The sequence below is a fragment of the Capsicum annuum genome, chromosome 1 (genome assembly GCF_002878395.1).
Source record: "Capsicum annuum cultivar UCD-10X-F1 chromosome 1, UCD10Xv1.1, whole genome shotgun sequence".
Lineage (NCBI taxonomy): Eukaryota > Viridiplantae > Streptophyta > Magnoliopsida > Solanales > Solanaceae > Capsicum > Capsicum annuum.
In genome coordinates this window covers 52358334-52430422 of record NC_061111.1, presented here as the reverse complement: position 1 = coordinate 52430422, position 72089 = coordinate 52358334, and the positions used below count along the sequence as shown (strand labels likewise).

The 72089-nt window shown below is 34.0% G+C and overlaps 1 protein-coding gene and 1 long non-coding RNA gene across 7 annotated transcripts; one reads left to right on the top strand and one right to left on the bottom strand.

Moving 5' to 3' along the window:
• Positions 1 to 51507: 51507 nt before the first annotated feature.
• On the bottom strand, positions 51508 to 61400 carry LOC107874120 (protein DETOXIFICATION 42). Of its 6 annotated transcripts, none has more exons than XM_016720993.2 (14): positions 61121 to 61400; positions 60151 to 60230; positions 58302 to 58423; positions 57734 to 57973; positions 57342 to 57532; positions 56827 to 56962; positions 56594 to 56690; positions 56382 to 56482; positions 53972 to 54135; positions 53085 to 53156; positions 52878 to 52994; positions 52690 to 52785; positions 52197 to 52318; positions 51508 to 51777 (listed from the first exon to the last, which is right to left on the bottom strand). In XM_016720993.2, the coding sequence occupies exons 2-14, from the start codon at positions 60219 to 60221 to the stop codon at positions 51735 to 51737; spliced, it is 1572 nt and encodes a 523-aa protein (XP_016576479.1). In that variant the 5' UTR covers positions 60222 to 60230; positions 61121 to 61400; the 3' UTR covers positions 51508 to 51734. The 6 variants fall into 6 exon arrangements, with proteins under 6 accessions (XP_016576479.1, XP_016576487.1, XP_047271351.1 ...); XM_016721001.2 differs by having other exon boundaries at positions 61246 to 61390; XM_047415395.1 differs by lacking the exon at positions 61121 to 61400 and adding an exon at positions 60636 to 60847.
• LOC124900111 lies at positions 60585 to 64356 on the top strand. The gene is made up of 2 exons (XR_007057852.1): positions 60585 to 60866; positions 63979 to 64356. It is a non-coding gene; the product is annotated as an uncharacterized LOC124900111 (long non-coding RNA).
• Positions 64357 to 72089: the final 7733 nt, after the last annotated feature.

The following is a 72089-nucleotide window of genomic DNA, read 5'->3' as shown; positions in this document are numbered from 1 at the left end:
ATGAATTTGTGTAAATCGCATAGGTATTTGGTGTTCATAACCCACCAGCATTGAATGAGTAAAAAATTCAATATTAGAGCTTAAAACTTTGGGATTGAATCATGGTTCAAAGACTCAAAAGCATAGACATTTCATCAAATACTTGGGAATAATGATCTTGAACATGGGAAGACAATAGGATAACATGGCTAAATTCATAAATTAGGGATTCATCCTGAAATCAATTGAACATGGTATGGAAATTTCAATACTCAAACATGATATGAATCATTCTACTTGAAAACACATGAAACCATAACTCATAATTGAGATCAACAAGAGATTCATGGAGATAATTCAACTTGAAATATATAAAACTCATAATTTAAAATCAAAAAGGGTTCTTGGGCTCCATGGGTGAAAGGGGACCCATGGATGAACTCCTACATACCTTAAACCCTTAATCTTAAAAGAGAAACACCAATCTTGATGGTTTCTTGAAGGTTCTTGGATTTGGGAACTGTAATTCTTCGTTTTCTTAGTGAGAAAGTAATTGAATTGATGATCTTGGAAGATGAATAGGGTTTTTTTTAGAGGACAATTAAAGAACAAGGACAAATAATGCCCTAACTGGTGATATAAGTCGTGATATGATGAGTTGGATTGAGGGTAAATAACATTATTGTCCCTCAAGAAATTAAATCATAACTGGTCTATGAATTATTTGACTATCGCAATATGGTATATGTTCCATCAGGATTAGTACCGTGATGCAGCACTATCACAATGAGTTGCAGGAATCATGTTCAGAACGTGACCCAATGCTCATCTGAAACTTCTCTATGACATGCTCTTTACACCCTTGAACATGAATCAACTCAAAAACCAACATCTTAGGGTCGGTAAGACCAATTTAAAAATCCTCAAAGTTTAAGGGTCTTGATAATGACTAAGTCCCCAACACTTAGTGAAATTTTTAGGATTTAAGCCTCTTATGCATACGACTAGTAACTGAACTAAGACAAGAATAATATGAGGTATTACAAATCAAGTAACACATAAACTTCACAGGAAAGAATTTGTAACATACTCATAATAATATTCGATGAGGCCTTTGAATCCTGGCAGTTTGATTATATATAAAGATGATTACATCTACCCCTAGTAGCAGAGGTCGCACCCTTAGCTGGAAAAGTTGCGAAAGAATTTTAGACTTTCAAATCCACTAGGTTTTCTCTAATTAAGGAACAATTCTTCTAGATATGGCCTACCTGACCGTATCAGTGGCATAAGTTACTTCCTAAATAGCATCTCCCCAAATGGTTCTTTCCACAAGTACTACAGAGAGGGTCTGGTTTGAATGGTTGATCCACACTCTATTAAGAATAAGTACCCTTTTTCCTGGGCCTATTTCCTGGTTGGAATTGATGCTCACCTGAGTTCTTGGTTGCAGGTGCACTTGCATACGATTGGATATTATTCCAAAATTTCAACTTGGACCATTTTTTGCCCTACCTGCCACCCTGTTGCTGACTGACTTCGTGATCCGCCAACTTAGCATTCTTAGTCTGCCTCTCCTCATCCCCTACTTGTTTTTTGTTCTCCTTCTCCATTACTTTATTTACACCATAAACCTGGAGATATTCATATCCTTGTTTTACATTTTCCCTTAGACTCTAACACTAAATATGTTAAGAGATTGGATGCAAACTTTCTTATAGAGCCCTCTTGTTGCACACCAACTCTGTAGCATAAAGGGACAAGTGGGTGAATTTCAATGTATATTCTTCAGCACTCATATTCCAGTGCTTCATATTTACAAATTCTTTGTCCTTAGCGTTACCCAATTCCTAGGGAAAGAAATAATCCAGGAAAGACTCTGAAAAATCCCCCATAATACAAGATAAATATCCTCACCTCTCAACTCTTCGAACTCATCATACCAATGGTAAGTCACGTCTATCAACTGATAAGCTACAAACTCTAAACCGAGTGCTCTAATACAAAGCTTATCATGTCCTAAAATGAGGCCCTATTAACGACAGGCATTCAGAACCACAAAGCCCTAGAATCCCCTTAGCATACTATCTATAATACCCCTCATTTCCTTAGCGTAATCGAAGTCCCAACACATGAGTATTCATATATAAAATTCTCCAAATACTCATTATTTGTTAGTTTAGATCCATCCATTGCATAGGAAATTGAATTAGCTTTCCAACGATATAAAATTCGTCCAAATCCGATAACCGGGTAAGAAGTTATGGTGATTTTAAGTTTCAGTCATTAAACACCATCAATTTAACCCTTAGCGCATTGTGGAGCCAGTCTAAATGACGATTGGCAATTTCCAGTGAAGGTGTGCGATATTGGTGCATCGCGTTAAAGGCCAAATTGGCATTTAGCAGTTTCCAGTGGCATCGCGCCACTATGCATTATACTAATTGTCCTTTTTCCAGTGGCTTGACGCAATAGTGGTGTGTCGCGCCCAGGGTTGAAATCGGAAAATTTTTCAATTTTGTGATTTTAAATTACAGGGGTCGTTTAATCTTTTCCCATGGCCCCAAATCCACCTAAGCATGGGATTTAAACCTAAGAGAGCATTATTTGCTTACTTTTGCATTATTCTCTCTAATAAAAATCAACTCTCTTGAAGAACAAGAACCCTAGCTCTCCATCAATCCTTCTAAATTCATTATCCAGGTATGGATTCCAAGTATCCTATTTAAATTATAAAATTTTGATTTTTGCAAGTTAATTGATTTTAGATTGTGATTTCACCCATGAATCTTCATGTACTATTGATTTTATACTGTGATTCAATGAAATTATTGTTTTTATATGGATGGGATCTTTCTCTTCAAATATTATTGAATGATTGGGAGGTGGATGGGGTGACCAACATGCTTCTTCTACTAGAGGACTTCTCAGGCACTACCTCAAATTCAGATTCTATGAGATGGAAGCAAAAAAATGATGGAAAATTCTCTGCTAGGAGGGCTTATGAGATAAGAAATGCACGGCCAAATAGAAGACAACAATTTTTGTGGAACAATGTCAGGAAAACTTAGCTCCAACTAAAGTAAAATGGTTTACTTGGTTGGTAGTAAGAAAGGCTTGCCTAACACATGAGGTTTTGAAGAGAAAGGGGCAGATTATAGTTTCTAGATGCCAACTTTGTGGTGAAACGGAAGAGAAAATTAACTACCTCATTTTACATTGTAAATTTACTGCACAGTTATGGGCCTTATTTCTTACCCTTACAAACACAAAATAAACCATGCCCGACCATGGTAGATCTGCTGAATGGCTGGATTAGAAGAGGATGAAGCGAGAGCTAAAGGAGATGATGGAAAGAGAGAAATAGCAGAAGTTTTTGAAGCTAGGTCCAATACCATTCATAAAGTTAGTAAAATTATATAAAATTTAAAATTATATAGTATTTTCTTATTATTGGTATAAAAAGATAAAAATAGATGAATTAGAACCAGTATTTTTTAGATCTTTGTAAGTAGCTTTCTCCTACGTCCTTTTTTAAGGTCTCAAGATATCCTTAAACACCGAGGAATGCAACATCACCAGTTTCAAAAAATATATATACGAAAATCCATGTATAATGTCTTAATACGTAAATCAAATTCCAAGTTTCCTCCAAAGATTCATTAAGTGAATGTAAAGTGGCATTAATTTGATACTGTTTGGATATTATTCTTTGACTTGTGGTTGTAGAATTCTTTTTGACAAGTAAATAAGAGTTTTATTAAGTAAAAAGCACTAAGCAAGTGTCTGTGGTATAAGAGATGTAACTATGAGGAGTGCTGAGATTTTTGTGTCCTAGCAAATCAACATAGGCAACAATTCTCTAGCTCTCCAATGACATTCCACCAAAAATCACAGCCACAAAAGGACTTTTCGTATATTAGAAAGGCCAAGCTTATTGCCATTCACAAACATATAAGAGAACTCTAAAAAAAAAAAGAAGAGAATCTTTACCATTGAATGAGAGGCTACACACTACAAAATAGAAAGAAATGGGAAACTGTTTCAATAGCAAGGATATAAGATCTGACCTTGACCAGCAAAAAACGTAAATAACAAAAGCATAGCGTGAACATAATTAAATCATTAAGCACTCATGCTATGATGACAATAGATATTTGGAAGTGATCCTTGCCAAGATCCACGAAAGAAATAAAACTTAAAACTACTTCATTACTAACAGATTTTTTAGAAGGAAAAAAATTAAAAATTTGAGCACCACCTCTCTTGATACATATAACATAACTCCAAACATATCCAGTTTTCTACACCTAATGCTATTATAAAAAAAAAACACAATAACAAAAGCTCATTACTTTAAGATCACAAAGAAGAATTAATAACAAAAACAGTATCAATAATCACTGAGAAAAAGTCAACAAGGAAAACAAGTTTTTATACCTGAAGTGCTAGTACATTACAAACGTTATTGGATTGTGCAGGAGTCAGGTTTTCCGGCCACAAAAAAGTGTAGATAGCAATTATCTCCTGTAAACTTTCAGATTAACGTACACAGACTATTAAAAACAGCTATAACTTCCACATGAAAAGGCTAAGAAATAAGAATCAAATAGTTGGGACAGAAATGACTACAATAGAGGTACAAGAACGAATAAAATAGTTGAGAATCACAGCATGGTAGAAGAAATTAATTTAAACTAAACCAATAAAGTTGGTTCTGATAAAGCATACAGCCACTTACATATAGCAGCTTCTTTTTATCATCTAAGTTGGGCCAAGGTACAAGAACAGTTAAATTGAGATTAGATTTGAATGATTGAATAGTTTCTCCTCCTAGTGTTGATTTTTCCTTCTTTTTTTTGCTTAATGACTCCTCAAAGTGGGATTTGGCTCCATCATCTATTTCATCTACATCCAACAACTATGGAAAATCACATTGGGATTTCAGTTTGAGACTTTCCCTGTATATTTATATCCAATTTTTTGTCCAAATCTGTTTATTCCATTTCTGTTCCAGCCAATTATAAAGCAACCTAACATATACAATGAAAATGACATGCATTCTATAGTGTCCATTATTACACAAAAAAACCTTGCTTGAGTTGACTATAAATTACAATAAGGGACACACCCGATGGACAAATGTCGAACTAGCTCCACTCCCTTCCCAACCAGAAATTTCACAAGCCTCTTATATCATCCTAAGACTCTAGAAGAAATTTAAAAAAATAGGAATCTACATGACATTTTCAATTTTAACCATTTGAATCAAAAGGTCATTAAGATGTTTCCTAGACAGCTTTGTTGGGAAGGTCATTCAATGCTTCATTTTATTCCTCACTTTTAATGATGCACTGTAATCACTAAAGAAATATGTGTATCAAGACAGAATAAATGTTGGAATTACAGTACTGTGGAGTGCTACTTTGGCATTCATGTGCATATAGGAGATGAGAGATGAGATAAAATCTAGAATTATAATGAAAAATTACTCAGAATTCCTATAGGAGTACAGCGATAGTACCAACTGAGTTCCAAAACAAGGGGACTACATGCTGGAAAAGTTCCCTCTTCTTTACAAGGAAAACAAAGGCATAAGTCGTCCGTGAAATTTTCATCTTAATTTTGGTGAATCCAATAACAATTCAACTCTCTGAAGTGATAGTCATCAAAATCTAGAATCTGCGGTCTTCTACTATTCTCAAACTTTATCCCTAAGATGTAATTAGAGAAACCCTAAGTCGTAACTCTCAATTATAAAGAAACTTCACTGCAATCCATGGTCGAATTATACAAAAATCATGCTCTATTATTTAATTGAAGTGAAATGGAAATCTCAAACGGCATTTCAAATGAAACATGAAAGTTAACAGTTGCAGTGAGAATAATAAACCTTAGAATGTTCTAGAAGAGCATTTTCATGAAGAAAGGTCTTTCTCAGATCAAGCACAAGCCGTTCAGCTAATTGCATTCTCCGATCCTAAATAGTTGGAGCTCCGGCACCAGAAGATGATAATACTTCTCCTCTCCCACCACCTCTTCTGAAGCCACCATGCATCTGCCGCTAAACCCAAAGTGAGGGATTGAGGTAAATTTGCCATTTTAAGGGTTCCAATGATTGTTTTTAGCTCTCTTTTTTTATTTTTCTTTTTGTGTAATGTGTCTTCAGTTTTTGAACTGAATACAACAAAGACAAAATCCCACAGCTTGAGTTAAAACCTAACACCGGAAAACGACGATGATGATGCTCCTCCTCTAAAGTTGCTGCCGCCGATGCTGACTGGGAGATTAAGGCAAGTTAGTTTATTTTTTGAGAATGGAGATTAAGTTAAGTTTGACTTTCATAAGGCCTCAATCAAACTATTTCCTTTCGCTTTCTTTATTTTTTTCTGTTTTCAAACTGAACAAAACAAAGAGGAAAATCACTGTTTGATTTGAAACTGCGGCACCATCAATGATGAAAATGTGACATTCATGTGAAGCTTGATAACTTTGCTTAAGCCATTTGTGTTCCTAGGTGACAAAGTTAGAAATTTTGTTTTACATTTATGATTATGAAAATTTTTTGTGTCAGTGTATTTTATGTATCTATATATTGCATCATCTAATAAAATGCTATGTCTGAAAAAGCAACACATGTAAAATTGTATTTCGACATTAAAATAGATACTACGTTCATTAAAATAACTAAATAAATATAACTACATGACACAATACTTGAATTCAAAATAATTGAATAGCTTCTGATCTTGTAGTATAGCGTACGAGATAAACTATGCTATATTATTGTATCTCTCCTGGCATCTCTTCATAGACGAAATTCTTGATTTATGTACTTTATCGCTTCTGGTATATTTTAAAAAAAAAGCATTATGGAAGTACTAACCTAGTGTGTAAAAAGTAAAGTTGAGCAAATCCCCTATCATGTCCAGCATAGAATCTATTACAGGTTACACGAAAAGGCTAGCAAAAAATACATGTGCTTAAAGTGAGACATTCTAAAGACCAACACACAATTTAATTGCAAAAATAAGAGTTTTATTAAAATACCAAAAGAATCACAATATAAATTCTTGTTTTAGCGATTGGAGAACACAACAATATCCCGTGAAATCCCACGGAGTGGGGTCTAGGAAGGTAGAGCATACGCAGACCTTACCTCTACCTCTTGAAGGTAGAGAGGCTATTTCTGAAAGACGTTCATCTCAAGAGGAGCAAGTCAAAGTAGTAGAAAAACATGACAACTATTATGAACGAAGTCCGGAGCATATATAGAAAGAATTGTAACATCTAATAAGGTGTGGCCCCTTAAACTTATTAAACAACATATGATAACATAGAACAAAAGCCAAAAACTACATGAGTAGGCAAATCCTATGGTAGACACTGCGCTCTAGACTACCACTTAGCTAAGACTACAACAATAGGTCAATTGTAAGACAACACTAGACTACCTGCTAACCTTCTACCCTTATTTGCGACCTCCACACCCTCCTATCTAAGGTCATGCCCTTGGTAAGCTTAAGATGTTTCATATCTTATCTAATCATCTCTTACCAATACTTTCTCAGTCTACATTTGTCTCTCCTCGTCCCTCTATATCCAACCACGATTGGAGAATAACACATACAAAACATTTCTAGAGCAAAAAAAAGTTTTACCTCTAAAAATTAAAAAGCATACATAAAGAACTCGGACATCACATGGCTTGCAGGAAAGTCACAAAAACATGAAACATGTGTATGGCTTGAGTTAATTTGATTCAAAATTTACAAGGGTAACTAGCTTTACATGAAATGGGTTTGATAAATAACAATTAAAGCCCCTTGCATACTGACACTGAGGATGTAAATTATATACATTTACTAATAGCCAATAAGCCTGCGAGACTCAATTCTTTAATTCCACATAAGTACATTTTCAGGTTATAATAAAAATTGTAATAACCTAGACTTTTAATAAGGGGTAAATGAGTAACTTAGCCTCTATTATTAATGTTAATTAATATAATTAAAGTGGGGAAGCCAAAATACAAAACCCCTCTCCTCTTATATTTGTAGTTGTATGTTCTAACGAGGGAATAAAATGTAGGATAAATAGTTTCTTAAGTTTTCAAAAGTAGCAACTTCTTGAAAGGAGTAGAAAAGAAAAGGATTAGGGAAATTGATCTCTTTACTCTTGGAAGAGAACGAGCCAACAACGTAGAATAACATTAGCCAGTAACACTCACCTGTGAAACTTCATATTTATAAGGTACGCATCTTGTTCCTAATTCTTTAGCGTGAAAACTGTGCACACAAAGAGTATTTGGGAAGATTGGTCCTAATGGAGATAACGAGATAGAGTGGAAGTTATTGATTAGTTAATGATTATTTTTTATGATGTAATGATTGAGCAATGAATAGAGAGAGAAAAGGGATCATATTCATGTTGTGGGACTCCTAATTTTGTATTGATATTAATTGATTTTAGATATGTTAACTTCCTGCACGTGAAAATGAAAGTACTTGCTTCACAACTTTGTAAATTCTTTGCATTAGTGGAGTTTTGAATACACAGTTAAGAGATTCTTATAATATTTGTGGCTAATGAGATCAAATAATTAGATAACTAATTTGTATAAGATTATTATTGAGAAGTTAGGTTGGATAGAGATAATATTTAATTCACCGCCTAAGGTATGAGATTCTAAGATTTAGCTTTAAATTAGAAGGTTAGAAGTATTGAGACTTAACATCGGCTAGCACAATTGACATCTTTAAGTAATATTTTCATTAGATTGAATTCATTAAAGGCTGTTTGGTTGGTTTACTATGCATTTCAAGGTTGAGGAACTTGTCATTCGCGAGGTAAGTGGGACTTTAAGCTTTTGGTGCTTGCTTTTCAAATTTGTTTTTAAAATATATTTTTATCTATCCGGACCATGTTTTGGGATGAGCGTGTGCTTGGCAGAATTGACGGTCTTTAAGGCCAGTCGCATACACTTTATGTTTAAGAATGCTAATTCTCTCTTTACAAATTATTTCGTGATGTGATATAATTGTGTACTGTGAGATTGGGGCATTGTGTATGCTTCTTAATTTCATTGGGGCATTGTGTATGCTTCTTAATTCTATTGGGGCATTGTGTATGCTTCCTAATTTTGTTGGGGCATTATGTATGCTTCCTAATTATGTTGGGGCATTGTGTATGCTTTCTTTGAGTATTGTGTATGCTTTTTGATTTGATATGGGACATTGTGTGTGTTTCTCGAGTATTGTGTATACTCTTGATATTTGGCACATTGTGTATGTATCCCGGAACTTCTAGTGTTGGGTAATTACTTTGATTTCAAATGGTGACAAGTACTTGGTATAAATTGTACTGAGACATATAGTTTCTGACGAATGATTTTTGGGTCTCTTTGGCCATCTTATTATGATATTATTCCTGCATGAAATAACTTTACATTTTTGGTGTTGTTGTATTTTCTAATACTTGTCCCAGGAGTACTTAAAGTAGTGAGCAGTTGATCTTACTGATTTATATTTATATATATCTCATTCCTTACTTACATGTTTACAGATACTACCGTGCAAGGGGAAACTAGTGGGTGAGGATTCCTTCATAAGGATTCTATTGCTAAGGTGAACCTTCACATTTTTCATGGAGGCTTTCATTCAACTTTATCTATCTATTTTATGTTTATTTTTGTTGGGTCTGTATGCTCAAAGGTTGAACTCATGTAACTCTATTTTAGATGCTTCATTATCTTAGTGTGAGACTTGGGACAAAGAATTAGTTCTCGAGTGATTGTTGAATTTACAGTTTGATTATAGAATTTTGTTGAACTAATATTCGCTATTTATTGATGCGTTGAAGTTGTACATATCTTACCTTAGAGTTTATTATTTGGTAAAGTGTAAGGGAGATTGTTTCTCCCGACGAGTGGTGTTAGTGGGTGCCAGTCACGTCGAGAGATTATTTTGGGGCATGATAAAAATCCAGAGATATAAATATAGAGAATTCATTTATCCAACCTAACTAATTGGGATTGAGGCGTAGTTGTTTGATCCATGGTAATCTAAATCCTGAAAGGAAAAGAAAAATAAAGCTCTTAATAGATACTTGGCCGGCACAAACTTAAATAGTAAGAAAGAAACTGACCACCTAGAAAGTATCCATATCGAAGCCACAATCCAAATATACAACCCCCTTACCGACTCCAAAATGTCAGCAAGAACCTTTGGTGCTTCTATCGTTCCTCCATAGAACTCCATCTCCTCCTCCTATTGCACTATTGTCACGAATTTCTTCACCTACACACAAATTCAAAGTCTCCTCTATCACAATTTCACTAAGGAACTATTGTAATCAGTTTGACGATCTTGTGCTAGGGAATATGCAATGACACATTAATACCTAAGGCAAATGAAGCTCCATATGCAAAGGCTAACTGGAATATCACTATCTGAAACAAGTACAGCCTTTAAAGTTTGAAGACTTACATAACTAAGAAGAAGGGAGATACATACTGGATAGGATGCAATTGCAGTATTTCAGAACTAGACAAGCCAAATCACAGGACTTTTTACATTAATTTAGTTAGTAAATTTTGCAAACTTGTTTATATGATCAAACCATATAGCAATTGGGAGGAGTTCTCTATGTTCTTTTCTAATTTGTTTACTTTTACAAAGCTAGCTACTCTCTAACATGGAGTCCGCCACAACTTAGATGGTCAAACTGTACTTTGAGTATTCATCTAGTTATATATACATTTTTAAAGACCTTAAAGTGTAGAAGGGAAGGCAGGTTTACCTTTTTTTTATGATACCAAGAGGTAAATTGCCATTTTCCTTCTTCGTTTAAATTTTTGGAGGGAGAATACACAAATTACCCTCCTAAATAAAGTGTAAAAAAGGAAGGGATGTCTAGCCTTTTTTTTCTGTGAAATCATGAAGTCAATTGCCATTTCCCTTTCTTTATGTATTTAATTTTTGAAGGGAAAATACACAAAATTCCTTCTTATACTGGTATGGAAAAACATGTTACACGCTTTAACTTTACCAGAGTTCCTTTGCACCCTATTCTAGATTATTTAAGTATTTTTCCAATTTTTAACATTAATACACGAATCAGACGAATGACATTAGTAGGTGGATTTTCCTATTTTAAAATGTTTACTTCTATACACTCTCTATTAAATACATGAATTTTGACCAACATTTTAAGATATATCTCTTCATCACATTGATATAAAATATTTTCAACTTATAGTACTTTTTATAGCTATATTTTAATTCAAAATATTGCATTGACCTAGACTAATTTAGCTTGGAAGATTAGTAAAACTGATTCGAGAACGAAAGATCCAACTACTTTGGAATAGAGGGGGTAATAGGGGAAGAATTGGCATTGTACCCACTTTCAAAACTTATTTTGTCAAATTCCCACTAAATTTTTTTTCATTTAATTTTTAGGGTTAGAGTCCAAAAAGTGAAAAAAGTGGTTTCCATTCGTGGGCCAAGGGGCCTTTTTATCATTTTTAAAACTTTGAGAATTTAATAAACTACACCTAACGCCATCCACTTCTTTTAATATTAAACAAAACTTCTTTTCTCTCTTCCTCAACTTCTCAAATTTTCCCTACTCCCAAGAAAATTCTCTCGAACGCCATTTTTGCTTTTCCTTCCTCTCCAGCGGCAAAGGGTTCCTTTTACCGTTCTAAGGTAAGTGAAAATCAATTTTCAATTATTTATAGATTCATTTTAGCTGTTTTTATTTATTATCCGTTTTGTAGTGATGTAGTATAGAAATTTTTTTCTCGAATGTGTTTGATTAAATAGTTAAAATAGGTAATTTGTTTAATTCTGTAACAATAATTATTTTGATTTTTTAATTTGAGCATTGAACTTTATCTATTAGTAGACTTGTGGTCTATTAATTGACAATGACAGAATTATTTTTAGGTGTAGATTCTATTAAAAAATGGGTAAAGCCAGAATTGTGTTAAATGCACTGCTGGTACCGCATCTGATTTTGCTTCTAGAAGTACTAAAAAAAGGAGTGAGACAGTTAAAAATGCCTCTAAAAGGAAAAGAACTGAAGCGAAAGAGTTGAAATTAAATTCAAAGATCATAAAGGATACAGATAGATATATTGATGAGTCTAATAAAAGTATTGAGTCTAGTGATGATGTTGGTGAGTATAGTGGTAGTAATGATACTAAAGGGAGTGAGGGTGGTGAGAAAATAGTATTGATGGAGATAATGATCCCTTTCTCGTGCCATTTTATTCAAGGTATATTTCTAAGGAGCAGTATGACCTACAAATTTTTATGGACGAGGTTGGATCTTTTCCAGCGAAGATATCGATAAGGTCAAGAATGGTAGCATACCAAGAATTTAAGCAAATTTTTGTTGACCAATATTTGAAGAAAGATTCAAGCAGTCCTGTTTTGAACACTTAAGAAACATGCTACAACATCTTAAATTCAATGGATACATAGTCCATTATTTGTTGTTGTGGCGTGTTAAGAACGATAACATGCTTCAAGAGATGTGGTTTTGTTTGGACAATAAGCCTGCTTGTTTTGGCTTAAAGGAATTTGTTTTATCACAAGGTTGAACTGCTCATCATATCCCAGAGAATCAAAATTGAAGAAGGTGTTAGAGAAAGGAGAACATTTTTTATTTAAGTGAAAAATAAAAATATTACGTCAGCCAACTTGTTACAGTTGATTAGAGGGAATAAGTTTAATTCGGACCAAAAGCTTAAGTATTGTTTACTATGGTTCTTGCACACCATGTTGCTTGCAAAAGTTTTGACGGAGGTTATAGACACAAAACTAATTTGGATGTTGAATTCTTTGAGTTTCTTCAAGAGTTATCTGTGGAAAAAAAGATGTTTCAATTTACCATGGATTATCGGAAGAGAAAAACTGACCTAAAGAAGAAGAGGGAAGTATTTGATGAGAAATAGAATGCATACTATGCTCTGTTTGAATTTCCTTGGACATTCATGGTATATACCATCAACCCTTTAGTCAGTTTATCATAGATTATCATTTTATTTATACTCTGTCAGAGACACTAATTCAGTTTTTATCTGCTATATTGATTATAGATTTGGATCTACGAGATCTTTTCTCATCTTGAAAATTTTGCAAGAAAATTAATGGATGAGCCCTTTTTCATTCCCTGCATCCTCGGATAGCACATTACAAAAAGTAACAAGATAATCGAAGGCAACCCATTCAAGTATAAAGTAAAAACTATTGAGGTATAAACTTATTTTTTATTATGCAATAATACTACTATGATCTTGAATGTTATGTGATTGTTAAATTTTTTTTGTATAACGTGCACTCATACATCATCCCTACTGTACGTGAGATGAGATAGATTACATGGTTACGTTTAAGCCATATAAGGATGTAAAGAATAACTTTCTTGATGGCTTGAAGAAAGATTAATAAGGGTGACTTTCCTTACTTTAAGCGGGGACAGTGATGATGATGGAAATTTGGGTGGTAACCCTATTGGAGTATGCATTGGAAATGATGCTTCTCCGAGAACCTCAAAAATTATAGTGGGAACCTCTATCAACGGGGATCTGTATAAGCGTGTTGCTATACTCAAGAAAGCTGTGTTGGATATTGATGCCTATATTAAAGAAAAAAAGGATGAGCAACAACATGAGTGAGGTAACTTCATTTATAATTGATGTAGTTAATAAATTTTCAGATGTAAATTTTACTAATGCTTTGTAATATGATACAGTACATGTGGGCCATCATGAAGTGGAGAGAAATGAGGAGGAAGGAAAAAGAATTGATGAGTTAGCCACTATTGTGATAGAAGAGGAAAAAGAAGAGAAGAAAAAAAGGATGAAGAAGAAGAAATGGAAAAAGATAAGAATGAAGAAGAAACTAAAAAAGAAAAAGAAGATGAAGAAGAGAAAGGTGAGAAAGAAGAAAAAACAGAGAAAGAAGCAGTAGGTGAAGAAGAAAAAGCTCAAAAAGAAAAAAATTTGATAAAGAAGAATTAGCGGAAGTTGAGAAAAGGGGAGAAGGTGAGAAAGAAAAAAAAAGCTAAAAAAAATGTTAAGAATTAAACAAAAAAAATGACGAATAAAAAGAAAAAAAATAAGAAGTAAACGAAGAAGAGGAAGAACAAGAGAAGAAGGAGAAGAAAAAAGAAGAGAAGATGGATGAAGAAGAAAATCTCCATGATGTGGTCATGGATATTGTTGAATACATAAACGATAACATTTGTGATGTAAGGAAAACAGATATTTGATTGCTAATGTTGTTTATGTTTAAGTCTTTTTTTTAATTTGAGAAATAAAGGAGACATTTGGCAACTAATTTTTTATTTCATGAAAGTTGTTAGGATTATGCATTGAATCTGCTTTTAACAAACTGTATTTTTGTAGGAAATTTGAATATGCATTGTGTTTTCATAGATGAAATAGTGTATGGTTAACATCATAGAATGCAAATTTAATCTTTCATATACTACTAGCATAGTCTATTACTACTATGCTAGTCTATTTTGAGTTGATGTGTAGTTTGATCGACTATGATTCTATGAATAGCGTTATTAACATTCTCGAAAAATAGAAGTATTTTTATTTATTCAGTGTCACTACGTCCATGTTATACTATTCCAAATAACGAATACTGACATTATACCACATAATATCATTTTTAGTCCATTCTTCCTTTCTTCGGTGAAAATCAACTTTTGTTTTAGTTGATTCCTCTCTACTTAGAGGAATACTTTCAAGTGATTCCTTTGCTCTTCGACTTCTTTGAACAATTTCATGAGGAAATATCTATTTTCTTCATATTCTCTCAGCTTTTATAGTAGATTAAATTTTTCCACGCCATAAAAAATTATTATCTTGGATTCCAAACTCAATGTTGATGGACTGTTTTGGATGATACCTCATCAAGTCAATTAAAAAATGAGCATGTTTCATTATCCTTGAAAAAAATTAATAACAAGATAATGATTTGCTTAATTTAAAAAAAAAACATACAAACTCACCTTCGCAATTGCACAATTATAAAATTTGCGACCTGAATTTGAGTTTGTGTGTCATGTCCTCAGGACAGCCACATTTTCATAATGACAAATTATAGTCTTTTTTTAATTGGATGTTTGAGATGCTTGAGACATTATAAAATTTTAAAATAAAAAATAAAGCGAAGAAAATAATGAGGGATGAAGGACTTTATATATAAAGTAAAAAAGAAGTGTTACCATTTAAGAAGCACAAAATTAGCCATTTGTTACCGTTGAAACAGTAATTAAGCATTTCAAACTATTGGTGACACTTAATTAACAGTTATTGATCTTGACCTATGTCAATCATCAATAGGATATATAAGTGTATCATAGACCCTCTATATCGATGGACCCTCAGTAACATATATACAAAGGGAATAATTAAGTAAAAAATGTACTTTTGCTTTGAGGGTCCATCAATTCAGGTGGTCTACCGTAGACCTATATTATAGATCGTGTATAGATTGCTCTAGGGATTAATGATAGGTCACATAAATCTATGTACAAGATTTTAGATTCGTCACGACCCGAACCTAGGCCCTGGCCTTGACAAGCAAACCGAATCATGAAGGCCCGGACGCCCATCTAACTTGTAATCACATAAATCATTCATATATAGAAAAGAAATGTGAAAATATAACTGGATAAGAGATCATGGTCAAGCTCTGAAAACAACATAATGTTAAAGACTGCAATTTGACAATATTAAAATAATATTTGACTCAGTCTGCGAAATCTCTACTACATAAGAACAAAGTTGTCTGAAAACTGAGACAAGGACCTCAGTAGACCAAAACCATAATAATGATATATGACTGAAGAAAATATGGCCCTCTAAAATATGGAAGGCTCACCAACTAAACTCTGTACTTCAGTCTGAAGAAATCTACTACTTATCCGGACCTCTAGATAGTGCCTCAGAACCTGAGAGGTAGGGGGTCAATACAGTTGTACTAGTACGTAGAGCAAATCCAAAATAGTAATTGGTATTCAACATATATGAGAGAACTTTAAAACAATTCATAAATATATCATAAGGCAAAATCACATGGGCATATTTAAAAGACTCTGTAAAATCATCTGAACTCTGTGACACTCTTTATTTTACTTCTGCGCTAGGTGGTATACTCTACAATTCTGTAATTCCACGGACTATATGGAATCTGCCCTTAACTCGGCAGCCAAGTCCCCAACTCAAGTTTTCCACGAGGGTCGGAGTTTCTGAATCTCTACTACGTCATAGGGTCATCGCCAGTGCACAAAAGTAACATACTCGTATAGGCAAAATACGGTTTTATGCTATGAGTCAATTGACTCGTGCCCTCTTCGGGTAACCACCTAACCCTCTTTAAGACCATTTTTAATTCTTGACAACATGCAAACTCTGAAATCAAGTTCTGAAGACTCTAATTCTACTAAGGCATATATTTACATGGTATCGTCATACCATTGACTTTCAAGTCACATTCTCTGAGTCATTTATAGCAACTTATGTCTCTATTCTTAAATAATGGAATTCGGGACCACTATATCAACAATTCTTTTCAATAAAGTCATTCTTTAAAACTCATGTAAAACCATGCAAGCAATTCTCTTTATCAACAATTCAGTAAACAAAGGTGGTCATGTCAAAATTCTTAATTTCATGCAATTCTTTCTCTTTAGCACAAAACATAGTTATATCAAGAAATAATCTCTCATCATCTCTAAATTGTGTTCAAATACTATGACATTAATAAAACTACTTCCAATCATAAAACAAGCATTTCAACTCTTTTCTGACAAAACCATAAACTTAAATTCAATACAAGAGAGGGAGTTCATAATTTGCGCTCTCAAATAATCTTCAATCTCAATTTTCATACATATAAATATACATGTAAATTAATTTATGGGAAAGGCCCCATAAGGCCAAAGTAATAGTAACATTGAAAAATTCGGAATACATAATTTAAAACATAGATTCCAAAACCCTTTTAAAATTCATGCTTAATAATCTTAAAATCATGCTCTAGTGTTTTCAAGACCATGTAGTTTTCAGGATAAACCCCACGTACCTTAGACAATAAGAGTTGAAAGATGGAACCTAGATCTTGATAGATGGAATCCGGATCTTGACCCTTTTCTTGGAGTCTTGAACTTAAGATCTTGATTCTTGATCTTGAGGGAAAGGATTTAGGATTTTAATTTGAGAGAAAAAATTGAATTATGGAGTGTATTCTGCTTTTGGGGCATGAATCTTATGTTATGGACAGACCTTGGATGAGGTAAAGGTCCAAATGGCCCTTAAAATGTGAAAATAGAACCTGAAAATTAGATGCATGCGACGGAGCGTGCATCGCGTTCTAATAGCGTGCAGATACAGCCTCTCTCACAAAAATGGTTGTAACTTTTTGTTTGGGTATCGGATTTTGGAAAAATTAGTATCGTTGGAAAGATACTTCGAAGACCTTTCATTTGATATATAGTAGGCCCTATAATTCTATATATACAAGAAGTTATGGTACATGGAAGTTGACCCAAGTTTAAACATCCACTGAAACTTAATCACTAGAAATGTTTTCTCGTGTTAGAGTTAGGGGATTTTTGTGACCTCAATTCATATTCAAAGGTATTTCCCACACTATATGATTGATAAACACACATATATTAACAAGGAATTATGTAGTTCGGGTCTATACGCGTAGGAACGACGATCTAGATTCTAGCCCGAAAGTACGGGATGTTACATTATCTCCTCCTAGGGATCATTCGTCCCCGAATGATGGGTAGGGACCTTTTGAAGCTCTAAGAGTGTAGAATAAAGAACGTAACATTGATTTAAACATTTTTCCTCAACAATAATATGCGAAGGCATCACATGATCTTCATGATAACCCCTAGGGAAACAAGTAAGCACGAAACCTGAGACAACAAAACTTCACATCGACATGATCTTGGCATATGTTTTGTGGCACATAATCAAAACATTGCAAAACATAACTTTTTCTAAGAGTCCTTGGCCTGATTAAGATCGGTACAAGACATGAGGTAAGCTTATCGTGGAACATAGGAGTAATAGCATTCTCCATCTTACAAAATATAGTGAAAAGACTTAAATTTAGCAACACTTCTTATCTATCTCCGACATTAATCAACATACTTCATCATTCCCAACTTACAATTCTCCCATAATGCATCTAACAATGAGAATTTGTGTCCCTCTATATAATACTTCTATGTTCAAGCCTAACTCAGAGGAAAGAGGGGCTAACTTAAACTACGAGGCCCTGCACCCTACATCAATTTAAAAAATCACCTCACCTCATCACTGTAATCCAACAATCTCAAGTCTTAATTCAAAAAATACTAACCACATGGTACATAGGTTTGTGTTTTCATCATTCTGAACATTCAAGCCTAATCATTACTACAACCACTACATGGATCTCCCTACTAAGACCAGCAATTTCAATCACTCTCAAAATATTTCCGCCACATTTCTCCTTCGTAGCTATTATACACAATAAAAGTTTATCTCCTTCTTTTCCCTTCAGCTATAACCTTAGCTCGACAACCACATAAAAATCTTCACCTTTAAGAACATCTACTCCCTCACCTAACACACTTCTACGCTTCCACAACCACCATCACACTAGCATATAGAGGGTCATTAAAGGACCTGAGAAAGAGCATCATGAAAGAGAGTAACACTATTCGGCTACAACATATACTGATTTCCATACTCAAGGTGGGACATGAGTTGAAGATACGGTACAAGCATGGCGTATTTCATATATCAAGTATTTGGATCACAAGTGAAGAGTCATTTTGGTACATTTCATCATAGCACGACTTCTTAGGACAACCACAGTGAGAAACATGAGAGCTTAATCATGAGTCTTGTAACATGAGTGTGGAGTTCATGAAGTCGACGATTTTGGCAAGGACTTCTACTTGGAGCTATCATTTCCCATTTTCAGAACTGAATTAGTCATGAGTTCGCACAACTTTATCATTTTGGCTAAACCCGACATAAAATGAATCGTCAACATACAAAAAACATAGTTCCTTCGAACCAATCATGATTTGGGACACAGATTTATCAGTCATGAGCAACGTCACATAGAGCTTGGATGCTTAGAATATTGGATCACCGAGGGACATTATTTCTTCTAGTTTGGATGTCAGGACATGTCATGAATAACACCTGGTGCTCAAACCTTAGACATAGGTAGGACTTGGAAACATAATGTAAGGCATTAGCAGAGTGACCTCTTAGATTAAAGTAGGAGGAACATGCTTGAATAGGAGTAGGTTCATCATGACTCATCCCCAACTCACCACAATGGGAAAATTTCAGGAACTAACCTAATTCCTCATCTCCCCCTTAGATCAAAGTCACAACTCTCAACATAAAACAGACATCACCATATACTTAAACTCCAACTCTCCCTAATGATCTATACCCCAAAGGCCTTGCTTTTCTGTAGATTTTACTCTTAACTTTCGCTAACCATTATAGCCATCATTCTATAACCCCCACTTCCATGAGTGTACGCATTCACATTCCTTATCACCAGGGGATATCAATATGTACATGAATACAACTCCTCTCAATAATTTAACATAAAGGCACTAAATTTCTTTTGGGACATCCCCCCCTCCTCAAGGATACTAATCAACTTTCTCTAACCCCAAAGTCATCAACTCATGACTAACATCATTATGGGCATGGACATCCCCGCTTCTAAACACTTAACACTCCATCTTCAAATCCTTAGGATACTCGCATTACACCTCTAATCACATAACTTACAACTTAACAAACTTTGTAAAACCATACCCAAGGCTCATATTGTCTACCAATATTTCCTCAATTCAAATCTAATGGATACCGTACAAAAACTCACCAGACTCCTCCATACTACAATTTAGAACACAACCCAGGTATGTAAAACACATATACACATAAAAGCTAAACTTCCCCTTTCTAAGTAATCTCTAAAGTCATTGATTTCAAAGAACGCTACTCTTAACTTTTGATATCCTCTACTGTCATCAACCTACAACGTACAGTCTCATGAGCATACACTTCCCCACTTCTTATCACATAAAACTCCATTCTCCACTACTTAACCTTCCGACATATGATCGTTAATCGCATAATTCATATCATAAAATCTTACCTAATGTCATGCTACCGGGGGGAACTTATTCTTATATACTTACGCCCTTATCCACTTAAGGACTCACCTACAAGTCATTATTTTAACACTTGTTCTTATATACACATATACCTCACAATTACCTCTTAAACCTTTCACCAATTATCAACGTAGGCTCTTTCACAAATCACTTCAAGCCTACAAATTCATCCCCGAAAAACATACTTCATTAATCTTAAGCTACTATTCTTACCACCATATTCTACATCTAGAATCCAATCTTATAGTCTAGCATCAATCATCTACAACTAATAAAGTAAAGCATGCAACATAATATACCAGTCCATCAAATTGGGAAAACAACTCCAAATACTCATTTTATTTAACTACTACCTACAATCACAATCCCCTCCATGACATCACTATTATAGCTCAAAATCTACTTCATACCTTCTCACATAAAGTACTAGTTTACAACTACTAAAGGAAAGAAGGTCAAGGGCTAAAGTCATATAATAGACATGGTCAACCTTAATCATATATAGTAACCCACCTTACATATAATTCTCACTTGGAAGTTATAGAATAAGACATCAAGAAACACTAGCCCACCAGAATCTCATAACAGCAATATTCGGCCATAATCGAATGGCCTATCTTATTTACAATCCATTAATGCATCCTCCTTCTACACATCATTAGTATTTACCTATCTATACACTTAAAATTCATTTATAGCTCTATAAGTTTCAACTAAACTCCTTCTTTCAACCTCAGGGAACCCTAAATTAACAACACTCATCCACTAAGTACTTTCACCAATAACCTATACTTTTCTAGCACAACAAACACCATCAACAACTCTTTTCATACTTTAAGTAAACAACAATTTACCTTAACCAATAATTCCTTCTCTACCTTCTGCTAACCTAACACATAAGGATATATCACTTCATTACTAACTCTATCATATGCAATAAAAAAGATTCAGCTATGTATATTCAATAAATTGCCCTTACCACTTTTCTTGTCACTACACCTTTAAACCCCCAGTGCCAACCAACACAAGAACAACAAGTTGCTAGTGAATCGAAATAGGCCTCACACGGCTTCACTAGACTTGATTTTTGTGTTTTGAACCAGAAAATAAAATTAATAACAAAGAAACTATGCTGGTGAATCGACAGAGCCCCACACGGCTTCACTAAACTTTTAGTTTCAATAACACAATGATAACAAGATCACAAGAGATGGAAATTTGACACATAATATTTAATGACCTAAGAATACACATCTTACTCTTGTCTTAACTGAACGCCTCATAAGAACAAGGACAGAACTTTAAACATGAGCGACTTACAACATACTAGGGAGCTCCTCCCAAGCCCATTGTATGACTTCTGAAATTTCTGCAAGTAAATCTGAGAGCATTATATAGGAACACCAGAGTAAGAAAAGAATTAGGATAACTTTTCTTTCATATGGGCGACACCATAGCACGAATTAGAGTATGAAAGAGGAACATTCTGGCTCTATAGAATGAACAAGAACATAAAGAAAGAGAGACATTCCTAAATGCCTTGTAGCCTCCTGCTTATAAGTATAGCACACTACATACCCATAAATAAGACTCTACTCGATGTAATTTCACAGACACTCTGGGACCATGAACCGTGCTCTGATACCAAGTTTGTCACGACCCGAACCTAGGCCCTGTCCATGACGAGCAAACCAAACCATGAAGGCTCGGATGCCTATCTAACTTGTAATCACCTACACCATTCATATACAGAAAAGAAATGTAAAAATATAACTGAATAAGGGATCATGGTCATGCTCTGAAAACAACATAATGTTAAAGACTACAATTTTGACAACATTAAAATAATATCTGACTCAATCTGCGAAATCTCTACTATGTAAAAATAAAGCAGTCTAAAAACTGGGACAAGGCCCTCAGTAGACCAAAACCATAATAATGATAAATGACTGAAGAAAGTTAGGCCCTCTGAAATATAGAAGGCTCACCAACTGAACTCTGTACTTCGGTCTAAAGAAATCTACTGCTTATTTGGACCCCTAGATTGTACCTCAAAACCTGAGAGGTAGGGCGTCAATACAGTTGTACTGGTACGCAGAGCAAATCCAAAATAGTAATTGGTATTCAACATATATAAGAGAACTTTAAAATAATTCATAAATATATCATAAGATCAAATCACATGGGAATATTTAAAAGACTCTGTAAAATCATCTGAAACTCTGTAACACTCTTTATTTTACTTCTATGCTAGGTGGCATACCCTACAATTCTGTAATTCTATGGCTATATGGAATCTGCCCTTAACTCGACAGCCAAGCCCCCAACCCAAGTTTTCTACAAGGGTTAGAGTCTCTGAATCTCTACTATGCCATAGGGGGCTGTCGCCAGCATACAAAAGTAACATACCCGTATCGGCAAAATCCAGTTTTAGGCCATGAGTCGATTGACTCGTGCCCTTTTCGGGAAACCACCTAACCCTCTTTAAGCCTATTTTTAATTCTTTACAACATGCAAACTCTGAAATTAAGTTCTGAAGACTCTAATTCTACTATCATCATACCACTGACTTGCAAGTCACATTCTCTGAGCCATTTAGTGAAACTTATGTCTCTATTCTCAAATCATGGAATTTAGGACCACCATATCAACAATTCTTTTCAAGAAACTCATTCTTTAAAACTCATGTAAAACCATGCAAGCAATTCTCTTTATCAACAATTCAGTAAACAAAGATGGTCATGTCAAAATTCTTAATTTCATGCAATTCTTTCTCTTTAACACAAAATATAGTTATATCAAGAAACACCCTCTCATCATCTCTAAATCATGTTCAAATACTATAACATTAAGAAAACTACTTTCAATCATAAAACATGCATTTTAACTTTTTTTCCGACAAAATTATAAACTTCAATTCAATATAAGAGAGGGAGTTCATAATTTGCGCTCTCAAACAATCTTCGGTCTCAATTTTCATACATATACATATACATGTAAATCAATTTAGAGGAAAGGACCACAAGGCCAACGCAATAGTAACATTGAAACATTCGAAAGACAGAATTTAAAACATAGATTCCAAAACCCTTTTAAAATTCATGCTTAATAATCTTAAAATCATACTCTAGTGTTATCAAGCCTATGTAGTTTTTAGGATAAAACCCACGTACTTTAGACTATAAGAGTTGGAAGATGGAACCTAGATCTTGATAGATGGAACCCGGATCTTGACCCTTTTCTTGGAGTTTTGAACTTAAGATCTTGATTCTTGATCTTGAGGGAAAGGATTTAGGGTTTTAATTTGAGAGAAAAAATTGAATTATGAAGTGTATTATGCTTTTGGGGCGTGAATCTTATGTTATGGACAGACCATGGGTGAGGTAAAGGTACAAATTGCCCTTAAAAATGCAAAAACAGAACCTAAAAATTAGATGCGTGCTACGGAGCGTGCGTCGCACGCTAATCGCACGCAGCTACTGCCTCTCTCACAAAAATTACTGTAACTTTTCGCACGGGTATTGGATTTTGGCGAAATTGATATCGTTGGAAAGATACTTCGAAGAACTTTCATTTGATATATAGTAGGCCCTATAATTCAATATATACAAGAAGTTATGGTCGATGAAAGTTGACCCAAGTTTAAATATCCACTGAAACTTAATCTCTAGAAATGTTTTCAACTCATCTTAGAGTTACGAGATTTTTGTGACCTCAATTCATATTCAAAGATATTCCCACACTATAGGATTGATAACCACACATATATAACAAGAAATTATTTAGTTTGAGTCTATATGCGTAGGAACGATGGTCTAGATTCTAGTCCGAAAGTACGGGGTGTTACAAGATCCTCACTAGCATGTTGTTTAAAAATAATTAAATAAAAAATAAATAAATTATGGGATTTTACATATATGCAGGAGTTTAAACAAGTCTTATGATCATGTTAGAGCTCACATTGATTGGGGGTGGTGATTTAAGGAGTATGTGAATGGGTAGTGGCTGAACAAACAACATCCTAAGTGTCCTAAGAATAATATTTTAAGGATGTTAATTGCCCAACCACTTCCCATACACATACCCTCTTTAATTGGGGGTGGTGATTGAAGGGGTATGTAGATGGGTAGTGGTTGAACAATCAACATGCATACTATCATAAGCATAATTCATACATAAATCAAGGTACGAAAGATATAATAACATTCAATGGAAACTTATAAACCAAAGTATGTCACTAAAGTTGTGACAATACAATACTCAAAACCCTGTCTACGAAGCTTCTACTGAATGCTAACTATCTAGGATGGGATAAGGCCCATAACTGGACCATAGACTAAAATAAATCAATATATGAATAAGTGCCTTCCAAAAAATGGATGACTTAATAACTCTGTCATATCCCAAATATTCTGCTGATGTGATGGACCATGGAACTATACTTCAGAACCTATAATATGGAGGGGCAATACTTGAAGAGTAATTATATGTAGAATTAACCCAAAAATAACTTATATTTCATATAACATAATTGGTAGCATTGTAAAAACAATTTAGCATTATGTATATGTATATATATATATATATATATATATATATAACACATGGGCATAATGCAAAGGCTTCAAAACATTCTTGTAAATCATGGACTCAACTCTTTCTTTACTTCTGAGTTAGATGGTACATCCTACAATTCTTATTATCCACGGGCTATATGGGTCCGCCCTTAACTCGGAGGTCAAGCCTCGAATCCAAGTTTGCCGCATGAATTAGAGTTTTCATAAATTAGTAATAACCCCTTTCAGGCATACCTTATGCATCACCCTTTCATGATGTCCTAATTATCCCCTTTGCAGGATAATACCCGTATCGGTAAAACATGATTTCCAGCAATGAACTCTTTCACTTAAATGCTTTATTCGGGTAACCATTTATATCTCTGTAAGCCTGATTTTATCCTCTTAAAATCGTGCTTCATACTCAAAATGTTCATTTCTTTCATCTCAAGGGCATTTCATAATAGGTACCGTCATACCTAGACTTACAAGCCGTATCATATCGCATCGTATCCACAACTCTCTTTATTTATAAGTTTACTAATGACCACCAAAAGATTTATCATAACACATGAGAGTTCTTATTTCAAAAGTATATGAAATTCATACAAAACACCCTCTTTTCAAGACTTTACATGTGGTGACTAATTCTTTTATTCAACACATGCATTTCTTTAATCAACACATGGAGCATTTGTAAAATTGGAAAACACATTCTCATTGAATAAAAAACAATGTCCATCCATAATTGATAGTAAAGTATTTAAACCCGATGTTTTATCATGCAATAGAACAATTCATAAACTACCGAGGCCATAGATTTCATCATAGGAGAGGAAACTTCATAAATCACACTCATAAATCACTTTTGGAAGTTCATATCATACATACACATGATTATAAAGAAAGATTATTGAAAAACACGATAGTGAACACATAATTTCATCAAAAATAGGTTAATGATGCATGCTCTTCAAACGATTTCCAAAACCCATTATATATACATACATATATATCTTTAAAACTTCTTTAAAACGTAAAATCTACGCCCATGAGAGTTTAGATAGTCCCACATACCTTGAAATCGAAGAGAACGTAGAGAAATTTGACTCTTGATTAAAATCTTCAAACCCTAGGTGGTTTCTCCTTTCTTGCTTATGGAGTGATATTTAGGGATTTTATGAGGTGAAAACAATGTTTTTAAGACATAATATTCTCCCAAAGAGGGTTGGGAGCGGTTATGGGATGATAAAAGACCTTAATACCCTTAAAATAAATCTAAACGGAACAAAATTTATGCCCGGGAGAGGGGGCTCCGAGTCACGCACCTATCGCGGACCAAAAGTTCTGAGGCATGGACCAAAAGCGGAAGTGATACCTTTCCTCGCGACCCAAACGCAGACCTTGGACAGTGTCTTACTAAAACACCCATAACTTTTGACTCCGAACTCAGATTGACAAACAGTTAGTTGCTTTGGAAAGAGGACTTGAAGATCTTTAATTGGATATATAATGATCCACATAACTTCTCATATTCTAGGAGTAATGGTTACTGGAAGTTGACCCAAGAAAAATCATATACCAAAATTTGATATGTAGGAAAGTGCCAAACTTAACTTTGAGATCGGAGATATTTAAGACTTCAATCCATCTCCGAAGATGTTCGCACCCTAAGAAATCATTATTTACACCTATTTCTAAGTATAAACCATTGGGTTCAGGTCTATATATGTAGGAACGACGGTTCAACTTTAGCCCAAAAGTGTGGGGTGTTACACTCTTTGGATTGGCTTGTCTAGTTCTAAAATTCAGTAGTTGCATCTTATCCAATATGTATTTCCCTTTTTCTCCTTTTGTAAGTCTTCAAACTTTTAAGGCCGTACTTGTTTTAGATAGTGAAGATTCCTGTTAACCATTTCATATGACACTTCATTTGCCTTTGGTAACAGTTTTTCATTGCGTATTTTCATGGCACAAGATCTTCAAACTGATAACAATAGTTCCTTAGTGAAATTGTGATAGTGGAGACTTTGAATTTGTGCGTCGGTAAAGGAATTCGTGACAACAGTGCAACAGGAGGAGAAGATGGAGTTCTATGGAGGAATGATAAAATAAAGCGTCAAAGATTCTTACTGACATTGTGGAGTCGGTAAGGGCTGTATATTTGGATGGTGGCTTGGATGTGCATACTTTCTGGGTGTTCAGTTCCTTTATTACAATTTAAGTTATTGCTGGCCAAGGATCTATTAAGAACTTTATTTTTCTTTTCCTTTCTGGATTTGGACTACAAATGTATCAATCAACTACGCCTCAATCCCAACTAGTTAGGTTGGCAATATGAAATCCCAACTAGTTAGGTTGGCAATATGAATTCTCTATGTGTATATCTCTAGATTTTTGCTATTACATAATAATGTAATTATGTGGAATTAAAGAGTTGAGTCTCGCAGGATTGTTGGCTATTAATAAATGTATATAATTTACAGCCTCAGTGTCAGTATGCAAGGGGCGTTGATTGTTATATTTTCAAACCCGTTTCATGCAAAGCTAGCTAGTTATCCTTGTAAACTTTGAATCAAATTGACTCAATCCATACATATGTTTCATGTTCTGGTGACTTTTCCTCCAAGCTGAGTGAAGTCTGAGTTCTTTATGTATGCGTGTTAATCTTTAGAGGCAAAGCTTTTTTCTCTAGAAATGTTTTGTACATGTTATTCTCCAATCGCGGTTGGATATAGAGGGACAGGGAGATACAGATGTAGGCATAGAAGTATTGGAAAGAGGTGATTAGATATGATATGACGCATCTTAAGCTTACCAAAGGCATGACCTTAGATAGGAGGTAGTTGAGGTCGTGAATAAGGGTAGAAAGTTTGTATGTAGTCGAATGTTGATTATTATTGGCCTATTATTGTAGTCTTTAGCTTAGTGGTAGTCTAGAGCACAGTGTCTATCGTATGATTATCCCACTCAAGCAATCATTGTAATCACATGTTGTTTTGTATGTTTAAGAGGTCACGTCTTGTTAGATGTTACAATTCATTGCATATATGCTCTGCACTGCATTCATATTAGTCGTCATGTTTTTCTACTACTTTTATTTGCTCCTCTTGAGCCGACGGTCTTTCGAAAATAGCCTCTCTACCTTCAAGAGCTAAAGGTAAGGTCTGCGTACACTCTACCTTCCCAAATCCTACTTTGTGGGATTTCACGGGATGTTGTTGTGTTCTCCAATCGTTGAAAGAACTGATTAAGATGTATACTGAAACAAGAATTTCAATAGTGATTCTTTTGGTATTTTACTAAAACTCTTATTGATACAATTAAATTGGGTGCTGGTCTTTAGAATGTCACTTTAAGCACATGTATTTTTAGCTAGCCTATTCATGCAGCCTGTAATAGATTCCCTGTTGGACATAATTGGCAATTTGCACAACTTTAATTTTTACAACTAGGTTAGTGCTTCCACAATCTTTTTATAAAATATATCGGAAGTGATAAAGTATATAAATCAAGAGTTTCGTCTATGAAGAGATATCAAAAGAGATACAACAATATAACATAGTTCATCTCGTGCGCTATATTACAAGATTAGAAGCTATTCAATTATTTTGAATTCAAATATTGTGTCATGTAGTTATATTTATTTAGTCATTTAAACTAATGTATTTTCTATTTTAACGTCGAAATACAATTTTACATGTGTTGCTTTTTCAGACATAGCATTTTATTAGTTGATGCAATAGATACATATAACGCACTTACACAAAAATTTTCATAATCATAAATATAAAACAAAATTCTAACTTTGTCACCAAGGAGCACAAATGGCTTAAGCAAAGCTATCAAGCTTCACCTGAATGGCACGTTTTCATCATTGATGGTGCCGCAGTTTTGAATTAAATAGTGAATTTCATCTTTGTTTTGTTCAGTTTGAAAAGAGAAGAAATATAAAAGGAGAAAAAAATACAGAAAGCGAAAAGAAATAGTTTGATTGAGGACTTAAGAATGATAAACCTTAAGAATGACAAACATACCTTAATCTCCGTTCTCAAAAAAAACTAATTTATCTTAATCTCTTAGTCGGCATCGGCGGGTGCGGCTTTGGAGGAGGAGCAGTATCGTTATCGTCTTACAGTGTTAGGTTTTAAATCAAACGGTGTAATTTTGTCTATATCGTGTTCATTTCAGAAACTGAAGAAAAAAAATATAAAAAGAGAGAAAGACACAGCACACAGAAAGCAAAACAAAAAAGAGAGCTAAAACCATTCCTTGAAACCCTTAAAATTGCAAATTTACCCCAATCGCTCTCACTTGGCATCGTCGTTTTCTAGAGCCAGAGCTCCGGCTAATCGTGATTGGAGAATGCTATTGGCTGAATGGCTTGTGCTTGATCTGAGCATACCTGATCTTCGCGAAAATGCTTTTCTAGAAATCTCTAAGGTTTATTCTTCTTACCGCAACTGTTTACTTTCATGTTTCGTTTGGAATGTTGTTTGAGATTTCAATTTCACTTCAGTCAAACAATAGAGCATGATTTTTGCATTATTCAATTATGGATTGCGGTGAAGTTTCTTTATAATTGAGAGTTTAGGACCTAGGGGTTTGTCTTACATCTGAGGGATATAGTTTGAGAATAGTAAAAGACTGCCACAAGAACTTATCTAGTAAAATTCCATAATTGGAGTCGGGAGGATAAGATGTACCCAGAGAACTTGCCCCTACCTTTGCGGGGTAGAGATCTGCTCAAAAGGGAAGAAGAGGTTGTTTAAGGTAGACCCTCGGCTCAAAAGAGAAGTTACGAGAGCAGGGTTGCGAGAAAATTATGATAGTGAAATAACAAGATACAAAATAAATGAAGCAAAGATAATAAAACACATTAAAGAAAAGGAAACTGAGAGATTAATCAATACTACTACAAGTAAGGCGAAGACAAATGTGCTAAACATAAACACAAAAGACAAATGTGCCTAAGAACAGGATAAGTAGTTTATCACAAAGTGCAGCTATGAAATAAATATTTCTTTTAGGTAAATACCATGAACAAAATCAAATTTTTCGATATTGACTTTTTCTTGAAAATCCAATTTAGAATTTTCACCAGGATAGTTCTTTACTCCCCAAAGCCTCAAACTTTATAATTTTTAATGCTTATTTTTCAAGAAAACTAATACCCTTTTCCTGCAATGTTCCAATTATCTTGTTATCTATCTTCCTAACATTTTTACTGTAGCAGTTGATTTCTCTTGAATAATAAAATGTGCAGAGAGATTAAAAAACTTACAGATTGGAGGAAGAACTTCAGATATTTGTCTTTTGTATTCTGGGGAAACATGTTTTCAAGATAGCATCTACCTGTCTTTAGTTTTTTTTTGTTTTTTTTGGTGAATCTCAAAAATAGACCCAAATTGGAGTGCCTTTCAAATTTTAGTTCCAAATGAAAAAACTTTCTTAAAATACCCTTTATCTATTAATTAATATTTTTTGGACAAAATTGTCCCTGATCAATTAAGTAATTACATAAATAGCCTCATAATGAATAACAACTCCATAATATTTTTCAACTTTTATTTTCTTTTTCTCTTTTTAATTTTACTTTGATTTTTCTTTTTTCTTTTCTCTTTTTATTTTTATTTTTATTTTTCTCAATCCTTACCTTTTTCTTTTTTTTTCTATCAACTTCTTTTTTTTTTATTTTATATTAATTTTTATTTTTTCTTTCTTCTTTTTTTACTTCTTTTTTTTATTCTTTTTAGTTTTTATCAACCCTTACTTTTTTTTTTACATCTTTCAACGTGTACTTTTATAAAAAAAAAAAAAAAACCTTTGATTTTTTCTTTTTAAATTTTTCTCGACCTTTATTTTTATTTAATTTTTTTTATCAACCTTTATTTATTTGGCTATTTTCTCTCAACTTCTACATTTTCTTTGATTCTTGTTTTTTTTAATATTCTTCTTCTTTTTCCGTAATTTTTATTATTTTTGTTCATTTCTTCGATTTCTTCCATTCAAGTTACATCTCATGAGCAAGAGTTGACACTATCACATTATAAAGGCAAGACTTACGACTTTCGAACAATAAGCTACGTTTCATGGGCAAGAGTTGACACTACTACATTGTAGAGGCAAGACTTATGACTTTCAAACAACAAGTTATGTTTCATGGGCAAGAGTCGACACTACCACATTGTATTTTAATTTATGAGATGTTTTATAACTCTAACATTAGAAGAAAGAGTTAGCGTGGGGACTTTCAAACAACAAATTATACCCCACGGGCAAGAGTTGACTCTACCACGTTATGTTTTCATTTATGAGATGTTCTACAACTACTGCCTTAGAGGCAAGACTTAGCTCAAGGACTTTCAAACAACAAGTTATGTTTCATGGGCAAGAGTCGACACTACCACATTATATTTTGATTTATGAGATGTTCTACAACTATTATCTTAGATGCAAGACTTAGCTTAGGGACTTTCAAATAACAAATTATGCCCCACGGGCAAGAGTTGACTCTACCACGTTTGTTTTTATTTATGAAATGTTTTACAACTATTGCCTTAGAGGCAAGACTTGGCTCAAGGACTTTTAAACAACAAATTATGCCCCACAAAAAAGAGTTGACTCTACCACATTATATTTTCATTTATGAGATGTTCTACAACTATTGCCTTAGAGGCAAGACATAGCTCAAGGACTTTCAAACAATAAATTATGTCCCACGAGCAAGAGTTGACTCTACCACATTATGTTTTCATTTATGAGATGTTCTACAACTCTTGCCTTAGAGGCAAAACTTGACTCAAGGACTTTCAAACTACAAATTATGCCTCACGGGCAAGAGTTAACTCTACCAAGTTATATTTTCATTTATGAGATGTTCTACAACTATTGTCTTAGAGACAAAACTTGGCTCAAGGACTTTCAAATAACAAACTATGCCCCACGGACAAGAGTTGACTTTACCACGTTATGTTTTTATTTATGAGATGTCCTACAACTATTGCCTTAGAGGCAAGACTTAATTATCTTAAGGAATTTCAAACTACAAATTATGTCTCACGGGCAAGAGTTGACTCTACTACGTTATGTTTTCATTTATGAGATGCTCTACGACTATTGCCTTAGAGGCAAAACTTAGCTCAAGGACTTTCAAACTACAAATTATGCCCTATGGGCAAGAGTTGACACTACTATGTTATGTTTTCATTTATGAGATGTTCTACAACTTTTGCCTTAGAGGCAAGACTTAATTAGCTCAAAGACTTTCTGATACAAGTACGACCATGAAGATGGACGCATGTGAGAATGTAATGAACCCGGGGCTTGGAGTATGCGAGTGAAGGACTTAAAAAACACCAAACCAACTCTAATCTCACACTTGGAGTGTAAAGAGGATCCTTGAAACACAACAATATAGCCCTTAAATACACTTGAAGGGAGCCTAGTTCTTAAAAGGGTATTTTGAATATTTTGTATTTTATTTGTAACATAGTATAAATAGAACATTGTAGGACTTTTAGACTTAGTTTATGAATAAAGTTGTAAGTCTTACAAGACAAAGAAACACAAGTCCTCTTTCCTTGAGGCACCCAAAACCGAAATTAGGGCTTAGACAGGTGTAGAATCACTTGTATTTTTATTTGCTTAGAAACGTGATGCTTGGGAGGTGGATTCTGACCTTGTGTCTTCGTAAGGAATAGGTGAATGTTGTGTGTAGTGTTAAGGGTCCAAGAGTGGAATATTCCCTTGGGTTCTTGAGATTATACCTTCATTAAGTCTATCTAACTATCCCTTTACTTTTATTGTAATCTTGTAGTAGTTTGTGTTCTTGTAACCATTTTTATCTCTTGTTAGTAAAACCATGTGTTGTTCCTATCTTTTTATTGTTGTCCATATCGCCATATTGTTGCTGTTTTGGTGTATTTACACCTTCAATATCTTGTTGTTATTGTGTTTGCATTGTTGTTGCAGTGAATCCGAGAAGGGTCACCAAAGGGGTCCTCGGTTCTTCAAACTTGTGGACTGATTCGATGTTTGTTTCGTATTTTTCTTGTGCTTCTTGTATCATTTGGTATCAAATAATGGCTTGATCTTATTCCTACAAGATCAATCTTGGGCTTGCTTGATAGAAAATTAAAAAAAAAAGTGTTAGAAAACTAAAAAATCAAAAAGAAGCAAATCTGTCCATTTTGTGTTCTTGGCCGAAATTGTGTTATTATTGTGTCTTGGCTGAGATTTTTACTTGTTTTGCTGTTTCTAGTGTTAGTATTCTTCATCTCTAACACTCTTGAGTCTAAATCTAAGTTTGAGCTTACATTGTTGGTGTTGTTTTCGTAAACATAGGGCTTGGCCGAATTGTTGTTGAAACATTATTGTGGCGGACTATTTTGGCCTTGTGGTCTTCATCTTGTTGTTGTTCTAAGATTTTCCACATGATATTGTTGTTCATTGGTGGCCTAAGAACCATTTTGTTGAAATTGTAGTTGTCTTGGCCAAGTGTTGAAGATATTGTATTGTGAAAATTGGAAGTTGGCCATGTGAAAATTGTGGTATTTTTGGAGATTGTTGTTGGTTGTTCTTGGTGATTGTTGATGTTGTTCTTGAAGTTCTTCACAACCTTCATAGCTTTTTAATATAAAGTGAACATTAGATCTATAAAGGTGAATGAAAAAGGGGTGAATCTTTGTTAGTCTTGAAAGACTTACCATCATTCATCAAATAGTCAATCACATCCCAACCACTTTCCAACAACTTTCCATAAAACAAAGGTCCATGTTATAAAGAGAAGTACAAGAAAGTCAAAGTCCTGAAAACTTGAATTTGAAAAGGCTCCAAGACTTGTTTTAATTTCCCTCCTTAAAACAAATTCCACCAATTTCTAAATTGTAAATTGATCAAGATTTGAGATTGGACAACAAAAGTTGTTAGAAACCGCAACAAATTACATGTTTCCACGTCATCATTGTTACTATTTATGCAATAATTTTGGCTTAAATTACAGATTTCTTAGTTTCTTTTTATTGTTCCATAGTTTCGTTTGTTTGGTCCGAACGCTAATTGACAAGCTAGTAAACTCCTACTAAATTGTAAATTATTTTTGTGTTCATTTGTTCGTGTTAACGTTCTTTGTGTGCTTTTCTCTTTTGTGAATTCATTATATCTTGTTGGTTTAAGTCCGTAAGCAAATTTTCTTTGAGTCAACTCGAATGAAAATCTATTCCAGACCAAGGTGGACTCCTCCCTCAATCACTCACGAAGTACAAGCTGGCTTTCAACACTTGTGAAACCAAGTATGAGGTAAAAATTGAGAGTGAGAGTGTGGTATGGCATTTTTAAGGTAACAAGTTTATTTGTTTTATTGTTCGTTGTTGTCTTTTCTTTTAGGTATCATGGCTACCACCAATCTTGATGCCACATTTGACTGCATCACTGATAATATTGAAGACATAAAATGGCACGTTGAAAGGCTACGCCAATTGGTATCCATACTTATCCCAACAAATTCAAACCCTAAGGTCCAAACACCTTGCGGTAAGATCTTCCAGAAGGAAGTTGCTTCCTAAACTTGTGAAGGACTTTCACACTAAGGTAAAGATGAACATACTCATGAACGTCAATGTAAAATAGCTATCTCTTACACTTTGGTACATGTGGATGATGAACGTGTGACTAACATACCGTTGAGTGTGAATAGTAGCTTACCTACGTATGAGTTTATTGATTCCTTAGCACTTATAGATAATGTAAATATTGTGCGAGTGGATACAATAGTTGATCCTATAGAAGACCGAATCGACTCTTCTAGTAAGATCGATTTGTGTCCACCTAGTGTTAAAGCTATTGAATGAAAGTACATCGTCGTATGAAAATTATGTTGACCAACTTGTGTGAAAAACTTGCCCACCACTTGAGAATATGTGTGATGTGATTAATGAGTCTCAAGTGAGTGAAGAATTTTAAAATGTTGGTCAAGAAAAAAGGAGTAAACCCGTGAGCCTATGTTGTTGTAAGGATTCTAATATTTTCTTTGCTCATAGGGTTAATCATGTGCTTGACATATCTTTGGAACTTGATAATGATTCCTTAGAGAGTGAAATTTCCAAATCTGTCCGCGGGTTAGATCATTCACTCTTTAGGTACAATGTTTTGTTTGAAGATAGTTTAAATACTCCTAATAGACCTAGTAGTAAAAATGTTGGTATAGTTTGCCTTGGAAGCTATAGTATATATGTTAACCCACTATGGTGTGACAATATTCCTCCTAAAGATGGAAATCTCTTCTTGGAAGATGAGAGTACTCTTAAGGGTAAGGAATGTGTGGTCTTGGAAACTACTTCTTCTTCTACTTTATGTGGCTTTTCTGAGGACACCAAAGTAGAAGTAGAATTGAGTGCCACCTTTCTCTACTCTCTCTTTACTTCTGATGATATATATGCCAATGTAGAGAGTAAGCCGTGTGGTTGTGATAAAGACTACGGGAAATGGGTGTGTTGCTTAGACCCGTGTCTATGGCCATTGTTCCCATTTAATCCCAGTGCCATCTTAGAGTGGAGAAGATTTACTCTCGGCTTGGGTGTGTTTATTTTGGGTGATTATCATAGCCAAGTCCTTGGTGAATTTATCGATGGCTTCATAATGTTTAACACTAAGGACTCTTGGTTATATGTCAAATATGAACCACCTTGGCATGTCGAGATTTGTTTTTGCCCGAGACTTGAACTCAAAGAGTCCTCGATTTATTTTTCTGGTGTGTGGGCTATTTTGAGTGCATACTGTTATTGTTTATTTTTGCTAATCCTAACCCTCATGCCATGAGAAAATATGCTTGTTTGTCTCTCTTTGATTTTGTAAGGCATGAATTTGAGGTAAATCCTAGGAGGGGAGGATGATATAAGTACAACCACAAAGATGGATGCATGTGAGAATGTAATGAACTCGGGACTTGGAGTGTGCGAGTGAAGGACTTAAAACACACCAAACAGACCCTAATCTCACACTTGGAGTGTAAAGAGAAGCCTTGGAACACAACAAGACAGCCCCTAAATACACTTAAAGGGAGCCTAGTTCTTAAAAGGGCATTTTGGACATTTTATATTTTATTTGTAACCTAGTATAAATAGAACATTGTAGGACTTTTAGACTTAGATTATTCATGATATTGTAAGTCTTAAAACACAAAGAAACACAAGTTCTCTCTCCTTGAGGCACCAAAATCGAAATTAGGCATAGAGAGTGTGGAATCACTCTTGTTGATCTCATGACTTAGAAACGTGATGCTTAGGAGGTGGATTCCGACATTGTGTCTTCGTAAAAGATAGGTGAACATTGTGTGTAGTGTTAAGGGTCCAAGAGTGGAATATGCTCTTGGGTTCTTAAGATTATACCTTCATTAAGTCTATCTAACTATCCCTTTACTTTTATTGTAATCTTGTAGTAGTTTGTGTTCTTGTAACTGTTTCTATCTCTTGTTAGTAAAATTATGTGTTGTTCCTATCTTGTTATTGTTATCCATCTCGCCATATTATTGCTGTTTGGTATACTTACACCTTCAATATCTTATTGTTATTATGTTTTCATTGTTGTTGTAGTGAATCCGAGAGTGGTCACCAAAGGAGTCCTCGGTTCTTCAAACTTGTGAACTAATTCGGTATTTGTTTCATGTTTCTCTTGTGCTTCTTGTATCACTTTCAGACTAAAAATTATGCCCCATGGACAAAAGTTGACTCTACCATATTATGTTTTCATTTATAAGATGTTTTACAACTATTGTCTTAGAGGCAAGACTTAGCTCAAGGACTTTCGAACTACAAATTATGCCCCATGGGCAAAAGTTGACACTACCACATTATGTTTTCATTTATGAAATGCTCTACAACTGTTGCCTTATAGGCAAGACTTAATTATCTCAACGATTTTTAAACTACAAATTATGCCTCATGGGCAAAAGTTGACTCTACCATATTATGTTTTCATTTATGAGATGTTCTACAACTATTGCCTTAGAGGCAAGACTTCGCTCAAGGACTTTCAAACTACAAATTATGCCCCACAGGCAAGAGTTGACACTACCACGTTATGTTTTAATTTATGAGATGTTCCACAACTCTTGCCTTAGAGGCAAGACTTAATTAGCTCAAAGACTTTCAAACTACAAATTATGCCCCATGGATAAAAGTTGACTCTACCATGTTATGTTTTCATTTATGAGATGTTCTACAACTATTGCGTTAGAGGCAAGACTTAGCTCAAGGACTTTCAAACTACAAATTATTCTCCACGGGCAAAAATGGACACTACCACGTTATATCTTTCATTTATGAGATGTTCTACAACTCTTGCCTTAGAGGCAAGACTTGGCTCAAAGACTTTCAAACTACAAATTATGCCCCACGGATAAGAGTTGACACTATCACGTTATGTCTTTATTTATGGGATGTTTTACAACTCTTGCCTTAGAGGCAAGACTTAACTCAAAGACTTTTAAATAATAAATTATGTCCCACGGACAAGAGTTGACACTACTGTATTATGCCTTTATTTATGAGATATTCTACAACTCTCTACTTAGAGACACGACTTATCTCAAGAATTTTCAAAGAACTTCGTAACAATAATTCATGCCCTTAAATTTGCTTTGATAGCAAAAAAAGAAGATACCTTTGCGGATTATCCAATTTTTTTATTTATTAGCTAAATATAGTAGAAGTTGAGAAAAAAGAATGATCAAACAAAATAGAGAAATAAAATAAAGATTGAGAAAAAAAAAGGAGAAAAAAATAAAGATCAAGAAAAAAGAGAAGAATTAAAAAAATTGAGAAAAATAAAAAAAAAGAGGAAAAAAAATGAAGTTTGAGAAAAATGAGGGAAAAAAGGAGAACTGAAAAAAAGAAACAAAACGACCAAACAAAATAGAGAAATTAAAAAAGAGTAAGGAAAAAAAAAGGCAAGAAAAAAATAAAGATTAATAAAAAAATGAAGGATTAAAAAAATTGAGAAATAAAAAAATGAGAGGAAAAATTAAAAATAAAGTTTGAGAAAAATTAGGGAAAAAAATAGAACTGATAAAAATCAAAAATTAAAAAAATAAAGGTTAAAGACAAATGAATCAAAAAAAAAAAAAGAAATAGATAATGCTTGAGAAAAAAATAAAAAAATAAAGGTTGGGACAAATGAATTAAAACATGAAAATAAAATTTAAAAAAATAAAAATTGAAAATAACATAAAATAGAATAATAAAATTAAAAAAAAAAGTGAAAATGATAAAAAATAGAATAATAAAATTAAAGAAAAAAATAAATAGTGAAAATAATTAAAAAAAAAAAATTGACAGACAAATAAGTAGGAAAATTTAAAAAAAAAAATATTTGAGGTGTACAAGGACAAAATGGTACTTGTACTATACTTAAAAAGTAAGAAAAAGTATTCTTTAAAGACATTTCTTATTAGGGTCAAATATCTAAAGTCACTCATAATTGGGTGTCCAAAATGATTCTAAATTAATTGATTATTTCATTATTCTAATAATTATTTTCAAACTAAAATTTGACCAACAGGTAGTTAGGTTTTCCATCTTTGTTTCATTATTATAAAGGAAGAAAAACATAAGACATATATAATATAAATTTCAACGAAAAAATAATTTCTTTTACTACTTTCCTATTTTTTTAATTTTAGTTTGGCAACTAACATATTGTATCAATCATGAAAGAGTTAATTGCAAAGCCTAAGATATAAAAAGTGAAAATAATAAAAAATAGAATAACAAATTTAAAGAAATAAAATAAAAACTAAAAAAAAGAGTAAATAATAAAAGTAAAGGAAAAATAAAAAAGTGAAAATAATAAAAAATAAAATTTGAGAGATAAATGAGTATGAAAAGTCTAAAAATATATTTGAGGTGTAGAGAGACAAAATAGTACTTTTAGTATATTAAAAAGTAAGAAAAATTATTCTTCAAAGACATTCTTATTTGGGGTCAAATATCTAAAGTCACTCATTTTTGGATCTATAACATAAAATTTCCTGATTTTTTACACAGTTTAAAAGCTCAAACTACATTGATAAGTAAGTTTTCAATATGGTCCAGCCCCATTCCATCAAGATTAGCCTACAAGGACTTTGAAATTTGATGGGCTAGGATCATTTTGATGGGCTAGAAAACAACAAGAGCAACCCATCATTATGTGGGCTGTGGGCTGTGGGCTGAGGCATGCGACGTGCCAGCACACTTTCAAAAAATATTATATTTAAGTACTCTTTAATTATAAAATATTGACATGAATATTTATAAAAAAATATTATATGTTATTACTACTTGTTAACTAAGTCTCAAATTCACAAACAAAGCAATTACATTATACATGAAATTGATACGGGATACATTAGATGTTTTGACACTATATCAAATACACTGCATAAAATTGATATCGAATACTTTATAAAAAATTGGATAAAATTGATGTCAAATGCACTGCATAAAATTGAAATTGGATACATTGGATAAAATTGATACTGGATATGCTGGATAAAATTAATATTGGATATATCAATGGTTACATTAGTGAAACTGATATTGGATATCTTAGTATTTGTGTCGAGAATTTGAAATCGTTGGGATTCAATATAATAATATAATATAAAATAATAAGAAAAAGAGGAATGAAAAGGAATAAGAATAAACAAAAGAATGAAAAGGAAAGGAATACGTGACGTTTGCCAAGGAATTCGACGCTTACAATTGCTGAAGAAAATGGTGCAACTTGCAATACAAACTGCAATAAAACTTGACTGTGATTGGTTCATCTGGAAGCAGAATTGGGTATAAATAGAAGCATCAGCTTATCATTTTAAGCACACCAAAACAGAGAGAGCAATAAATAGTACAGAGAGTAATTTACAATTTATTTTTAGTCTGAGAGAAAATAGTATAAGAATAATATTGTAGTGAGTTTTGTGAAATAATAGTGTTGATTCTTTTATAGTAGTAGTCTTTTGACACTATTAAATTGTAACCAGTATTATTGCAATACTCCATTTGAAAATTATGTTTACTCCGTTATAATATTGATATTTTTTGTTACTATTTTGTTATTGCTATTTAATTTGGATATTATCATTAGTGGGATTATTAATTCTTCCAACAATGTGATATTAGAGTCATGTCAAAAAATAGTCCACTTTCTTAAAAGTACCCCCATCTTACAAAAAATATAAAAAAAATTAGTGTCTACGAATGAATGTCATTCTTGGCTCCTAAGGTTTTTGGAAAATTGTAGACAAAGGGTACACAAAATTTGCCAAAGAGGAAACTCTTTCTCAAAATGAGAAATATGTCTTGATAAAGACAAGGAAGAAAGAATAACAGGCTCTCACTCTCATCCACCGGTGTTTGCATGATGATATATTTGAGAAGGCGGTTGATGCCACCACCTTGAAGAAAGCTTGGGAGATTTTGCAAACTTCTTTTTGAAGAGTTGATAAGGTGAAGAAGGTAAAGTTCAGACCCTAAGGATTGATTTTCAAGTTCTAAAAATGAAAGAATCTGAATCTATTTCAAATTTTTGTTCATGAGTGATGGTTGTTGTGAATCAACTAAGAAGGTATGGGGAGGAAGTAGATGATGTACGTGTGGTAGAAAAGATTCGATCTTTCACACTTAAATTAGGTTATGTGGTCTTTGCTATTGAGAAATCTAAAGATTTAGACTTTATGATGGTAGAGCTAATGGAATGTTCCTTTCAAGACCATGAAGAAAAAATTAAAAGGAAAAAAGAAGCGTCATTGGAGAAACTTCTTAAAACTGAGGCATCCTTCAAAAATTTTGAAGGTGAAAAAAGTTAAAGAGGAAATGAACAATGGAGAGGACATGGCAGACGTGGTGTTCGTGGAAAAGGAAGAAGTAATGTCAACAAATTAAACAATGAAGATAAAAATCACCAAACACTCAGAGGACGAGATCGTGATCAATAAAGAGGAAGAGGCCGTAGAGTTTATCAAGATACCAGTTACATAGGGTATGACAAATCCAAAATTGAGTGCTACAACTTTCATAAATTTGGACATTACTCTTGAGCATGTTGTAGTAATGTTGAAGAGAAAGCTATCCTTGTTGACAATAACAAAGAAGAAGGTGAATCAATGTTATCAATGGCACTCAAAGAAGATAATATAGATGATTGCAGTTCATGGTATCTAATTAATGAAGCAAGCAACCATATGGGTAGATACAAAGACAAGTTTGTGGAAACCCAAAAAACGGTGAAAGGTCACTAGTGAAAAAATGGGCTATGGGAACGGTTGTCATACCGTCTTCATATCTATAATAAACGTTCCAATAGTCCTACCGCGACGGTTATAAAACAGACACAACTGAACGTGTTACAATAGACCTATGGTGACGGTTTTTTGCGACGGTTTTGGTAACTATCGCTAAAAGTTGATCTTTCACGATGGTTATTTCCATTGCCCATATAGCGACAACTATTATTATGTTGGGACGGTTATAAATAGTCCTTTATATAATCTATGGTGACGGTTAACTGTATACTTTAGGCCACGGTTATGGGTTATTGCGACGGTTGTAAACTGTTTGCATATATCGATCTATCGCGACGGTTAAATATATGTTGGGACGGTTTGTAACCATTCCTATATATCATCTATGGCGATGGTTATGGGTATGATAAAGCCATGGTTTTAGGGCTAATGAGACGGTTGAAAACAGTTTGCAGGTATCGGCCTATAGCGACGGTTTTATATATTTTTGGGACGGTTAATTTTGCAACGGTTTATTATATGTTGGGATGGTTTTCAACCATCCCAATAAAACTTATTGCGACGGTTTTTAAGTTATTGCAATGGTTTGTCGGTTTGATTTGTATTGGAACGGCTAGCTATTGTGACAGTTATAAACCGTCCTAAAAGCTTTATAGGACGGTTATTTTGCAAGTTGTTGCAACAGTTACACATGAGCTATAGCAACGGTTAATTTTGGCTATAGAGACAGTTATTTTAGGCTATTAGGACAATTATTATAATTGTCCTAATAGCCTAAAATAACTGTCCCTAAACCTAAAATTTAACTATTCAACAATATAATATTATGTTATGTTACTGCAATAATTATATAACGCTACCATAACACAAATTGATAAAATGTCAACCAATATAAGCGACCAAATAATAATTTTTGACCATTCAAAAAAATCAAAACACATAAGTTTGGAATGTTAAAAAAGATAAGATGTTTGAAAATACGTATATATACTCGGTCAAATATGATCGATCTCAATCAAAACATACATAAGTTTTTCCAAAAGCGCAATGCGGCATGAAGCCAATGTGATCGATCTCTTAGGTCAAGTCTAGTTAATCAATTTCGTTACCACTATCTTCTATGTCATGAACACCTACAATAATAAGAAAAATAAATGTAAAGTTGAGCAACAAAGTACATAACAAGAACAACAAAAGTTGGGAAAGATCAAATAGAACTCGATAAATCAAATCAAGGATTTATCTGTATCTGTGAATCTAGTCACATTTCAATAACATAGGTCGTCATAGGAAAAACTTAACACAGAACTAGATCCACTATCTTGAGATTTAGATAAGATTAGTAATAAAAGTAGCTTATCTAGCAATCTATATGGCTTGAAGAGAGCCATCTCAATAACAAGAGATAGTGATTCACAACTATACCTAAACAAATGAATAATGGACCAGCAACATCTCAACCCTGAACTAATTGAGAAACAACATTTAGTATATACTAGATGTAAAACAAATGGCATTTTAAAACATATCCTACCATCACATATCTATTTTCAGTGATATTGCCATAATTTGCCATATGTTTACAAAATTAAACATGATCATATCAGCACTTTCGCACAACATCTCAAGCAACTATAGTTAGTTATATTAGTGCTCCATAAGGATCAAACATTTTCTCCAATAACTTAGAGCTAGCTAGTTTTTTATCTTCCTACAAAACTCCAAAGGTCCATAGACTCTTGTTGCTGGATAGGTTGTCGTTATAATATCTGAGGACAGTTCTGATGTTGATTTAAAGCATTTGAAATTGATTCATTTGCACAAGACTGCAACTTTATTTGAAGGGTTTGTTGTGATCAGGGCTATTTTAGGAGGGACAGAAGATGAAGATTTGGAGAAGCTAAGAAAGTTTACAAAATGTATTGGGTTGTTATTTCAAGTTGTGGATGATATTCTTACTGTCACAGTCTTCTCAGCAATTGGGGAAAACAGATGGGAAGGACTTAGTTGCTGATAAGGTAACTTATCCAAAATTGATAGGTATTAACAAGTCTAAGGAGTTTGCTAAGGAGTTAAATAGAGATGTAAAAGCTCAGCTTGATGGATTTGATCACGAGAAAGCAACATCATTGTTTGCTTTAAATCAACATCAGAAATGCAATCAAAAATACCACTCTAATTCAGAACACTCTCTTACCAACCAACCACAACACTCCAATAACACTCTCTTACCAATAACACTTCAACAAGTAATTCAGAAATGCATAAGACTCTACTCTATTGACTCTTTTCTCTTAGTTACCAACCACAAATAACACTCCAACATAGCCAGCTACCACATGAAATAGAGTACAATTCATAATTCAAATACTAACCTTGATTATTTTGAGTAGCTGCTAATGTAGAAGTCGATTCCATTGGTAAAGAAAAGGAAAATGCCGCCAGTATCTTCGAATCAATTATTCCTGCATTTTGAAGTTGAGCAATTACATCTGCAACAACTTCTTGTCGAATTGTTCTCTTTTGGTCCTCGATTTAGTCCTCCATTTTTTGCATCCTTTCTTGCATTTATTGGACAACATCATTTGTGGCATTTAAAGTTTGTCCGGAGCTACCATTTAATCTTTTCAAAGAAGTCTTTGTAACCCCCCCCCCCCTCCAAGCAGTCATACACGTTCCAGATGTTTAGCACCCATGACGGTTGAAAATGCATCAATGGGTTGTTCATTTGCTCCCTATTATTTTTCAATTTCCTCCATTTGAGCCTAATAATCATATATTCAAAAGGACATTCATGTAAGTAAAAATTAAGAATTGATCATTTATGTCAATATTAACTTCAAAAGGATAAGTTTCATATAATTTTACTATTGGTGTCCTCATTAGACGACTTGTACGTACGATCAAGTTTTCTTGCCCTTGTAACCGCAAACATCTCCTTTAGAGACAAAGATCCCCCCCTTCTCATTTTCCTATTCATATGATATTTAGTGAATATCAAAAACTATTTAAATGAATAGTTATAACTAAATAATAAATAAGAGAATGTCACAAGTAAAACACACTTATGTTTACTTGATTTATGATGAAAAATTAAAAATTAGCTTATTAATTTGTCCCTTTAACAAGGATACTTTAGGATGATATTTTAGTTTTTTTCTTTCCAGGACCAAAGGTCTTTACGTCTACGTATGCATATATCAATTTGTTTGGCTTTGTACAGTTGACAGTGATACATGAACAATGGTAAACGCAGTAACAGTATCTAACTATTGATCCATATGTAGTGAAAAAGAACAAGAATGTATATCTCATGGCCATTTATAAATGGTAATAGAAGATACTCTGCTACCCAAGGCGATAGGATATGAGATCGCCCCATTCGAATTAAGCAGGATGGAGAATCAACTTGCCATTCAACAAAATGGGCTTGCTTTGTGATGATTTTTAACACTTGGGTCATATAAGTACCTTAAATAACATTTGTCCCAATTCAATGAAAAATCATCACTTGAAATAAAAACTAAAGAATACAAAACTCAATTAGTTGCGCAGTAGAATATCAACCACAATAGGATAGTCTTCACTTGTCATAATTCAAGAAAAGAATTGAAAGACAATGGCGGGTATATACATGTAGCTTATGTTTTGGGTTAGTACTTGTGTTAAATTATCTAAACAGTGTTAAATTATCTAAACAGCACTTGACCGTCCATAAGCACCACAACATAACAGATAAGAGTGAAGATAGATCTTAACCCTATCCCTGCATCACGAGAAAGTATAATAGAGTATACTAAGATAGTAACAATAATTGCTAAAAACTACAATATGACATATGTTATCACTCAAGTGGGGTCTACCGGACATAGGATACAATCAGACCTTAAAGAGGGTATTTACGATAGAAGACCTGCCACAGATATGAGATCAGTAACAACAAACAAAATAATGGAAAATTGAAACACTTCAAGGAACAATATATCAATTCATTCTTACATAAAATAGTTTCGAGATTTGGAAAACAAAACCCACAAAAATAACCACTATCATAGTAAGAACACCTACCTGAGAACACCTTTCACTAAAGAATATACAGGAAGCTTAATAGGTATACCCTTTTCCAGAATTAATTTTGAGGCCACCAAACTATAAAACCTCCTAATTTTCTCAAGAATAGGCATAGAAAAGAGTCTAAGATAGTAAAATGTTCAATAATTGACAGTCATTTCCACATATTTTCCAAAAGGGTACTTACGTGGGAATGCTGATATTGAAGTGCACAAACTGATATCCAAATGAGTAGAAATTTTGTCTTTTTATTCCTGCACAAGCACACAGAAGTACTATAAACTTGAATAAAAAATTTTATAATGTTTCGAGAGTTAAACAAGGTAACGACACAGTGCACACCAAAGAAAAATGATTTGAGAAGCTGGCAGGCCTTGCGAACTATGTAGTTATTTGTTTATTACAAAATAGCAGGCAATTTTTACGAATGTTTTAGCATCCAGAATGTGTCTTAGTAATCTTTCTAATCTAACATCTAGACCCTTTAGTGTAATCTGGAGCAGATTTCCTCATCTTTTAGTTCTAAATATGCCATATTATTTTTCAAAGAAAACTGAGATGATAATGTACTGAGCAGGTCATTCTACCACAGAAGCAACTTGGTTGCAAATCAGACATGGATGTTTGTAGGCTTCCCGATAGTCTACTAAATTTACATATCCTATTGTGTGGTGTAGTATAGAGGGATGTATCTAATAGGGCAAGGTTCTGCATCAGACTAGTAATTGAGTCTTTTTTTCCTTAACAATTGTTAAGAAGGGACTGTCACTATCTATTTAAACCTATACTCCATTACATGTTCACTAAACCTGTTGTGCTCTTCAGAGAAACTTGAAAGATAAAAACATGCCGATTGCAGGTACCAGTTCTGTTGTTCCTACTTACATAATGTTGCTTCAAAAGGGAAATATATTGCCTTTTTTTTTACAGAGGCAGAAATAGATGATCCCGAGAAAGAACTGAAGCCTAGTGTAGACATACTTAGGGCTGTTGATGAGATGTTTTATGAAAATTATGACAAATTTGTTCATTCATGTGTTAACAACGAATTTTACTGGGTATGTTGTTCTACTTTTGTAATACCCTGATCATTTCTTAAGCCTAAATGTGTCTTTTAAGTGGATATGTATGACTTTAAAAGTTATTGATGTTTAAACCATGTTGTATTTATATAATTTATGCTTTTTGTCATGTATATCATTGAATAAGCTTTCCATCGATACAAATTTCATTGAGATCTGACATCGGACGAGGGAGTTATGGTCATTTTACTAAATAGTATCGGATCGTCCTTGACGATCGACCTGGCAGACCGTCAGGTCCCTGATAGACCATCAAGTGCCCCGTCAAGCCAAGGAAGTGACTCTTTTTTTAGGCCATCGTGCGACAGCCAAGTTGGTGGACCGTCAAAAAGTCGACGGACCGTCAAGGGGTCCGTCAGGTCAAGACAGAATGTCTCATTTCTGGCCCTCGAGTGACGGATGACTTGGTGGTCCATCAATTTCCTGACGAACCATCACTTTGACCATCACATCGAGGCAGAACATCCAGTTTTGGCACTCGAGTGACGGACGATCTGGTGGACCATCAGGAGACTTGACGGACCGTCAGATCGATCGTCACAGGCCCCGATCAGCGAATTTCTGCTTTTTCAAAAGCGGCATTTTGGTCATTTTTTCCCCATATGGTCTTATATATATATATCGTAGTAGAGAATAGCCATTCATTTTTCCTCCTTTCCTTTTCCAAAAAATATCTAGAAATTAGGGTTGCTTCCAAAACCTAAAAATTCAATCTTCTTCCAAGAAATTCAAGGATCTTCCATAAATTTCTCTAAGTTGTCCAAGAATTAAGCTCCCCTAGTTGAAGGCATCAAGGATCTTAGCTCAAATGTAAGGAAGAAGTTCCAAAAAAGTTTCTACATCTCTAACATTATAATCCAAGGTATGTGGGGCTTGAACAAGAACAGTCCTTTCGTTCTTGTGCCTAAAGATTTACTTTCTATTATTGATTTACATGATTTTGCAAGTGGGTTTACACCCAAATTTCTTTATTTATGATTTATGAGATTTGAGTTGAATAAGTTTGATATTTATATATATATATATATATATATATATATATATCGATATTTGAGATTAAAAGTCAAGAATGAGTCCTATGATGTTTCCTTGAAGCTCTGATATTTGAAAATAATTCGAAAAGCAAATGTACTTAATGTTGAGAAAGATTGTGTTGAGTTGAGTTGGGTTAGGAATCCACAAGATGTTTATGATTTGCAGATGATATATATATATATATATATATATATATATATATATATGTTTTGATCTTTAAAATAGACCCATGAGTTGATATTAATTAAGGTGGATTTCCTAACGCGTTCCGAGCTGAGTCTGGGAGGAGTATTTAGTACCGAGCGAAAAATGTGGTAATTCCCTGAAACTACGTACCACCATAGGATTGATGTTGATAGTTGTGGGCCAAAGGCTGAGTATGAGATTGTGATAATGAGATTGAGGTTGTACTCCCTGGCAAGAGTACAACACCCCCGCCAATATGGGGTTCTCTCCTTACGAGGGAAAAACGTTGGACTCCATGCGGCTCACATGGTGTAGTTATGTCGATTATAAGAAACTCCCATGTCCATAATGATCTAAGTACCATGAGTTACCGAGTCACTCTAAGTTATGAGTCAAAGAGTTTGAGCTGAGTTAAATGATTTACGAGATTTATGAAGCATATGTTATTACTGATGACTTCTGGAAATGATATTTTAGATAATTCAAGCGAAGAGAGTTGTTATTGTCAGCATGCACGATTTTCTTATACATTTATGATATTATTTAAAATGTTGCATCCACCCCCACATACTCAGTACATTCTCAAGTACTGACTCTCATACTCTTTTGTACTCTATATTTCCTCGTGATATAGGTTCAAGTGCTCAGTCTCAGCAGCAACAATGATCTTTTGAGTACCTTCATCTTTATTTCTGCGGTTGGTGAGTCCTCATGGTTCGAGGACCTGTGCCTCCGATTTTGTCTTGTTAATAGATGGTTGTTTACTTTCAGTTCAGTACGAGTCAGTTGGGGATCTGTCCTAATGACTCCTCAGTCCTATGTAGTAGAGGTTTTGTTAGACTAGTGTACCAGCATGTACAGAGATTTCAGTATTTTATTTGTACAGGGCAGTATTACTTCGTATTTTAGTATGTTTATGACATGGTTATTCCTCTTTATCTTAGCATGATTTGTGCTATAATGAGTTCTAAAAGTGATGACGGGTTTAGAGGGTTATCTTGAGGCCACGTGTGGCCTTGAGCACCATGTGACGTCTCAAGATAGGTTCTTGGGGCGTTACAACTTTCGAGAGAATATAAGAAATTCTAGTGGCTGAAGCTGAAGCAACTACTTTCGAAGTTACAGAAAGAAACACTGGTACTAACCACCACAACAATATTTCAACAAAGTCTTTCAATGTTACAGACATCTAACAGTTACAGTTACAGACCACCAAATTCAACCAAAATTTTTTCAAACAACACACAACAATGCAATTTCTCATTTTCAGGAATTAAAGTGTATACATTATTAAAAAAAAAAAAAACAGACAATACATTCATTCTTACATAAAACAGTGTCAAAATTTACAAAACAAAACCCACAAAAATAACTACTTTCCTAGTAAGAACACCTTTCAATAAAAAGTAGCCTTTATCTGAAAAGTCGAAGTCGATCGAGTCCGAAAAGTAGAAGTTGATGAACACCTTAGCCTGTAAAGCACAAAAAATACTATAAAATCAAAATCAACACAATATTTTGGGAAAATAGACCTTAACTCAAAGCATAAAATGGCGGAAACGAGGTTTTTACACCATTTTCGTTACTTACAACTCGGTTTGGATGACAAATTAAATCAGTGAGCCCTAAATCCCATTTTCGTTACTTACAACTCTATATCGCAGAACAATCCCAAGAGAACCCTCTTATTTAGCTTCCAATTTTAGCCGCAAACAATCAAAAACTTCCAATTTTATCCCAAAACTCAGAAAAAAAGAAAAAAAGTGAAGACGAAATGGGTTACTTACAACTCTTATCCTAGATCAATTGCAAGAGAACTCTAAAATTTGTTGAATTCTGTTTCCAATTTAGCCGTGAAGGAAGAATGAAACCCTACGAAGAAGAGATCGAGAATGAAGACGATACTACTTTTTTTTTTGGAGCAAAAGACGCTATGCTAATAACCCTAAGGACTTTTATCATTCTTCTTTTACTTTTTAAAATTTTACTTAATTTTAAGCGGGTATAATGAATATGTGGAGGGAAAAATACGCGGACTTTTATTTTTTGTACAATATAAACCGTAGCTATAGGTGACCTATAGTGACGGTTCTATTAACTGTTACTATAGGTCCATCTATTAGAACGGTTTACATGTATACGCGACGGTTATTTTAATTATTTGTCCCACTAGACATGATAACATATTGCAACGGTTATAACCGTCACTATAGATTATCTATGGAGACAGTTCTATAACCGTCACTATAGAATCGTTACCATAGCCCTTATTTCCAGTAGTGGTTTCTTCGCTGGGTGAAGGGGTAGATGAAGAGAAAGCTAGCTGGGCAGATGCTAGTATAATTAATCAAGCTTTAGTTGTCTTGCCGGTTCTAAACAATTCTGGGAAACAGGAACATCAATCTGAAAATGTTGTTGAAAGGAAAATAATTAATACAGGATTCAAATTGGACTGCGACGACGAAGAAAACTCCAGGTGTTAGATTAATTCCCTAATTCAAAACACAATGCAACAAATTGTAAGCAATCAAATTATGAACTCAAGTTCTCGAGCAATTATTCCAAAGGAGGTTCCATGTCTTTAACCCTTTTGATGCTCTGACAGATAATATTATGTATGTTCCTTCACAATCACTGCAACTGTCTGGTGAGCAACATCGGTTTAGTGATCATTCATGGAATGACCAAAATGTTGAGAAAGGTGAGTGCTCAGAGTTGGGCAGATTTAGTAGATGAAGAGGACGAGCAGGTCACTTCACCTCCGGTGCACAGCAAGTTGAGCCCTACAGCTCCTATTTTTGTTCCCAAAAGTTCCAAATCAGTGACATGTGGACATAAAGTGTGTTTGTAAAGAAGAATGAACCGAAACTAGTAGCATCAAGATTTAGCCCAACTACTGTTGATTTGAGCAAGGATGTTCTTGATGAGGAAGAGGAAGACATTGATTTGGGTGAGGATAGTTTTGACAAGGATGAAGAAGAGAATATGCTAGTCATATGCTTTGATATAGTGTCTAAGGGTGGGGATATCTCACCAAGACATCGAAGAAGTGGAAGCAACAAAAAGAAAAAGATGACACATGGAAGGCAGCACAGTTAAGATGGTAGAGTGACTGAGGTGTTTTTTTCCAAGACTCATGCGACTGGAAAAGCAGAATCATACAGCAGTGTCAATAGCTTCAACAAAATTCAATAAATTCAAGAAGTAAGTGATGAAATATCAAATATGGTTGGACAAATTTGAAGAAGAAGACAAGAGAAAAATACTTCAGGTTACTTTAGATGGGCAGTCTATCTTTTTTAATTCATCCATTCATTCAAGAAAATTTGAGGTAGATAACTCAACTTTCTTCTTGTCTTTTATATTTTAAATCATTTAAGCATCCTCATTTGAAATATCATCATAAATTGTATAACAAACTCTGTGATGATCATAGAATAACTAGTTCTCTCTAGCTCTTATTTTCTTCATGTTTGTTAATTAGTAGAGGTTCATCACTCATTACTATTGGTAAGGTAAGGTTTAGCCCCCCTGCATGTACTTATCCCTATTGAGGATTTTATTTTTATTTCAACAAAAAAACCGCTAGATACTCTATCTCGTGGTACAAATTTGCTTAAAATAGTGAGTTGTGTGAAATAAAAAAGTATTGTTTTCTTCTAAGAGTAGTAGTCTTTTGACACTACCAAGTTTCAATTAGTGTTATTGTATTACTCTATTTGGGTATTATATTTATCCTAATATAATATTTGTGTCCTTGTTACTCTCTTGTTATTGCTATTTAACATCTAGGGTGGAATAATTAATTCTCCAAATAGTTATATCCCCGACTCATGTAATGCATATCAAATTAGAATGGAACGGGGTATTATATTTATACACATTTCCTCCTTTCCAATTTGTGGGAAGCTGTTGATTTGCCATGAATCTTAGAAGAGAATGGAAGATTGTTGAAACTTGTGATCTAAAATAAGCCAACAATTATTTTGTGACTATAAATCATCTCATTAAAGTTTAAATAAAAATCCGATGTTACATTACTAGTATATATAGAAAGATATCATTTTCTGTGAGACTGGACGAGAAAATACCATATAATAAGATTGATTCTTTTCGGAATCTACAAAAGAAAGAGTGCTTTTATAATGGAACTAAAGAGATCAATGTTACTTTGGGATACAACATTGAACAAAATTGCCTTATAAGGTCCCTCCTTAACTTTCTTTGGTCCTTATAAGGAACTTAAGGTTACTGTACAAATTTACTGTATGAAAGTAATATGTTAATTGTCTAACAGAAGCTTTCAGCTCCTGAGGAACTTCCATGGGCCTGTCCCTGTGCCTATCCTGCAAATGGTGAAGCAGAAAATAAACAAATTATGCTTTTACGTTTCCATGGTCGCCTTAATATTATGTTTGACCAAGCTTTTAGGAAACCAAAGTGCTTTCTTCTAAAATACTTATCTTAAAGAGTTGAGGTGTCTGACCAAGCTTCTAAAGAAAAAAAAAAATAAGTGCTTTTGATCAATAGCGGTAGCAGTTTTTCAGAAACAAAAAAAGTATATTTTCCCCAGATTCACTTCTGAAACCCTGGTCAGACACATATCACTGCTATAATACTGGCAAAAGTGTTTGTTCAAACTGATTCATCAAACACAAACTGCTACTATCCAAATGTACTTTTTCCAGAAACACTTCCAACAAAAAGCAGATTCTGGAAGCTTGACAAAACAGGCTATATGCCTTAGTTTTATACGAATGCCTACCTCCCGAAGCCAGCTAAAGCTCGTAGGCTCATATAGATGGTTAGAGCTACCCAAATTCCAATATATCCAAAACTTGATGAAAGAATGAGCAGGAACACAATGCTGAAAAGAGCCAGCGTAAGCTGAAGATCAAAAGCATTCTTGTCAATAAATGTTTCCTTTGATCAGGATAAGTTATAAAAATTTGACAATATACCCAGATCATCAGAACGGTAGATTTCTTCAAGAGGGTAATTCTCTCTTTGTAAATGTGTGTGGCTGTTTGTGGGGATGGGGGTGGTGTGATATGAGGACATTGAGTTGAAGTGCGACTTTGAATAACTGAAATAAAATTAACACCTATGTTGCTTGGACTCTCAAAAAATATTGCCGCATCGGTGTTGGGTGCCTAAAGAAGACATTAATTTTGGAGCAGCTGACTCACGCCCATCAACAATTTTGAAGAGTCCAAGCAACATACGTTGAGACTAATGTTGCAACACTATAATCTTACCATCGAGTATGCAGAATATGAAAAGTCGGATACGCCAAAGTTTACACCATCAAAGACAAAGGCGAGGCAATTGATTGGTTGGGTTGCAGCGACAAACTGAAATAGGAAGAAATGCTGAGTTCAAACCAAGTTTTTTACAGTGAAAGTTTTGTAAATGTATCAACTACATGTTTATAAATGGTGTATACCGGAACGCCAATGCCAATTAGGTGCAGGACATGGACATCTTTTGTAAAGACTCTTGCTCCAAAGTGTAAACCAACTCCAAGAATGAGTGCTAGTACCAACCCTAAAACTACTCCCAACTGCACATCAAGAGCTGCATCGTTATTCTCTCATTTGCTATCAAAAATATACTCACATGTGAATACTCTGCTGTAGAACAACTTTAGTACCTGTAATACCCTTGATGCTGCTGCAGTACACCTACTGAAGTCCTTTTGAGCAAATGAACTTGCTAGTATTGCCTGAAAGGGGAAAAGGAACGTTGAAGTTTTGAAGTTTGTTCACTTAATATGATGACTGTTGATGCTTTCTTGTGGTGGCGAATATGAAAGTACAAATGTCTTTCACTAGAGATATTTGGAACAATATACAGTCAAACTTCTACATAACAACATCGTTTGTCCTGATTTTTTTGACCAGTTATTGGGAAATCATTTTATAGAGAACTTTATAATATAGTGAAATGTTGTTCAAGATCGGTTCCACAGAAAATATGGCTGATATAGTGAAAAGTTTTTCAAGAGGATGACTGTTATAGAAAGGCCTGACTAGAGATTCACAACTTTGATTAGTGAACATGAACACATTGTTTCTAAAGAACAGAATTTTGCTAATTCCTATCAAGGAGCCGTGCCTCGTAGATTTTCCTGCCACTATAGCAATGACTACTGTTACACTATGTTACTCAGACTCATCAGAAATGCCAACGGTTATGTGTTGTATCATCCAAGGGTAGTGCATTTTTGGAAGATTTGGCACACACTCGCGAATTTTTGAATAGTTTTAAGTAACATAGTATGGTAGTATTCGTTGCTACAGTTGTAGGAAATTCAACACCTTTGTAGGAATATTAATGGAGAGTTCGAGCAACATAGCTTCCATATCCCATTTTGATGCAAATAATGGTTCCCCCAGTTCTTGAAATTAAGATTTCTTGGAAAAATGATATATCTGGTTAGAACATCAATTTTATTAGTTACCGGTCTTTCTCTTTTCCAACGGATCTTTAGCTTATTTGAGACAGCAAAAAGTATTGATATGGGGCATCATATCTCACCTGCCCAGCTACAGCTAACCCATCAGCTAGAAGAGATGTAGCTAGCCAAACCTGCAAGCAGACCTGAAATGCAGCCATTTGTGTCGGTCCTAACCTTGCAGCCAATGATGCAGCTAATGTTACACAGAATGTTGCTGCTATGACCCTCACTAACAAAAGGAAGCCTGAAATTAGGAGGAAAAAAAGAAAAAAAATTAGCTTTTCTGTACCGCTACTCTTGAAAGGGAAAAGGCTCAAATATGCCATTGAACCATCAGAAATGGCTCATTTATACCATCAGTTAAACGTTTGGCTCATTCATGCCATCGCCGTTACAAAATCGGCTCATCCATGCCATTAATTTTTAACGGTGGTTTTAAAAAACAACTTTTCCACGTGGCCTTTTATTAAAGGTCCACTTCATTAATTAAAATATGGAAAAAGGCTCAAATATGCCATTAAACTATCACAAATGACTCATTTATGCCCTCAGTTAAAAGTTCAGCTCATTTATGTCATCGTCATTATAAAATTAGCTCACCCATGTCATTATTTTTTAATGGTGGCTTTTCAAAAACAGTTCTGTCATGTGGCCTTTTATTAGAGGTCCGCGACATTAATTAAAATAAATCAATATTAATTTCAAAATATCTTAGACCCATTTAAAACAACCGATTCATTTAACATAACCCAACCCACACCCATTACAATTTTTTTTTTCCCTACAGCAACTATGTTTCTAATAAAGAAAATAATGATTAATGTATATTTTTTGGCTATTTCTAGTTCATTCTAAATCATTATAAATGTTACGCTTAACAGAAACCTCAAAAATTCTATCCTACAGTAATTGATTAATTTTAATTCCACTGACTCCAATATATACTCCGAAGTTGTAGGAAAATAAATCAATGAACGATTAGGGCAAGCAAGAAAAAAAAAGAGGCGTACCAATAAAACTTCTCCATTCGTCCATCACGAATTAGGGGAGTATACATCATTGAAAAAATCATTTACAAATAATGACTTAAAAGAAGTCGGTTATCCCAATTATTCCACCGTGCATATGGAATAACTTCTCCCATCACGAATTAGTGGAGCATTCATTGTTGAAAAATCATTTTCAAATAACGACTTAAAAGAAGTTTGCTATTCCAATTATCACGCCACTGGGATAACTTCTCCCATCATTATGGTATAAATGCTGAAATAAATAATCCCGATACTAACTAATTTCGGATATTTTGAAATTAATATTGATTTTTTTTAATTAATGGCGTGGACTTCTAATAAAAGACCACATGATAAAGCTATTTTTAAAAACTATCATTAAAAAGTAATGACATGAGTGAGTTGATTTTATACTGGTGATGGCATGAATGAGCCGAACTTTTAACTGATGGCATCAATGAGCTACTTCTGATAGTTCAATGGCATATTTGAGCTTTTTTGCTTATTTTAATTAATGACGTGGACCTCTAATAAAAGACCACGTGACAAAGTTGTTTTTGAAAATCACCGTTAAAAAAGTAATGGCATGGATGAGTTGGTTTTGTAACGGCGATGGCATGAATGAGCTCAACTTTTAATTGATGACATAAATGAGTCAATTCTGATAGTTCAGTGGCATGTTTGAGCCTTTTCCCATAACATTTAGATTCTTCATAGTGAATTTAGAGTTTGCATTAAAGTGAAATTAATAGACAGAACCACAGATGACGAAGACAAAATCTGGTGAATGGAAGTTGTTCAAAATTTCAGAAAACAAATGGGACGGGCGAAAGCTCAGAAGGTTTTGGTGTATCAGGTTAACTTAATATATCATTGGAGCCACCTTACCGCCTCAAACACATAGACTCTGACCATAGTATAAAATACACGAAGGCATATACAATACATAAACACACTTAAATTTGGCTTCAGCTGGCAAGTAAGCACTCTAACTTTGAGAGCGCGCATGTATACACCTAATCAACTTGGTCTCGGTAACTAAACAATCTAACTCATCACCCACTGTGTATCGTGGACACCCGAGCATATAAATTTTGGAAGTGTCTAGATAATCATCTTCTAAGTTGGAGTATTCAACTGACCTAATGGATATAAATTGAGGTATCTAGACATGCATACTAAAAGTTGGAGTGTGTATTTACTTGCTAGCTGAGGCCAAGTTTGAGTGTCTATTTATGTATTGTGTCGTATTACAAAGTCATGTTTCGTTGATGATTTTGTGTTGAACATGTAGTTGAAGAGATCTTTGGCGTTCTATTTGGAAGATCTTCTTGATCTACATCATAGGTCTTATGGAAATTCCAGTGTTTTCTCTTATGTTTTCAGGAATTTGATTACCAAGTCATTTGACAATGAGGACAGTTTTCTTATTTATTTAAAAATATAAATTTAGAAGTTAACAGAAGCAAAAAATCCTTACCATTGGTAAGAAATCGACTGAACTGAAGATACTTGAGTGTAGGAGGTACGATATCAACCTTTTCCACTAGTCTCCAAAACAGTATAACTGAAATTAGGTACCTATAAATACCAATTCATGTAAGAATGTCAGTCAACATTTAGCAAGCTTTTTTATCAGTGAAACTGTTGCCTCGCTATTCTATTCATCAGTAGAAACTAGAATCTACTCACTGAGAAATTACATGAGCGATTGCAGCACCTCTGACACCGAGGCGAAAAACAAAGATGAATATAGGGTCCAAAATTATATTTGCCAAATCGCCAGCCACTGTATGATGTGAATACACACAGAAAAAGGCAAAGTCCAAGTCAGATTTAATTAACCTCTTCCTAGTCTCTAAATGAACTTTTCTTTTAATTTGTCCACTGAAGCTTGATATTGTCACACATCGATAATTACTTACCAGTTGCAAAGAGTGGAGTTTTTGTGTCTTTAAATCCTCGAAATACCCCTTGCATGGCTAATGAGAGGAGAACTGCTGGTGCACCAAGTGACCTCAATCTCAGGTAATCTTCTGCTGGTTTTGACATAGATGAGCCCTGTAAAAGTATCACATACCGCCGCTAAAGCATAAAGGTGAAAGCAAAAGAAAATGGCACCAAGAGTTGGAAGGAGGCTACAAGAATCTGAATTCCATTGGAAAAACTATACCCCTACGGTCCCAATTTATGTGACACTTTCATTTTTAGTCGATTCAAAAGATACATTTCTATATTTAATAGCAATTTAACTTTGAACTTTCCATTTTACCCTTAGTAAGATGATTTATCTATAACTTGTTTTACATCGCAAGTTTCAAAAGTTATCTTTCATTCTTAAACTTTGTGCACAGTCAAACACCTTAACATAAATTAGGATATGGGACGGTGGGAGAAAGAAATTTCTCTTCCCTCTCTATTTTTGAATAGATCAACTTACAGGTTTGACCCCCATGAATTTTAGTACAGGTTCTGCTCCAGCAATTAGAAATGCTGCTTGGACGACACCAAGGATAGCACCAATGATCAATGCAGACGAGGCGGAAGGAATGTGTCTCTTTTCGGGCTTAGATTTCATTATTTCAAAGCTAGTAGCAATGTTTTCAGACTTGCATAGAATCCCTTCAGAATCTGAAGGTAAATGAAAACATAGTGTTATTATCAGAAAGTCGAAGTAACATACACGTGAATCATTCTCGAGTGTGTAATAAACTGCTTCTTTTCAGTTTCAGCACTTCTATCCGAACACGTAATTGTATTTAAAAGCTCCTTAAAGTGAGCTAATTCGGCCGGCTCAAGAACTTGAGAGTGTATTTTCACTTTCCAACATACCATTTTTAGGTATTAGACTTTTTCTTTCACTGTTTGATGGTGACTCGTTTTCCAGTGCTTCAGCATCTCCTTCATTCTGCTCCGCACTTTCATCACCTAGCAGGTTTTGGCTTGCTTTCGTGATCGCATCTTCCTCAGCAACGAAAGACGTTGTTACGCTGACTAGGGGAAATATTGCAATCTTAGATGCTTGATTGAATACAGCAATTGAAACTCCTACAGCAGCCTGCTCAATTGCACCTGTCTCGACAAGAATTAAGAGCTTATTTTGATGATTCAAAACTTGTTTTGCTTAATGATCTCCCTAGTTTACAAGGGTAACTCATGTTCACTTGTGTTTCTTTGCAAATAGTTGCGGAGCTACAATACTAGTTATGAGTCCGGCAGAATTCAGCAACTTTGACTTACAATTTGTGTTAGAAAGTTCATTTAATATGTACAAATAATTTATTCGGAGCCGAATATGAAATAATAATAATAATAATGTTATCCAAGACTCATAAGCTAAAAATTCTGGCCACGCCTCTACTTGCTTGATAATAGGAACACATATTTGTGAAGTTGATACCTATATGGCCAATGAAAGCTGTATCAATCAAAGATGCAATTGGATCTGCTGTTAAAGCTAGTGCAGCAGGTAAGGCAATCCTTCGTATTTCTTGGCCAAGCTCATCCAATTTAAAAACTGATCTGCGCAAGGGGAAAAAAAAAATAAGAAGAAGAAGAAGGACAAATTACACATTTGGCCGGTCGGCGGAAAAATATTAAAACCTTCACTAGTAAGATATACAACAAATATACATTATTTCACTTTTACAAGGTATATATATACGATACATTTGCGGCTATTATTTTGGTGGGCGGACATGCAGTGCAAAAGTACCCTCTCACCCCCACCACCAAAAACGAAAAAAAACAAAAAAGTCAAAATCTTGTTTGTTTTGGCATTAAATGATATGAGCCAAATGTCCATCCTAACTTTTGAAGACATCATTCGAAGCCAACACGTAAAGAACCCAATCGTGTTCATAATGAGGGGAAGAGAACATGCATGGAGAGACCATTTTGAGCACTCCATAAGGCAAAGCCGTGTGTGGAAGGTGGCTTGGGGGCTTGCCTTGATATGCCTACCCGAGAGACTAAGGGAGTTCACGATTTTGAAGCTTGAAGAGCCATGGTTTTGGAGCTTGGAAGCGGCATTCCTCATTAAAGGTGTTTTAGGGATTTCACATGCTCAAGTTATACTCCATAGGCGCCCACCCTTCATTAAGGGTGTTTTGGTCTTTTGATTTTCAACTGTAATAAGACTATATATAGCCCCTTAATAGGTCTTTCATCCTTAATTAGTTGTTTATTGATGATGAAAAGATAACATTGAAACATTCCTCTCAAGTGTGAGAGTAGCATCCCACCGTAACTAGGGCTTCCCAAGTGTGGAATCACTTGTGTTGCGTTTTTGGCTTGAGACGTTGGTGCTTGAGGAGGTAACGTCCCTCTTGTGTCACCATAAGAGTTTGGTGATTGTTTGTGTAGGTGTTAGGGGTCCTTGAATTTGATATATTCTAGGGTTCTTAGGACTTATACTATCTTTTTTCAAACTATCTATCTTTTTATATATTGCAAATCGTTTGTGTAGTGCTTGTCATCTTGTAACATTTTTGTGTTGCTTGTTCTTCTAGTGTTGTCTTCATCTTGTTTTCTTGTGTTTTGTGGACTGTTTTGTGTCTTTGTGAGGTTTTCGTATCATTAAAGAATCTTACGTCTCCTATTCCAGTACAACTTACTTCCCCATATACATCAAAAGTGGTTTTACTAGGAAACTATTTTCTTAGGTGTTTGCCAACATTTCCGTCCATTTGGCTCCATACATTTTGCAACTAGGTTTGTACGGACTCTTCAAATCACCATTAAAAATAAAGAATTAGTGATGGGACAAGTTCTGTAGCTAAACAACAACAACAAAATTTGTCACTAATTCTATTTAACAACGGATTATATAAAATTATGTTCATTGCGAGGAATTTTTTGATGGATTAGCACGAAGTTCGTAGCTAAATTCAATATACATTGTACGGACTCTTCAAATCACCATTAAAAATAAACAATTAGCGATGGGACAAGTTTTGTAGCTAAACAACAACAACAAAATCGTCAATAATCCAATTTAGCAATGGATTATATAAAATTATGTTCATTCCGAGCAATTTATTGATGGATTAGCAACGAAGTTCGTAGCTAAACTTAATATCCTTTTTAGAGAGTTCGAGCAACATTATGTATGAAAACACATTAATATTGTCATTTCTCACATGTAAAGTATGTATTATTCTTTTAAGTGATAAATCTTATAACAGAATGTTGAATTTAATTTAGGACCAACAAGGAAAAAAAGCAAAGATAAAACTTTACAAGCTTACCTTATATCTCTGAAAAATAGGGATAGTGGGCTTTTAACATCCTCTGAACGTAGAACCTCTTTCTCATCCATACTTGTATACTACAAAATGGCAAATCCCCAACTTATGTTATTAGGATAGGATACCTACTACAAAAAATGAATGAAGCTTCCTTTTTTAATTAAAAAAAAAAAAAAAGAACGAAATTATTAATCTAAGTTGTCAGGCTGGACATGAAATTTAAGAGAAAAATAAAGTTTTCCCAAATTTGTGATTTAAAATAAACAATAAAAAAAAATTGAGGCTATATATGAGGGACAACCGAAAAGTTTAAAGTCAATTTTTTATTTTTTTTTGAGAATAACTAAAAACAATAAAAAAGTGTTAGGTATATTATAGAGACGAGGGAATAATATTCCGGAGACTATTTTTCTCCAAGTGAGGTCCTATCTGCTTTAATTTATGAAAAAGCTTTCAAAAGATTCTAGGATATTGAAGTCATCAACCTGAGGTTAACATGAGTCCAGATTGTATTACAAGAGGATACAACCTGCCTAGGATGTCACTTTTCTTAAATAGTTGCCATCTATTGATATGTATATGTATATTAATTTCCATTCAATGTTGACACGTGCAAATAATGACCGAGAAGGCGATCTTTGAACACAGGACATACGATACAGAAAATATCATCTGGGAATTTTGTCTGGGTGAAGATGTGTTTTTTTGTGAACAAGGTAAATATATATATATATTATTTCCCAAGCTTAAATTATATTTCCAATTTCTGCAAAATAAAGGTACCAAAAAATGTGTGCATATTTCAATATCAAGAAATTTGTTTACAATATCAAGAAATTGACAAACTTTAATTGAAAAAAAGAATAAGAGAACATAGTTTAATATTTTACTTGAGGAAAAAAAAGAACATATATGCTCCTGTGCATAGTGGGGAGCATATGTGAAAATGTTTTTATTTTTGATATTATACCTCTTTTATGGTGATATTTCATTCTGATTCTGTCGACAAATTTCTTTTCTATTGTCTTCCAACATATGAACAAGTGAACGTAACTCTACTTGATAATGAATTTTTTTAAGGTGCTCCTAACTTGCCTCTATCTCTAAATGGTCTTGCTAATGTTAGGAATTTCGAGTTCGTGGTAGCCATGAACCTTCTGGGTCTTGCTGTTTCTCATGTATTTCTACCTTTGTACAGTACCTTGAGGCAATTTGTATGTTTGTTTGTAAGTTTATTGTGTAATAATATGTCCTTTTTTTCAACAAATATCTAAACATTCTTTTATCTTTGGCTAAACGTAAAATCTGGGAAAAGTGGTGTTTGGCAATGGTTGTAACTAACTGACAAAAGCTAAGTACTGTATTCACCTTGATTAGAGGACAGAGGCATAAGGTAGAAATATAATAGAGAGAGTTTAAGAAAAAACAAATTATGCTTTTAAATAGCATGATAAAGATATAGAAAAAGGAAATTATTATATTTCTTAAACAAGGGAATAGTACAATCTAAAGGTGATAAATGGCCGGATTTATACAGGTCAAGATGAATTGAGTTAATAAATAGACGAATTATTAATCTGTCAAAAAGTTACTTAGGCTGAAATGAGTTAGATTGGAATGGATCAAAATGCGGGTCAAAATTCAACTAGCCCAATTTTTATTAGAGCAAGGTTCATAAACCTCAACTCTTTAGTAGTTAATTACTCTTTATTTTGACTCTTTTCAAAATTATATAAAATTTCTAATTTTGAGATTTCGAATATATCATATTGCTTTGAATACATCACATTTTTGATACATAACTAAACAATCAATTGAATTTAATAAGAAAAATAGCGGAAATATAATCAATTGCCGAGCAAGTCACGCGGTCACATTTTAATGACGGCTGTTGTATCTCTAATAACACATAACAAATTCAAAAATTTAAATTTTAAATACCAAATCAAGCTAGCTCATGTAAATTCTTTCCAATTTCTTTCATCTCTATTTTTAATTTCGATTTTTGTTTTCCCGATACATCATGAACATCTCAAATGAATTTAATATAAAAATAGCAGAAATATATGTATGTAGCCTGCTACAAATACATAATGTGTAATATGAGATGTATTACAATGTATTATGACCAAAATTAATACATGATACATAATTAATTACAGATTCATAGGTAAAAGCGTAATATATCATGAACATGATTATATGTCTCAGTAACATGAATATTAGTCAGATACATAAGTTTAGTCACATATATATGTCTATGTATCAGTAACATGGAAATAATACAATGGAAATGACTCAAAGACATAGCTTTATTATATTCTTAATGGGATCCTTGATGTATCTTCTACTCTTTTGGTTTTTTAGCTGCAACATTCGATTTTATTTTTTTTGCGTCTTCTGATACCTATCTTTATTATCTTCTTAAGGGGATCCCTCGAAGTCGATATAACTTCAACTCCTTTGCTTCTTTTAGCCACAATATCCCCCTTTTTATTTTGCATTTTTTGATACACAAATATCTATATATCACGACTTTAAATCTCAATCAAATACATTATTATTGTACCTTAGATTGTAAGTTGTTATAATAATTTCAAACGCATCACTATAGAGTCAAAAACTGGTAAGACCTTATCTTTCATCTACAACACTACCATCCCACCACTAATGGTGGATACCTCATGAAATCAACGACACACTACTCTTCTTAACCTTCATTGATTCTTTTTAGTAACAATTTCATTTCGTTGGGACCGCTGTCGAATTCAATTTCTTTTGAGAAAAATAAGGAATGATATGTAAAATAAGGGATTATCAGTAAATTGACATTTGGGAGTTACAATGAATCGGATGAAATTTCAATGGAGAAATTGAAGATGAAGTGGGAGAGATTCACTTTATTAGAGAATCATAGAGCCATTTATGTGATGCTCTCTAAAGCGTAGAATTATTTTTTGTGTGTGTGATTTTTTTGAGTTTTTTCTCTAATTTTAAAATGAAACAAAAATAGAGAAGAGAATGGAGATAGGAGAGAGCCAGAACAAAGATATACCAAACCCCAAAAAATTATGTTCTTATTGTTTTGGTTTTTGGTTTCACTATATTTTCTTTCTTTCTTTTGATTTTTCCTTTCTTTTCCTTCCTTTTTTTTTTTTTTATAGTTTTTTGTTCGTAGTATTCTGATGATATTTGTTAGTTTGAATATATAGTTTGTAGAGTTACTCTGTCGATGTCTTGTTTCTTTTATTATCTAGTGGTGTGTTATCTCATTTTGTTGTTTATTCTTATATTTTTATTTATTATACTGTTATATATCCTAAGTTGAGTGTCTATCAAAAATAGTCTCTGTACATCATCTGAAGTAGTGCTATGAATTGCGTACACTTTATCCTTCCTAGACCCCACTTTGTGAAAATACATTAAATATGTTCTTGTTGATATTGTTCCTTTTAGGTGCGTATATTGATAAAATATAATGTTGAATTTGGTAAGATAAATGATGTATGTTTCGGGGGTTATCAACTTTGGAAAGAGAAATTATTTTTCTTTTTTTTTTCTTTTTTGTTCTTTCATTTGTCAAATTGTCTGGTATTTTTATCACCTCTTGATTTTGCTTTCAGATAATCTATTTAAAAAGAACGGAGGTTAGACAAACTAGTAATTATTAGCATGTTAATTTTTTGTGTGTGCGCGTGTATGTGTGCAGTTATTTGTAAAAACTCGTTTTCTTATAGAAATAAATGTTGTAAAGCTACAGGCACTAATATATATACATTTACTTTATCAATCAACAATAATTTTTTTTTATCATTTTTTTATGAAAAGAAAAAACAGAAACAGAAGAAGAAGATGAAGAAGAAGAAATATTGAGAATCGCACGAAGGGTGAATATGTTCACTAGTTGAGAGATATTTGATGAAATTTATCCGCTTAGAATATATTCATTTTAATGGAGAAACTGAAGAGGTGGGGCGGGGGGGACCGAAGAAGAATCGAATAGCTGCAGATATATTTGAGCTATAAATTAGGAGCAGCCAAGAACAGGGGAGGGAGTTGGTGATGCATCCGACCCTTTTAGAGAGAGAAAGGAAAATCATGAATTTAAGTAATTATTTAGAAGAGTTGGTATTTGAAGTAATTATGGTACGTTAATGTATGTTATTATGCAATTTATCCTTTTTAGTAATTAATTACCTTTTTTATTCATTTATAAGTTTGGAGTACCTATAGAAGTACTATTTTTCTTTGTTATGATTTCTCATGGATCAATATGGGCTAGATATCAACCTAAATTTTGAGGAAAAAGGATATAAATAGTATTTCGGATGAAACTATTGGCACAAAAATGGCCATTGAATTTTAATTTCATTTTCTATCCATTTTTGACAGCTTTATACAATACTGATATAAATATGATACATACTTATAATGATATGTACACTATACAATAAAGATAAAATTTCTAGCATCTTAAATATGTGTAATGCAAATTCGATGCACACCATCTTAAAGAAATGCATATTTCATATAACAATGATGCAATTTATACACATAAATTCATTGCTCTATTTTTCTTTATGAACTACATCTGTAATGGTATATGGCTTGTATCAATATGGTATATGAACTGTATCTGAACTACCTTGGTCAAAATGACCCAATATAAGAGAAAATTATCTCATATGCATTTATTAGATTGTTTATTGCAAGTTGTAGCATCACTTTTAGATAATTATTTTACAAAGATTTTCATTACAAATTGTAGCAACTTTTAAAAAGACTAATTTTTATTTTTTTTAAATGTATTGATAATTATAGTAGGAAACATACATAGATTTAGAAGAAAAATATTGTATGTTCTCTAGCCGAAACCCTTGTTATCAAACCCTAATTATTGTAACTCATCGAAATCATGGCCTTAATGGTCATTGGCCAGCCTCCAGTGACGGAGATTGGGCCAACAACCTCATTGGGTGGAGATGAGCCTCGTAAGATGTCATATATCAATCCTATCAAGCCACTAAAACCACAATACAAACCTATTCCACTAAAACAGATTGCCTACCTACATAGGGAACCCCAAATTATTTGGAAGGAGAAAAAGGTCAATCAAATGATAATCAGCAAAGATTTGCAATATACAGTGATAGTGATAGGGAAGTTTTCCTATTGATTGCCGAACATTCAAGATTTGAGAAGGTTAATTCCTAAGCAATGCAAACTAAAAAGGAGATGTCAATAAATTAGGCTACTTAGTAATAGACATATTTTGATTAGATCTTCGAGGCTGGATGACTATGTACATCTACTATCTAAGCCCCAATATTACATCACTCAAAATTATTGGTCATAGCTAATACGCACACTAAAGTGGGATCTTTTGTTTGATCTTGTGGAGGAAATTTCGATTGCAATTGCATGAATTTGTTTTCCTTCATTGCCCCCAAATTTCTTTTGAAAGGAGGCAGTAAAATCATTGCAAGTTGATTTAGCTACACAGAATAAGACAAGGCCTAGCTGTGCAAGGGTTAAAGTGAAAGTTGATTTGCTAGGTGAATTCCCAAGAGGATCAATATTGGAATGAGGTTAAAGAATGGGGAGATCAAGGAGAAATGGATAAACATCAAATACGATTATGTACCAAAATATTGTTGGACGTGCAAATTACATTGTCATAATCAGAAGGAATGTTTTGTGATTCACCCAAAACTTTATCAAAAGAAAGAAGAGCAAGGTGATATAAATTATGAAGACAAGTAAAAGAACAAGAAAAGTGGTAAATAGATTGAACACCAATAAAAAGAGGGTGAAACACAAAAGCAGAATAAAAAAGATAAAGGGATATAAGGAGAAGAAGGGGAATTTAAAAAGCAAAGGAGGAAAAATTCATACAGAAGGGGAAGACAAAATCATATGGGGAGGTATGAATGGGATCAAAGACCTCCTATGAATGACAATGACATTACAGTGAAAAATAAAATTTTAGCATTACAAGAAGAGAAGTCGGCATCAAAAGAAGATAAAATAGAAGACATAAAGGTAGAATATAAGAATATAGTAGAGAACAAAATGAACAGTGAGGGGAATAAAAAGAACCAGGAAGACTAGCTTAAGAAGCAAATGGATCATATCGTGAAGTCTAGTGATCAGAACAAACAGTAGGAAGCACATAGTTCTGCCAAGAGGATGAATTTTTTTAGGGACTATCCAAAGAGACAAATGATTTAATCAAGGAAACAATTGAATCAACAAGGGCATCGGATTAGGTGGAAATGATAATGAAAAGTAAATCAACACAGAAGCTGTGAATTAGGAAGAAAAAAGACCAATCAGCAAATAGGAGAAGGATCAACCAGATCAAAGTAGAGAATCGACATCACCAAAAATAGGAGTATGACTAAGTAGGAGAAGATAACTAAGAGGAATTTAAAATAGGATGAGAGTATAGACCTGAACATAGAAAAAGTGAGTAAAGATGGTGATTTATCACAATGACATATAGGCAATTTGAAAAGAAAAGGAAAAAAGTTACAAAACTAATAGCTCAGCAATCACAAATAAATACAAGGAGAAAGAAAGGAGTTTTCTTTACATCTGATCAAAGATAAATAAGGTAATTTTTTAGAATATCAGGTCTGTTAAGTCTCAAAAATCTCTTGAGAGACTAGTAGACTTACGTAGAAGACATCATTATTCATACATATAAATATTAGAGATTTTTCAAAGCCCGAAATAATAGTCTGTTCCAGAAGAAAGTTAGGTCTGCCTAATACGAAAGTGAATTGATCTGTAAGAATATGGATCTTTTGGAAGGATTAATGGGAGGTAAAAGGTTCAACAGAATCTATACAAGAACTTACAATGCATTTTCAAAGGAAAGGTTTAAATAAAAATATATGTTTAACTATAGTTTATGCAACGTGTAGTGCTTTGGAAAAATTAGAATTATGGGAGGACCTAGAGAGCATATCTGATCAGATGGAGTATACCTGGCTTGTGTTTGGTGATTTTAACACAATTAGGGATGAGGATGAAAAATTGGAAGGATTATTTGTCACACAGCAAGAAACAATAGATTTTGTCAGTTGTATCAGTTCTTGAAGAAGATTGTATATTCAAAAGACTAGATAGAGTATTTGGAAACAATAAGTTTATGCAACTTCTTTCCACTAGTGAAGTGCAGTATTTGATTAGATAGGGCTCAGATCATGCTCTCTTGCACGTGATCTATGATGTATCACAAGATCGGGTGGTAAAGCCTTTCAAATTTTTAAATTTTTGGGTGAAATATAAAGATCTTCTAAACTTGTTCAGGGTAGTTGGAAGATTTACCTTTCCCACTAATGCATACAAAGTTGAAAAAAGTCAAGAATGCTTTGGCACAGTAGAGTAGAAGAAATTTTGTTGATATTTTTCAAAAGATTGCCACTTTGAAAGATGTAGTGAAGAAAAGGAGATCAAGTTAGAAATATCACCATCAGAGGAGAACAGAATGGCCTTAAATAATGTGAACCTTATTTAAAAAGATACTTTGTATTAAAGAGGAATACTGGAAACAAAAAGTTGCGATTAAATGGTTCACTGGGGGATAAAAATACAAAGTTCTTTCATACCTATGTTAAAGGAAAAAAAGGAGAGGATGCTAGTTACTGAAATTCAGACTAGGTAGGGGGACATGATCAATACTACTCATAATATTGGAGAAGATGCAGTTGATGTTTTTAGAAATCAATTCATGCATAATCAAGAAGGTAAGAATATTGAGATGATTCAGTTCAAACCAAAACTTATTAGTCTTGAGAAAAATGAACAAATGGAAAGGGTCCCTTCTAAGAAGAGGTAAAACAGGTGGTATTTAATTTAAATTGGGACAATGCTAGTTTCCCTAATTGCTTTTTAGGATAGTTCTTTCAGACCTTTTGGGATATTATTAGAGAAGATGTGACTAATATGATTAAAACCTTCTTTAGTAGGCAAGATCTTCCCAGGTATATCACCCATACAAATTTAGTACTCATTCCTAAAAAGGAGAATGTAAAAACCTTTTAAGATCTTAGGCCTATAAGTCTTAGTACTTTTCCCAATAAAATAATTTCAAGGATGTTGTATGAAAGAATAGTGATTTTACTTCCTAGTCTGATCTCTGAAAATCAGACTGGCTTTGTCAAGGGGCTAAGTATAACTGAGAATATACTTCTAGCATAGAAAATAATAAGGGACATTAACTTGAGAAAGAAGCATCATAATGTAGTGGTTAAATTAGACATGTCAAAGGCCTATAATAGGGTCTCCTAGAAGTTTTTAATAATTGTTATGAGAAGATTTTGTTTCTATGAAAGAATAATTGATATTTTGTTGAGAAGATTAGCAGTAATCCTTTGTTTTTTTCAATCTTCCAGAGGGTTGAAGCAAAGAGATCCTTTATCACCCACTCTCTTTATTATTGTTGCATGGTGTTAGACGGAAGCTTGAATAATTTGTATGAAAATCCTTTGTTCATTAGATATGGAATGCCTAAATGGAGTCCTAACATTGATTACTTGTCTTATGCAGATGATATAATTTTCTTTTGTTCAGGTCATCTAGGTTCTATGAAGAAGATTAAAATATTGCGGGGAAATGAGAAGGTATCAGGATAGTTGATTAATCTGGATAAAAGTCTATTTTATCTTTATGAAAAGAATATGATAGATGTTTTCAATCAAATTAGATGAATAACTGGGATAGCACAGGGAGCATTTCCTTTCACATATTTGGAATGTCCAGTGTTCTATGGGAGGAAAAATAAAAGCCATTTTGAAGAATTGATCAAGAAAGTTGTGAAGAGATTAAGTTTGTAGCAGAATAAGTTTCTTTCATTTAGTGGGAGGTACATATTAATTGCTCATGTACTTTAATCTATTCCTATTTGCTTATTATCTTCCATGAATCCCCTAATAAGTGTGAGCAACTAGTTCCATAAGATTTTCTCTAAGTTCTTTTGGGCGTCTACTGCTGGTGTTAAGAATAAGCATTGGGTGTCTTGGGAGAATATTTGTTATCCTAAAGAGAAGGGGGAATTGGTTTTAGATCTCTTCGCACAATATCAAAAGCATTGAAAGCTAAGCTACAGTGGTTTTTTAGAACTTCCACGTCCTTTTTATGGAGTGAATTTATATGGAAAAATAATGTAAGAAATATCATCCAATCATGGCCTGGGGATACGGAACATCTCATGAATAGAGGAAGTTGGTTAACATTAGGGAGGATTGTCATGACCCGAACGGGCTTAGGAAGTTGGTTAACATTAGGGAGGATTGTCATGATCCAAACGGGCCTAGACATAATGGGCATCCCAAGACCAACCAGAACCGGGGACATCCCTCTATTCCCCAATCAAACCACTTTATATAGCCTTTGATGGGATGAATTTTGAGCGTCTAACAAGATAGCGTAATACTCTCATGAGGACTCTGGGATAGGGTCACAACCGTGACTGACCCAACCTAGTACAACCGTACCAAACCAACTATCCAACCCTACCAAACCAAATCTAAGGCCATAAACCAGGCCATAACAAAAAAGAATACCAAAACATGATATTATAATCAATCTCAAAATATAATATGGTGGAACAAACAACAATATCGTCCAGGGGTGTAATCTCCAACACCAATAGAAATGCCAAGGAAAACACTGATACTATTTCTGCCGATACCAACCCCCAGAAGTACCACAAAGCCTCTAATCAAAAGAGTAAGAATATTTGGTTAGGACATGCCCCCAACCATGGCCAAAACAAAAATAAAAAAATGTCCAAAGATATCAATAACATGAAATGGAGTCTTTCAAAAAGTGGAAGCTCACCACTTCAGTCCAAATACTAATACCAAATTCGAGTGCTAAACAAGAGGAGTAGAATGGATGGTTCCTTCATAGAGTGGGTATACAGCCGCCAGTAGATGGGTTAACGAGTGATCTCTAGCATGAACTCAGGATAAGGATAAAATAATGTCATTTATAAAACCAAGTAAAACCATCCATAATGCATACAACCATACATATATATAAGTGCCGGGAAAGGGAATCTAGGTTTAGCATGCATTTAAAAACCTTACCTAAGCTATGTAGCTTTGCCATCCTAAACTACCCACGAGCAATATAGGTTCAGCTCCCCCTACTAAAAGGGTCCCAGTGCGTGTAGCTGCATGACAAAGGAAATATACCATGGGATGACTAGTACATCCCCCAATATGAGACGTGACATCACGTACCCGGTCCACCAAGACCAACCTCCTATTGGTAAATATGAGTTTCCAGTTTCAGTCCCCCAAGGAACCCACCTTCCACGGCTTAGCTACACATTCCGCTTTAATATACAATTAAAATCATTTCCAAGCAATCCATTTACTATTTATTAACCAAGATCATTTAGTGGTGGTATCGTCATACCGACCATACTTGCAATTATTATCCAAAGCCAACCATATGTAAGCTTAAGGGGAATTTCAAGTGCCCTTTCATTTACCATATTAAACCCCTTAGGGGAATCCGTACCCCACAAGCATACACATTTATCCATTTACCTTTTCAAACCATTTAAATCAAGTATAACTCCTTTACCAAGTTTAAAACAAGAAAGAGTTCCATTTAAAAGTTATCAATGCAATGAACATATCTTTATAAGCATTTTGTCAAACACACTAGGGCATAATTATATCCAAAGCCAATTCTAATTACCAATAACTATTCCATGTATTCCAATTATTCAAATCAATCATTAATGCATACAAAAGCATAATTAAAACCATGGGAATCCATAACCAACCATTTATAAACAAAACCCCCAATTTATACTTGAAAATCAAAAGCATACAATAATGAAATCATGAAAACCAATAATCAAAACCATACCTTTAGTTGGAACTAACAATAAGGGAAGAAAAAACGCCTTATACCAAAGAATATATGGAAATAAATCACCAAAGAAAGCCCCAAATTAGTCATCAAGATGAAACCCTAGTTTTCTTGCCCTAAAAGCTCTTGAGAGAATTATGAAGTGTTTAGGAATAGTTTCTAAGTGTTAAAGAGTAAAATAATAGGGTAAATACTCTTCCAAGTAGATTAGAAGTTGTGAGGTCCTATTAGGGTAAGTAGGAAAATGTCCAGAATACCCCCCTCTTAATTTGTACCAAAATCCCACACAGGGATACGACTGACCTATACAAGTCGTACACTTTCAATACAAGTGGTACCTATCACTCGCATCCTACCCCAACCCTTAGAACCAACATTGTCTAATATACGACTTATCCCACTAAGTGGTATCCAAAGTATACAATCCGTACCTCTCATCTGTATCCCTGGCAGAATAAAATACCAAGATACTTGAACACTGACTCCTATACAAGTACAAGATACGACTCGTAAACAACCATACAAACCTTATCCACTAAGTCGTATCCATTCGAGTAACCAAATCAATCCCATAAATCAACACAGTTCAAGATACGATAGGACCATACCACTTGTAACCCAACATACGGCTCGTACCTATGAGTTGTATTGGGTTTGAAGAACGGAATTCCAGTAAATTTTCTAAGGGCCAAAACCCAGGATGTAACATTCTCCCCCACTAGGAACATTCATATCCGAATGAAAGACAAGGTAGGGGAAACCACACTCAGAGTCATTTGTACTATCAAATATAAATTCGACCTCTAAATGTCTCTACTCTTACCTTTAAGACAGAAAACAAAGATGCAAGAGATCCAACCTTTCCTTTAACAAACTCAGAAAATAAAGATGTGTTTAAGAACACATAACTTCTACACGAATCCCGAGACTAAAAACAAGAGCAGATACTTGGACTTTATGTCCTCCCACGCTTCCCACATAGCCTCTTCCATCTTATGGTTTCACCACAGAATCTTAACCAAAGCCACATCCTTGGTTCG

Coding starts and splice junctions, on each gene's coding strand:
- LOC107874120 (XM_016720993.2), bottom strand. CDS start 60,221: ATGGATGAGAAAGAGGTTCTACGTTCAGAGGATGTTAAAAGCCCACTA. Junction 56,691..56,826: donor AACTCCACTCTTTGCAACTG/GTAAGTAATTAT, acceptor CACATCATACAG/TGGCTGGCGATTTGGCAAAT. Junction 52,319..52,689: donor CATATTCTGCATACTCGATG/GTAAGATTATAG, acceptor TTTGATCTTCAG/CTTACGCTGGCTCTTTTCAG.